Source organism: Coregonus lavaretus, assembly GCF_964263955.1.
Source record: "Coregonus lavaretus genome assembly, contig: HAP1_SCAFFOLD_1108, whole genome shotgun sequence".
In the NCBI taxonomy this organism is placed as follows: Eukaryota; Metazoa; Chordata; class Actinopteri; order Salmoniformes; family Salmonidae; genus Coregonus; species Coregonus lavaretus.
The window spans coordinates 91,214-163,302 of NW_028164843.1; the positions used below are offsets into that span (position 1 = coordinate 91,214).

The following is a 72,089-nucleotide window of genomic DNA, read 5'->3' on the forward strand; positions in this document are numbered from 1 at the left end:
ATAAGTAGGACCAGGCAGTGTAGTCAGCTCTAACTTTAAACAGAGGAGATAAGGAATACAATAGTTACTCTGCATTTTATGTTGTTGTTTTTAAGTGACGTTATTTTTCTGTGTTTTGGACGTTGAAACTTACCAATAGCAATGTGTAGCCTGTGTCTGAAACACCCTAGTCTTGTCCATTTGTTCAGCTCCAATGCTTTGTCGATGCTTTGTCGGTAGTCATACATACTTGACGCGACTCTTTCAACCCCCAGGATGAAAGTGCCTCCCTCAGCCCAGCTGCAATTATTTCTCCGGTGTGGTCGTCTGGCAAATAAGACGCCTGAAGGCATTTGCTTTGCAGCTTCCAGTTGTCGTCAATGTAATGAATCGTAAGGATAATGTATGGCTCTGTGGTCCCGCTTGACGTCGGCAGTGGTAGAGAAGAATGCAGCGTTACGGATTTCGTTGGCAAATCTGTCCCGACATTCTGTGTAGAGTTCTGGCAGACATGTTTTGCTGAAGTATTTACGGCTCCGGATCTTGTATCTAGAGTTCGAATCAACTTTCTGAAACCGTCTTTCTCCACAGTTTGAATTAGTTCCATGTCTTTCGCTATGTGATACGTAATTGCACTCGTTATCTCATTCCACTTATTGCTCTTCTTGTCAGTTCCAAACGACAGAGGATGCCCCCTTTTTTCGAACCAATTCTTCGTCGTCCTGCAAATCAACCTCAATAGCGTTATTTTCCTCACTCTTCAGTCATCCTCAATGCTTGATTTTCTGACACCTTCTTCTTCTTCAGTGGGGTTTATCGGCAGTTGGCATCCAACGTTATGGTGCATTACCGCCACCTACCGTACTGGAGTGTGGGCCAGCGACATGGATACACTAAATCTTACCTGCCAACCCCGTTTCTCTTAAAAAAGATAACAAAATATTTGAGACTATATCTAATGACGTTCTACTCAATATACTCTTTAAACTAATTTCCTGTATCCCCTTCTCCCTCATACTAAATCTCATCCTCTCTCTTTCCCTCTGATACTGCCCACACTGTAGCAATACATGCTCCACAGTCTCTGTTTCCTGACAATAATCACACTTTCCTGATGGATGCTTTCCTATCACGTTTAATGTCTTATTCAACTGGCTGTGTCCCACCCTTAATCTTGTAAAAATAGCCTCCTCTCTTCTGTCCCTTCCTGCCATCTCCCCTCCCCGACTTTCCTCTGTACTTGAAATAAATGCCTTCCCTTATTATTTCCATTCCACTGCTCCTGCCATCTCTGCACCATCACTGTATATTTCAGTCTTTTTGCCTCTGCCTTGCTCATTGAAACTTCAACATCAACATCCCCACTACTAAGTGCTTGTTTAGCCTGTTCATCTACTGCCTCGTTCCCCTCCACCCCCACATGAGCTGGAACCCATGTAAATCTTATCTGAATACCCATCTGTTTAATCCTGCAATTGGTTTGTAGCACCTCATAAAGCAGGTCTTGTCTGCTACGTGAGCTAAATGACTGGAGACTCATTAACACTGCACATGAATCAGAGCAAATAACATTTTCTGACACCTTTGCTAACGAAAGGAGTTTACTTCACTAAATGTTAGTTTACTCTGCAGTTGCGCATGCTTGTTTGTTGACTTTGATTGGCAGGCAGATCGCGTGTAACGTCCATGCTTCTAGTTTTTTCTTTGCTAAAAAAGGCTATGTTTCTAGTAAAATAAACAATTTGAACTAGCCCACTAGGCTGTATCACTCGACATACATTTTGAACGAAACAAAAACGCCTTATTTCATACATTAATTTATCATGATATGCACGATATGGCAAAATCCATATCATGGCACAACGTCATACCGGTATTCACATTCATACTGGTATACCGCCCACCCCTAGGTGATGGCTCAGATAAGTACTCTGTCCTGGAGTGGGAGGAGTTAATGGAAGTCTACCTAGAGAAGAGGGGTTACACTGGGTCTGGGAATGTTGGGGAGGTAATGTCTAGGCTCATGGGGAGGGCACGTGATGTGACCAAAGTCTGGAAGCGTAACAACCTTGTCACAGATGTTAAGGCGGTGTTCAGTGTTTTCAAGCAACACTTTGGGGATACTGTCTGCTCAGGTATGCCATTAGCTGATTTCTATTCAATCAAACCATATGCTAATGAGGGTCCAATAGATTTCTGGATTAGTCTTAACAAAGCTGCAGAGGCAGCCGAACAGTACCTTGTGAGTGAGGGCAGGACCTTACCCAATCAGTGCTCAGAGTTGGCAGTCATGTTTGTACGGAACTGTCCTGATAAAGAGTTGGCCCAAGTGTTCAAGAGCAAACCCATTCGTGACTGGACAGCCAGTGAGGTACAGGATCGGTTGGATGAACTGTTAAGGGAACGTAAAGCATGTAGAACACAACTTTCACAGCAGGTTGCTGCTGTTTTTGACTGCCCTCAGGAGGGAGTGGGTCCTGTGAAAATACCTAATGTGTCATCTTTTTCTCAATGTGGCCGTGAACCAGACCAGGCATCATCTGTATCTGAGGGTGGGACATTAAATACAATTTTGACTTTGTTAGAGAAGGCTCTGGTCAGCAATACTCAGCAATACTCAGTCTGTGAGTGGCACAGTGGTCTAATGCACTACATCGCAGTGCTAGCTGTGCCACTAGAGATCCTGGTTTGAATCCAGGCTCTGTCGTAGCCGGCCGCGACCGGGAGACCCATGGGGCGGCGCACAATTGGACCAGCGTCGCCTAGGGTAGTGGAGGGAATGGCCGGCTCAGTTCGTAGTGCATGGTGTTTGCAACGCCAGGGTTGTGGGTTCGATTCCCACGGGGGGTATGAAAAAATAAAAATAACGTATGCACTAACTGTAAGTCGCTCGGGATAAAAGCGTCTGCTAAATGACTTAAACATGTTAAATGTAGAGGGCCCCGTAAACAGTTCCACAAACGTCAGCATGAGTGCGCTGACTGTGGAAGCACTAATCACTGGACCAAAGCTCACTGTCAGATGCACCAGCTGTGCGTCAAGTGCTTTTCTCCGGGCCACATGAGCTTTGACTGTAGTGAGGCTGGGCAGCGAAAGAACCCTGGATGTGGACAGACTGGCAGGTCTCAGGAAAACTAGAAAGCCTCCGTTCTGAGGAGGGCAATGTGGGGCATTCTTATTTTTCCTCCACTGATGATGATATCCAATCTGTTTATTCTTACTTTTGTGAGTCAGTACCCAAGAACAACACAGTCATTTTTCAGAACACAATGAGAATTACTCAGAATGACAGTTTGTTTTACACCACTGTGCTAGTACAGGATAAAGTTGAGCTGAAGGGGATGTTAGATAGTGGGTCCATGGCTACTACTCTGCGCGCAGATATTGTACCTCAGTTGAGGGAGGCAGGAGTGGTAGAGGGGAACTTTCTAGCTCCTTCAGACATCATCCTGGTGGGTTGTGGTGGGAACAAACTAGCCCAGTGGGCATGTGTGACTTAAAAATGCAACTTTATGGCTTCTGTTATGTAGTCCCAGTGCTTATTGTTGATGGGCAGGTTGATGAAGTCATTGTGGGAACTAATGTGTTGAAGTCTCTGATTAGACAGTGAGTTTCTATGTGCTCACGCAGGTGCCCGAGAGCTGTGGCTGGACCAAGGGCTAAGCTATTGTGTGTTGTCTCTTCGTGTACAGGTATGTCATTTATTTTGTCAGAATTATGTTGTATATCATTTTACTTGTATTGTATAGTGTGTTGTTAGGCACTGAATGTGTCCCCTGTCGGTCTGTCCCCCTGTCGGTCTGTCACCTGTTTTTCTGTCTGTGTCCCAGGAGCCAGAGTAAATGCCAAAGACAACAAGTGGCTCACTCCTCTGCACCGGGCCTTGGCTTCCTGCAGTGAGGTACGTGTAGTGATACTGTCAGCCCTCACACACACTCCTGTGCATATGTGTTTGACTGTTAAGTGTGTTGTGATTTTTAAATGCACTTTAAACAAAGTTGAACATGATTTGTTCGACTTTGGACTGTGGTCCTCTGTAGCTCAGCTGGTAGAGCACGGCGCTTGTAACGCCAAGGTAGTGGGTTCGATCCCCGGGACCACCCATACACAAAAATGTATGCATGCACGACTGTAAGTTGCTTTGGATAAAAGCGTCTGTTAATGGCATATTATTATTATTATTTGAACTGTGTTCCTGTAGGAGGCTGTCCAGGTGTTATTGAAACACTCTGCTGATGTGAACGCCAGGGACAAGAACTGGCAAACGCCGCTCCACATCGCTGCGGCCAATAAGGCAGTCCGCTGTGCCGAGGCCCTGGTCCCTCTCCTCAGCAACGTGAACGTGTCAGACCGGGCCGGGCGCACGGCGCTGCACCATGCAGCCTTCAGTGGACACCAGGAGGTTAGCAATTAGCATGGACATGATTACACACTGTAGTCTACACTTTATACCTGTCCTATCCCCATGTTGAGCTTACTGTGCATCCGATTACTTACAATGGTTGAATGTAGGGCTGTGACGGTAATTGGATAACCGTGACATTGACGGTTTTGGATGAAGAACACCATGAAAATAAAATTACCGTCAAAACCAAAAAGAAGTATGATTTTCTCTCCATAAAATGTTTTATCACCTTTATTTTAATGTAGATATACTTTATCCATAGCGGGAGTGTTAACTATTGATTATATGGTATTGTTTTGCTGACTTAGTTGGAGGAGATATAGACAGTTTAATAGATGGACTATCTTTTGATGCACCGCAATCACCAAATCTGCTCTATGCGCGAATAGGAGAGAATCTTTGAAGGTCAATTCAGGTTAATTGAAGAGGGGGAGGGGGGGGGTTGAGGTGAAAAGTGGGGACCGGGGGTAACTATAGTACCTCTAGATCTATAGCCTACAGGCTGGGGGTGGGTGGGTAGCCTCTGACCTCTGACCTTCACCTCTGACCTTTTTCATTGTTACAGTAGATCAGAGGAGTGAGGTGAAAAAGATGGCTCTCATAGCAAAAAAAAAAACATAACAACCTGTTTGGGCACATTTCAGTTTCACACCTAACGACGATGGAGAACCAGATGACTTGGCCAGCCTGTTTGCAGAATATGCGCAAAACCCATAGGCTACCTACTAAGAATTCCAGCACCACAAACGGGACACCGATAAGTGGCGAGCACTGCCAGACACTGGAACTCGTTATTTAGTCATAGGAATGGTGCCTTTACGAACGGTGGAGAAACCCGCCTTCAAATAAATGCTCTGGAAATTTGACAGACTATACGAGTTACCGGGGAGAAAGTATTTGTCTCAAACAGCGGTCCCTACCTTGTTCAACAAGGTGAAGGGGGAGGTTCAGGCATGTCACGGTTTCGGCCGAGGCGGCTCCTCCTCCTTGTTCGGGCAGGTTTCGCCGGTCGTCGTCTCCGGAGTTCTAGCTGCCACCGCTCGATGTTTCTTGTTTGTTTGGTTTTGTCTGTTAGTCACACCTGTTTTGTGTTAGGTCTCATTTAGCACCCTATTTAGTTTCCTTGTTGTTAGGTTTGTGTTGTGTGTGATTGTTCGTGTCGTGGTTGCGCTACCCGTGTCGGTACGCTATTTTTCCTGAGCTTCCTCCTCGTTTTGTGAGGAGAGATTTACGCACCTGTGTGTGCGCTTGTATTTTACGCCTGTGTGCGTCTTTTGCCTCCGGGCTGTTTTGGATTAATTTTCGTGCTCAGTAAAGTCTTGTTGGACTTACCCTCTGCTGCCTGCGCCTGATTCTACACCACACCCATACACAGCACCGTGACAAGGCAGAGCTAAAGGACGTAGATTTGTTTATTTTTGCACTGAATATGGACATGTGGTCAAGTGTAAATATGACTCCTTACATGAACCTAACAGTGCACTATCTGACGAAAGACTGGACACTGAAATCCAACTGTTTGGAAACAACCTACATTCCGGAATTCCTTGACTGGGCCCTTGACGAAAATCTAATGTCCTGTATCGCCACAGACAACAGGGCCAACATTGTGGCTGAAGTGAGGCAACTGAACTGGCCTTGGCTAAATTGCTTTGGCCACAATCTCCATCTCGCTGTCACCATCAATGTGAAGCCAGAGCACAGGCCGTGTTCTAGGCCTATGTAGAACTCTGGTGGGCACTTTTTAGCAGAGCTGGCGATTTAAAAGAGGGACCTAGTAAGGCCCAGACCGAGCTGAACCTCCCAATTCACAACCTCATTCTTGTGAGAAATGAAGTTTTAATAACTAAGCTGTAATAACCATTTATAGGCTATTCAATGTTAAAAGAATAAGCTATGCAAAATTATTGTTCATGAATAATTGTAATTCAGATGCCCGAGCAAATAAACAAACAAAATAGGCTAGTTTCCTTGAATCACTTAATGTTGCATTACCATAGGCCCATTGTTTTATTTAGCCAATCATACTCTAATTAAACCACTGATTATAATGAGTTAATAATGAGAATATAGAACATATTCTGGGAATCCTACATGTTACGTGTGTATACTATACCAGAAAGCATGATCATTAGCTTCTTCTGGATTGTTTTAAATCGCGTAGCCTGTCGGAAGGCAGCGGGTGCGGCGAATAGGCTTCCAAATAGATGACTGTTGAGTTGTGAATGTCAGTGAAAGAGAGGCTCAACCAGGCATATCGCAATTTTTCAAAATACAATGGAGGGAAAACAGTTTGGAAAGCAATTGGCTTATTGCTTCAAAGAGAAGAAGATGAAAATACTAATGTCTTTTTAATGATCAAAATCCTCAACTTAATTGAGGGAACAGTATTATTGGCATCGGCTATATCCCCGGTGAGTGTGCATATTCACTGTCTTTATCACTGGGTCAGTGCCACTTGAAAGTCGTGTTGAAAAAGATTCTGCTAATCTCTCTAGTCATATAAAGTGTAGTAGAATTGCGTGATTTTAAAATAATAAAAGGCCACATTTTTCAGTGAAAAGAAACCTACTCCACCACCCGCTGCATTGAACAGCCTGTGATTGAGTTATATTATTAGCCTAAATTATGACTATCCAATTTACTAATCACATTAGGAATAGTCAGCTATTTTACATAAGTTCCGAGCTGGTCATGGGTGCACTTCAGCCACGCTCAAGGTCCTAAACGATATTATAACCGCAATTGATAATAGACAGTACTGTGCAGCCGTCTTCATCGACCTGGCCAAGGCTTTCGACTCTGTCAACCACCGCATTCTTATTGGCAGACTAAATAGCCTTGGTTTCTCAAATGACTGCCTCGCCTGGTTCACCAACTACTTCTCAGATAGAGTTCAGTGTGTCAAATCGGAGGGCCTGTTGTCTGGACCTATGGCAGTCTCTATGGGGGTGCCACAGGGTTCAATTCTTGGGCCGACACTTTTCTCCGTGTATATCAATGATGTCGCTCTTGCTGCTGGTGACTCTCAGATCCACCTCTACGCAGACGACACCATTTTGTATACATCTGGCCCTTCATTGGACACTGTGTTAACAAACCTCCAAACGAGCTTCAATGCCATACAACACTCCTTCAGTAGCCTCCAACTGCTCTTAAACACTAGTAAAACTAAATGTATGCTTTTCAATCGAACGCTGCTGGCACCCGCCCACCCGACTAGAATCACCACTCTCGACGGGTATGACCTAGAGTATGTGGACAACTACAAATACCTAGGTGTCTGTTTAGACTGTAAACTCTCCTTCCAGACTCACATAAAGAATCTCCAATCCAAAGTTAAATCTAGAATCGGCTTCCTATTTCGCAAACAAAGCCTCCTTCACTCATGCTGCCAAACATGCCCTCGTAAAACTGACTATCCTACCGATCCTTGACTTCGGCGATGTCATTTACAAAATAGCCTCCAACACTCTACTCAGCAAACTGGATGTAGTCTATCACAGTGCCATCCGTTTTGTCTCCAAAGCCCCATACACTACCCACCACTGTGACCTGTACGCTCTTGTTGGCTGGTCCTCACTACATGTTCGTCGTCAAACCCACTGGCTCCAGGCCATCTATAAATCACTGCTAGGCAAATCCCCGCCTTATCTTAGCTCATTGGTCACCATAGCAGCACCCACCCGTAGTCTGCGCTCCAGCAGGTATATCTCACTGGTCATTCCCAAAGCCAACACCTCCTTTGGCCGCCATTCCTTCCAGTTCTCTGCTGCCAATGACTGGAACGAATTGCAAAAATCTCTGAAGCTGGAGACTCTTATCTCCCTCACTAACTTTAAGCATCAGTTGTCAGAGCACCTTACCGATCACTGCACCTGTACACAGCCCATCTGAAATTAGCCCACCCAACTACCTCATCCCTATATTGTTATTTATTTTGCTCTTTTGCACCCCGGTATCTCTATTTGCACATAATCTCTTGCACATCTAGCATTCCAGTGTTAATACTATTGTAATTATTTTGCACTATAGCCTATTTATTGCCTTACCTCCATAACTTGCTACATTTGCACACACTGTATATATATTTTCTGTTGTATTTTTGACTTTATGTTTTTTTACCCCAAATGTAACTCTGTGTTGTTTTTATCGCACTGCTTTGCTTTATCTTGGCCAGGTCGCAGTTGTAAATGAGAACTTGTTCTCAACTGGCTTACCTGGTTAAATAAAGGTGAACAATTTTTTTTTTTTTAAATAAGTTTGCAAATGTGATGATGCATGGAATGCTTGATATTTTTCATGGAGAAAATTAGCTTCCCCAAACTTGAGAGCAAGACTGGCCTAAACGCGCTAATGTTTTCCTTTGCTAATGTCCGTCCCGCCCCCCTGTCAGCTGTCAGTTTTGTCGATGACCACGTACATAAGACACGCCAATCACCGACACCTGAAGTTCCATGACCATCACAGCCCTAGTTGTATGCTTGAGTTTGTTCAGAGGAGGCTTTTAATAAAATCCGATCTGAGTGTGAAATGCCTTACTGAGGGTAAATGGAAGCTCCTCTTGTGCCCGGCTCAGCCTTATACAGTTTAAGGTACTTTACCGTATCCATTTCAGTAAGGCCAGATTGTCCAAATTCTACCCAAATATTGATGGTACATGTGACAGGTGTAAAAGCTCCTTGGCGGACTTGACCCACATGTTCTGGTCCTGTCCCCGTCTGGCAGATTATTTGTCCACTATTTAAAACCCTTTCTGAAGCATTTGATATAAAGTTGCAGCCTAGTGCAGAAATTGCTATTTTTGGAGTACCAAACAACAATCCTTCTCTGACCAATAGACAGCTAGATGCCATTGCCTTTGCCTCCATGTTAGCCCGCAGAAGGATTTTATTGGATTGGAAATCTATCAATCCTCCCTTAGCCTCTCTTTGGCTCAAAGATCTGAAGCTGTTCCTAAAATGAGAAAAAATGAAGTTACCATTCGAGGGTCAACCAACTCATTTTATTCCTCCTGGGACCCGATGATATCCTATTTTGAACAGCTCCAAACACTTCCTCCAGATTAGTACTCTTGGCCCCACCTTGAGATTACTGCTATATAGGCCTATAAAATCACTTAATCACCTGAAATTGTTAGGCTATTACATTTTTGCTTGAAGTAACGTTGTTGTATACTTTTGTTTTGTTTTCTGACATGTAACTCAATTACTTTCCCTTTCTTTTTAAATGTGTTTGGAGGCATTCTGGGGGGAGGGGGAGGTCAAAGGGGGACTAAAAGGGGAGAAATGTACCATGTCTTTACATGTTATCTTTCATTCATTGTGAATACAAAATATATAATTTTAAAGGGAAGGCTTTGAAGCCAGATTTAGCGGATTTTGCTGTTTAGTTTTCCTCAACCTGTGTTTTGTTTCTCTCTCCTCTCCCTGTTAGATGGTGAGGCTGCTTCTCTCCAGAGGAGCCAACATTAATGCCTTTGACAAGAAGGATCGCCGAGCAATCCACTGGGCTGCTTACATGGGTGATGAGTTTACCACATCATTTACATTCTGACTAATGTCCTTTATACCAATGAATGAATGAATGAATGGACTGTGTGTTAGTCTCACAGCTCAGCTGTATGAGCCACGTCTAGTGTGTTATTATGTCAGAATCATGTACTAAGTAGGTTGATTAGATGTTTTCAGTTGTACTAACATGATGTAGGTGTTGCTTATGGTGCTGTGTACCACTGTAAACTAATCTATCTCTCCCTCTCTCTGCCTATCTCTCTGTGTTTGTATCTCTGTTTCTCTCTTAACCCCCTTACTATCTCCCTCCCTCTCTCTCTCTCTCTCTCTCTCTCTCTCTCTCTCTCTCTCTCTCTCTCTCTCTCTCTCTCTCTCTCTCTCTCTCTCTCTCTCTATTTATCCCTCCCCCTCTCTCTCTACCATAGGGCACATTGAGGTGGTGAAACTGCTGGCCTCTCATGGATCAGAGGTGTCCTGTAAAAACAAGAAGGCCTACACCCCTCTCCACTCTGCAGCCTCCAGTGGAATGATCAGTGTGGTCAAGTACCTCCTGGACCTTGGTGTGGATGTGAGTCAACACGCATTCAAATGTGTAGGGGGTTTTCATAATAGTAATGAAGAGAGAGAGGTTAGAGCCAGTGATTTGGACCAGGGGGTTTTCATAACCAAGTAATGAAGAGAGAGAGGTTGGACCAGGGGGTTTTCATAACCAAGTAATGAAGAGAGAGAGGTTGGACCAGGGGGTTTTCATAACCAAGTAATGAAGAGAGAGAGGTTGGACCAGGGGGTTTTCAGAACCAAGTAATGAAGAGAGAGAGGTTGGACCAGGGGGTTTTCATAACCAGGTAATGAAGAGAGAGAGGTTGGACCAGGGGGTTTTCATAACCAAGTAATGAAGAGAGAGAGGTTGGACCAGGGGGTTTTCATAACCAAGTAATGAAGAGAGAGAGGTTGGACCAGGGGGTTTTCAGAACCAAGTAATTTACATTTACATTTTAGTCATTTAGCAGACGCTCTTATCCAGAGCGACTTACAGGAGCAATTAGGGTTAAGTGCCTTGCTCAAGGGCACATTTACGTCATTTAGCAGATGCTCTTATCCAGAGCGACTACAAACACCCTATAGCCAGTGGGATAACCACTTTACAATTATATATTTTTTTTTTTTTTTTTTTTTGGGGGGGGGGGGGGGGTAGAAGGATTACTTTATCCTATCCCAGGTGTTCCTTAAAGAGGTGGGGTTTCAAATGTCTCCGGAAGGTGGTGAGTGACTCCGCTGTCCTGGCGTCGTGAGGGAGCTTGTTCCACCATTGGGGTGCCAGAGCAGCGAACAGCTTTGACTGGGCTGAGCGGGAACTATGCTTCCGCAGAGGAAGGGGAGCCAGCAGGCCAGAGGTGGATGAACGCAATGCCCTCGCCTGGGTGTAAGGACTGATCAGAGCCTGAAGGTACGGAGGTGCCGTTCCCCTCACTGCTCCATAGGCAAGCACCATGGTCTTGTAACGGATGCGAGCTTCAACTGGAAGCCAGTGGAGTGTGCGGAGGAGGGGGGTGACGTGAGAGAACTTGGGAAGGTTGAACACCAGACGGGCTGCGGCATTCTGGATGAGTTGTAGGGGTTTAATGGCACAGGCAGGGAGCCCAGCCAACAGCGAGTTGCAGTAATCCAGACGGGAGATGACAAGTGCCTGGATTAGGACCTGTGCCGCTTCCTGTGTAAGGCAGGGTCGTACTCTCCGAATGTTGTAGAGCATGAACCTGCAGGATCGGGTCACCGCCTTGATGTTGGCGGAGAACGACAGGGTGTTGTCCAGGGTCACGCCAAGGCTCTTCGCACTCTGGGAGGAGGACACAACGGAGTTGTCAACCGTGAATGCGAGATCATGGAACGGGCAGTCCTTCCCCGGGAGGAAGAGCAGCTCCGTCTTGCCAGGGTTCAGCTTGAGGTGGTGATCCGTCATCCATACTGATATGTCGGCCAGACATGCAGAGATGCGATTCGCCACCTGGTTATCAGAAGGGGGAAAGGAGAAGATTAGTTGTGTATCGTCAGCGTAGCAATGATAGGAGAGGCCATGTGAGGATATGACAGAGCCAAGTGACTTGGTGTATAGGGAGAAAAGGAGAGGGCCTAGAACTGAGCCCTGGGGGACACCAGTGGTGAGAGCACGTGGTGCGGAGACAGCTTCTCGCCACGCCACTTGGTAGGAGCGACCGGTCAGGTAGGACGCAATCCAGGAGTGAGCCGCGCCGGAGATGCCCAGCTCGGAGAGGGTGGAGAGGAGGATCTGATGGTTCACTGTATCAAAGGCAGCAGACAGGTCTAGAAGGACAAGAGCAGAGGAGAGAGAGTTAGCTTTAGCAGTGCGGAGAGCCTCCGTGACACAGAGAAGAGCAGTCTCAGTTGAATGACCAGTCCTGAAACCTGACTGGTTTGGATCAAGAAGGTCATTCTGAGAGAGATAGCAAGAGAGTTGGCTAAAGACGGCACGCTCAATAGTTTTGGAAAGAAAAGAAAGAAGGGATACTGGTCTGTAGTTGTTGACATCAGTGGGATCGAGTGTTGGTTTTTTGAGAAGGGGTGCAACTCTCGCTCTCTTGAAGACGGAAGGGACATGGCCAGCGGTCAAGGATGAGTTGATCAGCGAGGTGAGGTAGGGGAGAAGGTCACCGGAGATGGTCTGGAGAAGAGAGGAGGGGATGGGGTCAAGCGGGCAGGTTGTTGGGCGGCCTGCAGTCACTAGTCGCAAGATTTTATCTGGAGAGAGAGGGGAGAAAGAAGTGAAAGCATAGGGTAGGGCAGTGTGAGCAGGACCAGCAGTGTCATTAGACTTAACAAACGAGGATCGGATGTCGTCAACCTTTTTTTCAAAGTGGTTGACAAAGTCATCCACAGAGAGGGGGGGGGATTCAGCAGTGAGGAGAATGTGGCAAAGAGCTTCCTAGGGTTAGAGGCAGATGCTTGGAATTTAGAGTGGTAGAAAGTGGCCTTAGCAGCAGAAACAGATGAAGAAAATGTAGAGAGGAGGGAGTGAAAAGATGCCAGGTCGGCAGGGAGTCTAGTTTTCTTCCATTTCCGCTCAGCTGCCCGGAGCTCTGTTCTGTGAGCTCGCAATGAGTCATCAAGCCACAGAGCTGGAGGGGAGGACCGAGCCGGCCGGGAGGATAGGGGACACAGGGAGTCAAAGGATGCAGAAAGGGAGGAGAGGAGGGTTGAGGAGGCAGAATCAGGAGATTGGAGGGAGAAGGATTGAGCAGAGGGAAGAGATGATAGGATGGAAGAGGAGAGAGTAGTGGGAGAGAGAGAGTGAAGGTTGCGGCGGCGCGTTACCAGTTAGGGGAAGTGACGAGCTCTACAGCAGAGTCTCAGCACTTAATCGCTGGTTGAAAACTGTTTTCTGCCCCTCCCAAAAGATAACATTTGTGGATAATTGGCCCTCTTTCTGGGACTCACCCACAAACAGGATCAAGCCTGACCTGCTGAGGAGTGACGGACTCCATCCTAGCTGGAGGGGTGCTCTCCTCTTATCTACCAACATAGATAGGGCTCTAACTCCTTTAGCCCCACAGTGAAATAGGGTGCAGGCCAGGCAGCAGGCTGTTAGCCAACCTGCCAGCTTAGTGGAGTCTGCCAATAGCATAGTCAGTGTAGTCAGCTCAGCCATACCCATTGAGACTGTGTCTGTGCCTCGACCTAGGTTGGGCAAAACTAAACATGGTGGTGTCCACCCTAGCAATCTTATTAGGATAAAGACCTCCTCCATTCCTGCCATTATTGAAAGAGATCGTGATACCTCACATCTCAAAATAGGGTTACTTAATGTTAGATCCCTCACTTCAAAGGCAGTCATAGTCAATGAACTAATCACTGATCATAATCTTGATGTGATTGGCCTGACTGAAACATGGCTTAAGCCTGATGAATTTGCTGTGTTAAATGAGGCCTCACCTCCTGGTTACACTAGTGACCATATTCCCCGTGCATCCCGCAAAGGCGGAGGTGTTGCTAACATTTACGATAGCAAATTTCAATTTACAAAAAAAAAAATGACGTTTTCATCTTTCGAGCTTCTAGTCATGAAATCTATGCAGCCTACTCAATCACTTTTTATAGCTACTGTTTACAGGCCTCCTGGGCCATATACAGCGTTCCTCTCTGAGTTTCCTGAATTCCTATCAGACCTTGTAGTCATAGCAGATCATATTCTAATTTTTGGTGATTTTAATATTCACATGGAGAAGTCCACAGACCCACTCCAAAAGTCCTTCGGAGCCATTATCGACTCAGTGGGTTTTGTCCAACATGTCTCTGGACCTACTCACTGCCACAGTCATACTCTGGACCTAGTTTTGTCCCATGGAATAAATGTTGTAGATCTTAATGTTTTTCCACAAAATCCTGGACTATCGGACCACCATTTTATTACGTTTGCAATCGCAACAAATAATCTGCTCAGACCCCAACCAAGGAGCATCAAAAGTCGTGCTATAAATTCTCAGACAACACAAAAATTCATTGATGCCCTTCCAGACCCCTTCTGCCTACCCAAGGACGTCAGAGGACAAAAATCAGTTAACCACTTAACTGAGGAACTAAATTTAACCTTGCACAATACCCTAGATGCAGTTGCACCCCTAAAAACGAAAAACATTTGTCATAAGAAACTAGCTCCCTGGTATACAGAAAATACCCGAGCTTTGAAGCAAGCTTCCAGGAAATTGGAACGGAAATGGCGCCACACCAAACTGGAAGTCTTCCGACTAGCTTGGAAAGACAGTACCGTGCAGTACCGAAGAGCCCTCACTGCTGCTCGATCATCCTACTTTTCCAAATTAATCGAGGAAAATAAGAACAATCCAAAATTTCTTTTTGATACTGTTGCAAAGCTAACTAAAAAGCAGCATTCCCTAAGAGAGGATGGTTTTCACTTCAGCAGTGATAAATTCATGAACTTCTTTGAGGAAAAGATCATGACCATTAGAAAGCAAATTACGGACTCCTCTTTGAATCTGCGTATTCCTCCAGGGCTTAGCTGTCCTGGATCTGCACAGCTCTGCGAGGGCCTGGGATCGGGAGAGACACTTAAGTGTTTTAGTACTATATCTCTTGACACAATGATGAAAATAATCATGGCCTCTAAACCTTCAAGCTGCATACTGGATCCTATTCCTACTAAACTGCTGAAGGAGCTGCTTCCTGTGCTTGGCCCTCCTATGTTGAACATAATAAACAGCTCTCTATCCACCGGATGTGTACCAAACTCACTAAAAGTGGCAGTGATAAAGCCTCTCTTGAAAAAGCCAAACCTTGACCCGGAAAATATAAAAAACTATCGGCCAATATCGAATCTTCCATTCCTCTCAAAAATTTTAGAAAAAGCTGTTGCGCAGCAACTCACTGCCTTTCTGAAGACAAACAATGTATACGAAATGCTTCAGTCTGGTTTTAGACCCCATCATAGCACTGAGACTGCACTTGTGAAGGTGGTAAATGACCTTTTAATGGCGTCAGACCGAGGCTCTGCATCTGTCCTCGTGCTACTAGACCTTAGTGCTGCCTTTGACACCATCGATCACCACATTCTTTTGGAGAGACTGGAAACCCAAATTGGTCTACACGGACAAGTTCTGGCCTGGTTTAGATCCTACCTGTCGGAAAGATATCAGTTTGTCTCTGTGAATGGTCTGTCCTCCGACAAATCAACTGTACATTTCGGTGTTCCTCAAGGTTCCGTTTTAGGACCACTATTGTTTTCACTATATATTTTACCTCTTGGGGATGTTATTCGAAAACATAATGTTAACTTTCACTGCTATGCGGATGACACACAGCTGTACATTTCAATGAAGCATGGTGAAGCCCCAAAATTGCCCTCGCTAGAAGCCTGTGTTTCAGACATAAGGAAGTGGATGGCTGAAAACTTTTTACTTTTAAACTCGGACAAAACAGAGATGCTTGTTCTAGGTCCCAAGAAACAAAGAGATCTTCTGTTAAATCTGACAATTCATCTTGATGGTTGTAAAGTCGTCTCAAATAAAACTGTGAAGGACCTAGGCGTTACTCTTGACCCTGATCTCTCTTTTGACGAACATATCAAGACTGTTTCAAGGACAGCTTTTTTCCATCTACGTAACATTGCAAAAATCAGAAATTTTCTGTCCAAAAATGATGCAGAAAAATTAATCCATGCATTTGTTACTTCTAGATTAGACTACTGCAATGCTCTATTTTCCGGCTACCCGGATAAAGCACTAAATAAACTTCAGTTAGTGCTAAATACGGCTGCTAGAATCCTGACTAGAACCAAGAAATTTGATCATATTACTCCAGTGCTAGCTTCCCTACACTGGCTTCCTGTTAAGGCAAGGGCTGATTTCAAGGTTTTACTGTTAACCTATAAAGCGTTACATGGGCTTGCTCCTACCTATCTTTCCGAGTTGGTCCTGCCGTACATACCAATACGTACGCTACGGTCACAAGACGCAGGCCTCCTAATTGTCCCTAGAATTTCTAAGCAAACAGCGGGAGGCAGGGCTTTCTCCTATAGATCTCCATTTTTATGGAACAGTCTGCCTACCCATGTGAGAGACGCAGACTCGGTCTCAACCTTTAAGTCTTTACTGAAGACTTATCTCTTCAGTAGGTCATATGATTGAGTGTAGTCTGGCCCAGGAGTGTGAAGGTGAACGGAAAGGCTGGAGCAACGAACAGCCCTTGCTGTCTCTGCCAGGCCGGTTCCCCTCTCCACTGGGGTTCTCTGCCTCTAACCCTGTTGCAGGGGCTGAGTCACTGGCCTGCTGGTGCTCTTTCATGCCGTCCCTGGGAGGGGTGCGTCACTTGAGTGGGTTGAGTTACTGACGTGATCTTCCTGTCTGGGTTGGCGCCCCCCCCCCCCCTTGGTTTGTGCTGTGGTGGAGACCTCTGTGGGCTATACTCGGCCTTGTCTCAGGATTGTAAGTTGGTGGTTGGGGATATCCCTCTAGTGGTGCGGGGGCTGTGCTTTGGCGGAGTGGGTGGGGTTATATCCTTCCTGTTTGGCCCTGTCCGGGGGTTTCTTCGGATGGGGCCACAGTGTCTCCGGACCGCTCCTGTCTCAGCCTCCAGTATTTATGCTGCAGTAGTTTATGTGTCGGGGGGCTGGGGTTAGTTGGTTATACCTGGAGTACTTCTCCTGTCTTATCCAGTGTCCTGTGTGAATTTAAGTATGCTCTCTCTAATTCTCTCGTTCTCTCTTTCTCTCTGAGAACCTGAGCCCTAGGACCATACGTCAGGACTACCGGGCATGATGACACCCTGCTGCCCCCAGTCCGCCTGGCCTTGCTGCTATTCCAGTTTCAACTGTTCTGCCTGCGGCTACGAAACCCCTACCTGTCCCAGACCTGCTGTTTTCAACTCTAAATGATCGGCTATGAAAAGCCAACTGAGAGACCTGAGCCCTAGGACCATACGTCGGGACTACCGGCCGTGGTGACTCCTTGCTATCCCCAGTCCGCCTGGCCTTGCTGCTATTCCAGTTTAAACTGTTCTGCCTGCGGTTATGGAACCCCTACCTGTCCCAGACCTGCTGTTTTAAACTCTAATGATCGGCTATGAAAAGCCAACTGAGATTTATTCCTGATTATTATTTGACCATGCTTGTCACTTATGAACATTTTTGAACATCTTGGCATGGTTCTGTTATAATCTCCACCCGGCACAGCCAGAAGAGGACTGGCCACCCCTCATAGCCTGGTTCCTCTCTAGGTTTCTTCCTAGGTTTTGCCTTTCTAGGGAGTTTTTCCTAGCCACCGTGCTTCTACACCTGCATTACTAGCTGTTTGGGGTTTTAGGCTGGGTTTCTGTACAGCACTTCGAGATATTAGCTGATGTAAGAAGGGCTATATAAAATAAAATTGATTGATTGATTGGTTACCATCTGTGTAGGGGCAGAGTGAGTAGTGTTGGAGGAGAGCGAGAGAGAAAAGGATACAAAGTAGTGGTCGGAGACATGGAGGGGAGTTGCAGTGAGATTAGTAGAAGAGCAACATCTAGTAAAGATGAAGTCAAGCGTATTGCCTGCCTTGTGAGTGGGGGGGGATGGTGAGAGGGTGAGGTCAAAAGAGGAGAGGAGTGGAAAGAAGGAGGCAGAGAGAAATGAGTCAAATGTAGACGTGGGGAGGTTGAAATCCCCCAAAACTGTGAAGGGTGAGCCATCCTCAGGAAAGGAACTTATCAAGGCGTCAAGCTCATTGATGAACTCTCCAAGGGAACCTGGAGGGCGATAGATGACAAGGATATTAAGCTTAAATTGGCTAGTGACTGTGACAGCGTGGAATTCAAATGAGGAGATAGACAGATGGGTTAGGGGAAAAATTGAGAATGACCACTTGGGAGAGATGAGGATTCCTGTGCCACCACCCCTCTGACCAGATGCTCTCGGGGTATGCGAGAACACATGGTCAGACGAGGAGAGGGCAGTAGGAGTAGCAGTGTTTTCAGTGGTAATCCATGTTTCCGTCAGTGCCAGGAAGTCGAGGGACTGGAGGGTGGCATAGGCTGGGATGAAGTCAGCCTTGTTGGCGGCAGAACGGCAGTTCCAGAGGCTGCCTGAGGTGTGTGGTGCGTGCAGGGACCACCAGGTTAGAGAGGCAGCAGCCACGCGGTGTGGGGCGTTTGTGTAGCCTGTGCGGAGAGGAGAGAACAGGGATAGGCAGAGGCATAGTTGACAGGCTGCAGCAGATGGCTACAATAATGCAGAGGAGATCGGGATGAAATGAACTAAACATCAGGGAAAGGAGAGAGCAGGCCTCCCTCACCAAAAAAAAAAAAATATATATAACTCTCCCAACTTCCACCTCAGAAACTATAATTGTTTCACTGAACCACCCGAGTAAAACTCTCCCAACTTCCACTTTAGAAATTAGAATTGTTGTAAACTACAGCAGACTGTTATCAGTAGCTATAATTAAGTACAGCAGCTACCAACCACCTAACGTTAATGCCTCGGATGAGGTTAGAAAAACAGCTGAATGGTAGCAGCTAGCTGGCTCAATCACAGGCACTCTTAACCATGAAATAACATTGGAAACAATTAACCATAGTTGCAAAGAGTTACCAGTAGCTACCCGCTAGCTAGCTAGCTAGCTTTGTTGGTCCAAGTAGTGGGTAGGCTAGCCTCGTGCTTCGCCGGAGTCCGCCGAATACAGTCCTTACCTACAATAATTACCTACAATAACCTTCAATAACTACCTGAGTAAGCTACCTATAATACCAAACTACAATACCTACCTACAATCTAAATACATGGTTTAAGCTTAACTCAACACCATATAAGAAGCCAAGCTTACCTTTCATAACGCAGCAACGATTAAACGTTGGGTAGCTAGCACAAAGATATTGTATTTAGCTACCACAGCCTGCTGGTAGTGTTGGCTGGCTAGCAATGGCTACTGTGTTGACTTTGTTTGAAAAACGGCGTCGCTGCGAACGAATGTAGCTGGCTAAAAGGATATTGTTTTTAGTTGCAACCGTTGCTATTAGCAACTCACCAGCTAATCCAGGAGGTGAGTTAGCTAGCTAGCTTAGTAATGAAGAGAGAGAGGTTGGACCAAGGGGTTTTCATAACCAAGTGATGAAGAGAGAGAGGTTGGACCAGGGGGTTTTCATAACCAAGTAATGAAGAGAGAGAGGTTGGACCAGGGGGGTTTCAGAACCAAGTAATGAAGAGAGAGAGGTTGGACCAGGGGGTTTTCATAACCAAGTAATGAAGAGAGAGAGGTTGGACCAGGGGGTTTTCAGAACCAAGTAATGAAGAGAGAGAGGTTGGACCAGGGGGTTTTCATAACCAAGTAATGAAGAGAGAGAGGTTGGACCAGGGGTTTTTCAGAACCAAGTAATGAAGAGAGAGAGGTTGGACCAGGGGGTTTTCATAACCAAGTAATGAAGAGAGAGAGGTTGGACCAGGGGTTTTTCAGAACCAAGTAATGAAGAGAGAGAGGTTGGACCAGGGGGTTTTCATAACCAAGTAATGAAGAGAGAGAGGTTGGACCAGGGGGTTTTCATAACCAAGTAATGAAGAGAGAGAGGTTGGACCAGGGGGTTTTCATAACCAAGTAATGAAGAGAGAGAGGTTGGACCAGGGGGTTTTCAGAACCAAGTAATGAAGAGAGAGAGGTTGGACCAGGGGGTTTTCAGAACCAAGTAATGAAGAGAGAGAGGTTGGACCAGGGGGTTTTCATAACCAAGTAATGAAGAGAGAGAGGTTGGACCAGGGGGTTTTCATAACCAAGTAATGAAGAGAGAGAGGTTGGACCAGGGGGTTTTCAGAACCAAGTAATGAAGAGAGAGAGGTTGGACCAGGGGGTTTTCATAACCAAGTAATGAAGAGAGAGAGGTTGGACCAGGGGGTTTTCATAACCAAGTAATGAAGAGAGAGAGGTTGGACCAGGGGGTTTTCATAACCAAGTAATGAAGAGAGAGAGGTTGGACCAGGGGGTTTTCATAACCAAGTAATGAAGAGAGAGAGGTTGGACCAGGGGGTTTTCATAACCAGGTAATGAAGAGAGAGAGGTTGGACCAGGGGGTTTTCAGAACCAAGTAATGAAGAGAGAGAGGTTGGACCAGGGGGTTTTCAGAACCAAGTGACCTGATCAGGAATGTATTGTTTTGTTCTCTCCCCCCCCTCTCTCTCTCTCTCCACTCTTTTCCCTCCCTTGCTCCCTCCAGATAAATTAGCCCAATGGGTACGGTAACACCCCCCTCCACGTGGCATGCTACAACGGGCATGATGTGGTGGTGAATGAGCTGATCGAGTGTGGCGCCAACGTGAACCAGGTGTACGAGAAGGGTTTCGCCCCACTCCACTTCACGGCCGCCTCGCGCCATGGGGCGCTCTGCCTGGAGCTGCTGGTGGGCAACGGGGCCCTCGTCAACATCAAGGTGAGGAGACCGGATGACCAACACTGTGTCTGAACTAAATAACACCCTATTCCCTATGTAGTGCACTACTTTTGACCAGGGGCCCATAGAGCAAGGAGCCGTGATGACACTGCCTGTGTCCCAAATGGCACCCTGATCCCTTTATAAGTACACTACTTTGGTTCAAAAAGTAGTGTACTTATAAATAGGGTGCCATTTGGGACGCACACACTGACGCAGCACATGGCTTAGTATTTGGCCCTGGTCTACATTCAAATACCAATGGAATAGGCCTAACAATGCAAACTAAATGCCATCAAGCGCTCCTCCAATACGTGTTTGATTTTGCCTGTGGTCAGCAGCACAGACTGCCGTGTGAACCATCTTTGTCTTTCTATCTGCAGAGTAAAGATGGAAAGACCCCCCTCCACATGACGGCCATCCACGGACGCTTCTCCAGATCTCAAGCCATCATCCAGAATGGTGAGTCGCTGTGAATGCTCTCAACTGAATATATATGAACCAGTAGGCTCTTCAGCATTGTCTTTTGTCTTCAAACCATGATTCACTGGCACAGAGCAATGTTACTTGCAATGTGGTTGAACATGAAGCTTCATGAGGCCTCTAGGGTCAAGTGGTTGACGTGTGTGTGTGTCTGTGTGTGTGTATGTGTGTGTGTCTGTGTGTGTCTGTGTGTGTCTGTGTGTGTGTGTGTTCTGTAGGTGCTGAGATCGACTGTGAAGAAAAGAATGGAAACACACCTCTGCACATCTCTGCTCGCTACTAATGATGGGAAGTTCGGCTCTTTTCTGAGAGCCGGCTCTTTTGACTCGGCTCCCAAAGAAGAGCCGGCTCTTTCGACTCCCGAACGGCTCTTTATTTAGGATCTTTTGTAGCCTATATTTTACCTTAACTTTGAAAAAAAATCATGGTTTATGTGTTGAAAACCCTTTTGCTTTCAGTGTTTTTATGAGAGACCTTATAATGCCTAATTCTGTGCATTTATTCTGTGACAAAACCACTCTTACATTTGTTTATTTCAATTAAACTTTTTTATTGCACAAATTAACAATAAACTTCAAACAAATCCACAGAACAGAATCAAAACCAGAACCAAACTCCAGCAAACAGCATTAGTCCTCAGGGCAGGTTGGCATTCAGGAAGATCAGATGCCTCAGCTTGGATGGGCTGATAGGCCTGATACGATTTCGCCTCTCCGTGAGTATCTGCCCTGTTTTGGAGAAGATTCTCTCAGAAGGAACTGATGTGGCAACAATACATAGTCTCCCCTCCATCACCTTCACCAGGAGTGGAAAGACTGAGGCCTTGGCCTGCCACCAGCTCAGTGGGTCTTCTGCTCTCTGGATGAGGGGCTCCTCAAGGTAGCTCCTCACCTCCATTATAGCATCAGCTGTCGGATTTCTCCTTGAAGCATCTCCTGTAGCTCTGTCATCAAAAAGCCTCCAAACAGCAGAGGTTTGCTGCTCCTCCTCCACTTGGCCCTGTAATGGTGGAGCTGGCTGGCTGCTGGGGGTGCATTTTGCTGCTGCTGCTGCACTAATCCTCTGAAGAGCTTCATCAACAGCTCTACGATCACTGAAGGCAAGTTTTTTAAACCTTGGATCCAATAAGGTAGTTTCTGAAAGGACAGTGTTGTACTCCATCCGCAGAAATTTGCGGTCCATGGCTGAACAAAGAGCTGCAACTAATTCCTTCACTTTCTGCACAGTTACTGTCCATTGGTTCTCGGCTGTCACCAGCTGCAGACCTTTGCAAAGCAGGAGCATTTTCGAGGCTGTGACATAGCTGAAGGAGAGAAAACAGCAACTTTTAGAATTTAGTTTTTTAAAAGTATGTGGCATATTATACGTGATGCATTATACTGTATGTGTTGTGTTTGCAATGTATAATAGTGACTGAATAGTAGTAGAGAAAACAATGCTTCAATGGTTCTAGGTACCTGTCTGCACTTATCTCCACAGTCACCTCCTGGAATGGTTGCAGGACGGCGCAGACCTCTTTCACCAGCTCCCATTCCTCTTGGCTTAATGGCTCAATAGATGCGTTGATGAGGGCCAGGGTGGAGATGATGGCATCTTTTATTTCAAGCATTCGTTTCAACATATCAAATGTTGAGTTCCACCTGGTGGCACACTCTTGTTTGGGCCTCAGTTCAGGAATCCCCATTTGGCGCTGTGTGGACTTTAGCTTCTGTGCTGCTACTGTGCTTTTGTGGAAAAACTCCACAACAGCCTTCACCTTATCCACGGTTGTTTTGATCACCTTCAGAGCATCTCTAACCACCAGGTTTAGTGTATGCGCCAGACATGGGTGATGGGTCCACTTCAAAACTTTTATGGCTTTGGTGATGTTTGCAGCATTATCACTCACACAGCACACCACTTTGTCCTCTACTTGCCACTCTTTTGCCACTCTTAGTAGCTCCACTGCCAAGTTTTCTGCAGTGTGTCTGTCGGTGAACTCGAAGCAGTCCAGAAGGCAAGATGTCATCTTGTAATCTTCAATAAAGTGGCAAGTGACAGACATGAAAGAGCAGGTTGTTCTGGAGGTCCAGCAGTCAGTTGTCAGGCAAACTGATGGAGCTTTTGTCACCCTTTCTTGCCATAATGCACGTTCTGTGTCATATAGTTTTGGGATCATTGTTTGGGAAAGTGTTTTTCTACTGGGTAGAGTGTATGTGGGATTTAGGGCTTTGACAAAGTTTTTCATTCCTTTGTCCTCCACAATGGAAAAGGGTTGAAAATCAGAAGCTACCATTTTAGCCAACTCATCATCAATACTGTGCTGTTTGGCTGGGGTCATCAGTTTAGGTAAAAACTGACTTATTTTGCTTTGAGTTGCAGTAGGAGAGGTTATACTTGCACGCATGGGGATGGCAGTAGACGTTACAGCAGCTGTTGTTCTGGTATGAGACACACCAGGATCAGTAGATGGTGAGCTGGCTTGCCCTCTCTCCTCTAACTGCACTGTAGGATGGACAGTTCTTGTATGTCTATGCAGGTTTGTGGTGGAACCTGCTCTTATAGTGACCTTCGTTTTGCAGTGAAGGCACTCTGCTTTCTTGTTCCCAATATCTTTAAACTGCAGCCAGATGCTGCTTCGCTTTCTAGTGTCACTCATAGTTAAACGACACGACAATGCAAGACGCACACACGCTCCTCAGTCCGCTCTGTCTCTCTCTTCACTTGCAGTGGAGTCAAGTGGTGTGTCTGCCCCGCCCCCTCTCTGTTTACACATCCTTAATTCTCACGTGAATGCCGCATGCTGGTCGCCATGCTGGCCAATCATAACAGACCTCTGTGAAAGTGAAACCTAAGCAGCGAATGGGCAAAAAACTGGGAGCTCTCAGAGCCGATGCTTGTGCGCATGACCCATCAATACTCGCTACGGCCATGAGTTACTCATCAATACACTCATCACGAACGGAGCTGACACAGCCAAGTGAGAACACACACAGTTTCCAGCAAAAATGCAACATGCATCTGCAATTCTGTCATTGACCGAATTCCCGCTTGGAGACTATGCTCAACACATTGTGGTGTGTGGGGGGTTGATAGACAGGGCATTGCAGCATGCTGATGTGTTGATCTGCTGTGGGGTTTAATGAGGACTGTGATGTGGTGCTGTTTCCAATCTTAGCTGAATCAACTGTAAGTCGCTCTGGATAAGAGTGTCTGCTTAAAGTCTAAAATGTAAAAATGTGTTGCAGGCGAGGCGTCCATGGGATGTTCCGCCTCCACCTGTCTGCTCTCAGTGGGTTCTCTGACTACTGTCGGAAGCTCCTCTCATCAGGCTTTGATATAGACACCCATGACGACTTTGGAAGGACCTGTTTACATGCTGCAGCAGCTGTTGGGTGAGTGGACTGGTCCAGGCTTTACACCAAGGAATATTTAGTTCATGAACTGGAAAGCCACCAGAAAGAACAAACACATATTCACACTCTTACATTTCACATTGTTTAGCAGTATAAAAAAATCGTATAGATCATTAGTGCAGTATAATTTCTGTATAATGTGGTTCCATGCCATGGTGGTATTGACTTGCGCTCTGGTCTAAATTGTCTTTATATCTTCTTGAAAGAGAAGAGAAACCTGCAAACTGCTCTTGCTAGTATCACTTTTTATTATTGCTTTTATTAGCATTATAAAAACAGTGATACTAGCAAGAGCAGTGTACGGGTTTCTCTTTTCTTTAAGGTTCTCATTGTTACCATCCACCTGATAGCTCAGATGTGAAAGGGCCTTTCTGAACTTGATATCTTGTTACCATCCACCTGATAGCTCAGATGTACGAGAGCCTTTCTGAACTTGATATCTTGTTACCATCCACCTGATAGCTCAGATGTACGAGAGCCTTTCTGAACTTGATATCTTGTTACCATCCACCTGATAGCTCAGATGTACGAGAGCCTTTCTGAACTTGATATCTTGTTACCATTCACCTGATAGCTCAGATGTACGAGGGCCTTTCTGAACTTGATATCTTGTTACCAGGAACCTGGACTGTCTGAATCTGCTGCTCAACACAGGGGCAGACTTCAACATAAAGGACAGCTTCGGAAGGTCTGTCTGTGGCATCAAATAACTTTCATATGTGATCTTTATGATAATGGGGAATATAGTATAGGGGCATATAGGAATTATTATGGGAAATATTGTGCGGCAGGTAGCCTAGCGGTTAAGAGCGTTGGGTCAGTAACCGAAAGGTTGCTGGTTCAAATCCCCTAGCTGACTAGGTGAAAAATGTGTCTATGTGCACTGCAGCAAGGCACTTAACCCTAATTGCTCCTGTAAGTCGCACTGGATAAGAGTGTCTGCTAAATAATGTAAAATGTAAATGTTTTACAGCTCCAATAAGTTGTTTCTGTTGTTGATGTTGAATGGTTTCTGTGCGTTCTTCTAGGAGTCCTCTGCATTATGCGGCAGCCAATTGTAACTACCAGTGTCTGTTTGCCTTGGTGGGGTCTGGGGCCAGTGTGAACGATCTGGATAAAAGGGGTTGCACCCCGCTCCACTACGCTGCTGCCTCCGACACAGACGGAAAGTACGTCTCACACCTCTCTTACTGTTGTGTGTGTTGTGGTGCCATGACCTTTCACATTTCACTGTAGTCTGGAGAGTATGTTGTGGTGCCATGACCTTTCACATTTCACTGTAGTCTGGAGAGTATGTTGTGGTGCCATGACCTTTCACATTTCACTGTAGTCTGGAGAGTATGTTGTGGTGCCATGACCTTTCACATTTCACTGTAGTCTGGAGAGTATGTTGTGGTGCCATGACCTTTCACATTTCACTGTAGTCTGGAGAGTATGTTGTGGTGCCATGACCTTTCACATTTCACTGTAGTCTGGAGAGTATGTTGTGGTGCCATGACCTTTCACATTTCACTGTAGTCTAGAGTATGTTGTTGGCCGTGTTTGAATACATACTAGTGTTAAATCTGCAGTGTGAAAGCTTGGCCACGTCTCCTTTGGGAAAGTGTCTCTGCTTGCTTATCTGTCTGTCTTGATGTTGGTATAATGATTAGTGAACTCTTGACCTCTGACCTCTAGGTGTCTGGAATATTTGCTGCGAAACGACGCTAACCCAGGGATCAGGGACAATCAGGGCTACAACGCAGTCCATTACGCGTCTGCGTACGGACACCGCCTCTGTCTGGAGCTGGTGAGTCAGAACCACAGGGGACTAGACGCCCTGCATTCACAGACCATTTTGTCTGCGTCCCAAATGGATGTAGGGCCCATAGGGCTCTGGTCAAAAGTAATGCACTATATAGGGAATAGGGTGCCATTTGGGACAGACGTTGATATTCAGTAGGTTTTAAGGTGTGGTTGCATGTTTGTCGTGGCCGCATCGTCACTCTTGATGTTCTTTTTCCAGATTGCAAGTGAAACACCTTTAGATGTGGTAAGTACCAGTTGGTTACTTTTCCTCACACTAGCTTGTTTAAGATACGAATGCAACACCCCAGTATGTCTGCAGGGGCTGGTCACTGAGATTTACAACATGAAACATGCTACTAGACTAACCTTCAAAGTAAATATGTTACAAGTCTAAACTGGCCCGTCCTTGTCTTTCCCCAGCTAATGGAAACCTCAGGGACAGACATCCTGAACGACTCTGATGTCAGAGCTCCCATCAGCCCCCTACACTTAGCTGTGAGTAAAGCCTACCTGCTCCTGTAGGGGTCTCGCCACATGACAAATGGCACCCTATTCCCTATTTAGTGCACTACTTTTGACCAGAACCTTATGGGCCCAGATCAAAAGTACTGCACTACATGGGAAATAGGGTGCTATCTGGGATGCAGGCATTGTGTTGTTTTTCCACGAAAAGTTGATTGTCCAGACACTCACACACCATGTTCCTATCTGTTCCTGATTAGTGTAAAATACATGCATATTTTGACACGGTGATGATGAGGATGATTTCCTTATTTTGCCATTTGAGTTAATCAACCTCCAACAGAGGAGTAGTAGTGTGTTTGTTTCTAAATCTCACGCTTGGCAGGGACCTTCGATGTTGATGCTGGGCGGGAGAAAAAATGGGCACCCGATTTGAGAGACACTGGTCTACTTTAGAGGTCTAGGACTGTTTCTGTTCAGGCATACCACTGGTCTACTATAGGACATTGATTATATTAAGAGTGTATATCTGTTCAGGCATACCACTGGTCTACTATAGGACATTGATTATATTAGGAGTGTATTTCTGTTCAGGCGCACCACTGGTCTACTATAGGACATTGATTATATTAGGAGTGTATATCTGTTCTGGCATACCACTGGTCTACTATAGGACATTGATTATATTAGGAGTGTATATCTGTTCTGGCATACCACTGGTCTACTATAGGACATTGATTATATTAGGAGTGTATATCTGTTCAGGCGCACCACTGGTCTACTATAGGACATTGATTATATTAGGAGTGTATTTCTGTTCAGGCGCACCACTGGTCTACTATAGGACATTGATTATATTAGGAGTGTATATCTGTTCTGGCATACCACTGGTCTACTATAGGACATTGATTATATTAGGAGTGTATATCTGTTCTGGCATACCACTGGTCTACTATAGGACATTGATTATATTAGGAGTGTATATCTGTTCTGGCATACCACTGGTCTACTATAGGACATTGATTATATTAGGAGTGTATATCTGTTCTGGCATACCACTGGTCTACTATAGGACATTGATTATATTAGGAGTGTATATCTGTTCTGGCATACCACTGGTCTACTATAGGACATTGATTATATTAGGAGTGTATATCTGTTCTGGCATACCACTGGTCTACTATAGGACATTGATTATATTAGGAGTGTATATCTGTTCAGGCATACCACTGGTCTACTATAGGACATTGATTATATTAGGAGTGTATATCTGTTCTGGCATACCACTGGTCTACTATAGGACATTGATTATATTAGGAGTGTATATCTGTTCTGGCATACCACTGGTCTACTATAGGACATTGATTATATTAGGAGTGTATATCTGTTCAGGCATACCACTGGTCTACTATAGGACATTGATTATATTAGGAGTGTATATCTGTTCAGGCATACCACTGGTCTACTATAGGACATTGATTATATTAGGAGTGTATATCTGTTCAGGCATACCACTGGACTTTGCTTCAGACTGTGTGTTTGTTTCCATTCAGGCGTACCACGGCCACCACCATGCTATGGAGGTCCTGGTTCAGTCTCTGCTGGATCTAGACGTGAGGAACAGCCAGGGGCGCACCCCTCTGGACCTGAATGCCTTTAAAGGCCATGTGGAGTGTGTTGACGTCCTCATCAACCAGGGAGCCTCCATCCTGGTTAAAGACTTCACCCTGAAGAGGACCCCCATCCACGCTGCAGGTACGCATAGGATATCACGTAAGACCTAGAGATTCTGTAATTCAAAAGTTTTCCTTACCAAGATGGACATTTGTTTGGTCATGTTGCTAGGACGCCAATGTCCACTCTAGGGATATTATATAGCATAGTGTGAAAATGCCCACTACACACTGATCTAAGGTCATTTTTTGTCATTATTGCTGAGGATCTGGGGAGGGTAAGCTGATCCTAGATCAGTGCACAGGGGGACTTCTATCCAGAGCCAGGTACACAGCTAGCAGGTGACAGGCTTCGAGGGCCTCAGCCCCAAAATGTTTTATTATCTGCTGTGTTAACATCATGAGGATGTCATCTACCAATACCACTGTTCTAGAAATCTGTCTGTTCATGTGAAGATAAAAGTCGTCCAGCAATCAGCTCATATCCTCTCTGTTTAGCCTCCTCTAGCTACCAACGGTCAATCATCTCACATTCTTATATCCTCTCTGTTTAGCCTCCTCTAGCTACCAACGGTCAATCATCTCACATTCTTATATCCTCTCTGTTTATCCTCCTCTAGCTACCAACGGTCATTCGGAGTGTTTGCGTTTGCTGATTGGAAATGCTGACCTCCAGAGTGCAGTGGACGTTCAAGACGGGAATGGACAGTAAGTCAATTGGGTTTTGGATACAATTCCTGAAATAAAGAGATTTTGACACTAGGTCTACGTCCCAAATGGCACCCTATGCCCTACTTGGTGCACTACTTTAAACCAGAACCCTATGGGCTCGGGTCAAAAGTAGTGTACCATATAGGGAATAGGTTGCCATTTGGGACTCAGCCTGGTTATTACCAGTTTGTAATATGACCTTGTTGTCTTGTGTATCAGAACCCCTCTGATGCTGTCGGTGCTGAGCGGACACACAGACTGTGTGTACTCACTGCTCAACAAGGGAGCCAGCGTAGAAGCCAAAGACAAGTGGGGCAGAACAGCGCTACACAGAGGGGTGAGGAGGAGAGCTGGCTGTATACGCTCACACACAGAAAGAGACGGGGAGGCTCAAATATACATATTATCTTCAGAAAAGTAGTTGTCCATGGGTAGTGGTGTATTCATCCCTGTAGGGGGACCTGCCTCCAGACATCATTTGTAATAATTGATGATTCATTATTATATCATTGATTATTAGTTATTCAAATCCATTCTTGTCTCCCCGCCCTTCCTCCCAGGCGTTGACGGGTCATGAGGAGTGTGTGGAGGCCCTGCTGCAGCACAGCGCCAGCTTCCTGGTTCGGGACTGTAAGGGGCGGACCCCTGTCCACCTGGCGGCGGCATCCAGACACATCGGGGTGCTGGGGGGGCTCCTACACGCCGCCCAGTCAGTGGAGACCCTCCCCGTCATCACAGACAACCAGGGCTACACGCCACTACACTGGGCCTGCTACAACGGTACGTACTGGACTAACGGAACACTAGATCTTTTCTGATTTTCTCTCTTCAGCACCGTAAACATGTCCCTGAATTAGGCAGGCCATACAACTAGGGGTGTAACGATTCGATTTGTATCACGATTCGTGGTTGTCGATACGATTCAAGGACGATATTGGTTCATTTAGAACGATACGATCCGAAACGATTCAGTGACTTGAAATCGATTCAGTAACCTTTTAGCCAAAAATTCAACCAGTGTGACTGAAATAAATACCTGGATACTGGACAGTGCAGGTGAAGTTTCCTAGATTCCTGTTCCTTGTAAGGACCGCAATGGTGGCTTGATAATTTCTCGCTCGTCGGCTTCTCCTCTGTCGTCCGCCATGCTATGTTTTGTTGTCTTTGCGCCTTTGCGCTGCTGCTGGCGTGGGGCGATGACGTCACGGATAGGCAGACTGAATCGAGTAATGTTTAAAGCCTTTATCATTAAAAGTGCTAAGAAAAAACATCCATATAAAGTCTGACGTGCTTAAATCCAATGGGTTATTTCCTAGTATCGATACAATCGATTTATTACATTTTAAAACGATGTTAGAGTGATATATGTTGTCCAAAAGGCCAACTCGCCGAGCACAGATCGATGTAGTTGGATCATAGGAATATAAATCGATACATCGATGTAGTAGATGGATCGTTACACCCCTACATACAACGGTACGTACTGACTAACTGGACTGTAGCTCTGTTCTCTCCTCCATGAAGTGTACACTCATTCACTCCCTCTTGTGGCTTGAAAAGCATTCGATTGGTGTGGACGGAGCCATGTGGGGGAATGAACAAGACTACAACAGAATTAGGGGTTATGACTCTCAGTGGAGGACCTTACACTGAAACAGGACTTTGTCAGGGATTGACATAGCATATGTTGTAGCTAAAACATATTTTGTGACTTCACCATTGTCAGATGTGTAGCTTTCTCTGAGAGTATTGTTGTGGTCTGCAGCGACGTCATCTTTTTCCGGTATGAATCAATCTTCCACTAGGCCATGACACGTGTGTAGAGGTGCTGCTGGAACAGGAGGTTTTCCACAAGACCGAGGGCAACTCGTTCAGCCCCCTCCACTGAGCTGTGATCAATGACAACGAGGGGGCTGCAGAGATGCTGATTGACACTCTGGGGCCGGCCATTGTCAACGCCACTGACACCAAGAACCGGTAACTACAGCACATGACAAAGTCCTTTTCTTCTGGAGAATAATGTTGTCTTGGGAATAAAATGACCTCTGGGGTTGGATGAGGGATTGTAGATTACTTTTAATACATCTATTAGTGATTTTATATTTCTATGGTATAAACAGGGTTAATTGAACAAACTTGTTTACAACAGTCCTACATGATATCGGTGAAATAAGTTTCCTCTCTCTCCAGGACCCCCCTGCATGCGGCGGCTTTCACGGACCACGTGGAGTGTCTTCAGCTGCTGCTAGGCCACAACGCCCAGGTCAACTCCCCCGATGCCTCCGGGAAGACCTCCCTCATGATGGCTGCTGAGAACGGACAAACCAACGCTGTCGGTACGCAGCCCCCTCTCCTCCGCTTTGCCTCGCCCAGCCGGCTTAAGTTCAACATGTCTGTTTTACATTTTAATAAGTCGCTTAATTTCCTAATTGAGTTTCTTTATGTTTCTCTGTCTGTGTCAGAGCTGTTGGTGAGCAGTGCCAAAGCAGAGCTCACCCTGCAGGATGCAGTCAAGAACACTGCTCTTCATCTGGCCTGCAGTAAGGTGAGCATCCCCACATGAAGATGACGTTCATCTGAACAGTTGGCTCTCTCTGGTTGAAATGTTGGTCTGACATGTTTGACTCTGGTTTTTAAAGGGGCATGAAACCAGTGCTTTGTTGATATTGGAGAAGATTACAGACAGGAACCTCATCAACTCGACTAACGCAGCCTTACAGACGTACGTATGGTTCAGCTGTATTAATTGGGCCAGAAGAATTAGAAGAAGTGCACTATATAGGGAATAGTCTGGCATTTGGGAGGTATCCTCATTTGCTGCTGGCTAATCTGACGGTACTTTCTCCTCAGGCCGTTACACGTTGCAGCCAGAAATGGTCTGACGGTGGTGGTTCAGGAGCTACTAGTGTGCTCGCAGTCGATGAGAATGGTAAGATCCATAACGCTAACACCGTTTTCTTCTGTACTTCTCTTCTCAATGTGTCCACAAATGTTTCTCTCTAGTCCACTGCTTGGTTATTGTCTTAACTTTGTATCTCCTAGCCTGGTGTTATTTCATGTTTTTCACCAAAAGTGTTATAGTAAACGGTGATGCTCCTGAAGTGACCCTCTGCTGTTCTGTTTGAACCCCTCAGGTTACACGCCTGCCTTGGCCTGCGCCCCCAACAAAGACGTGGCGGACTGCCTGGCGCTGATCCTGGCCACCATGATGCCCGTGTCCCCCTGCAACCCGGCGCCCAGCCTGTCCTTCAGTGCCATTAACCACTACACCACCAGCCCCTCCAAGAGTGTGACCTTCGACAGCCTGCCCGTGCTGCGCAGCGAGCACAGCTCCTACTGCAGCTTCAACAACATCGGCCACCGCGACCACGATGGAGGCTTCTACAAGGATGAGGAACTCAACGACTCAGACTCAAAGACATACTGAGGGGGGTGGTGGTCGCTGCCCAGGAGAGGAGCCAAGGGCAGGCGGATGGACAGTGAAGTGGGGCAGAGGCCACAAACAAATCCACACATACACACCGTGTCTTAAATCACCACAGCCAGCTTTGGGAGGGCACGAGCCGAGACAGTCCGCACAGGAGCCTTAAGAGTCCCGCAGTTGGAGAGAGAGAAATGGAGGGAGGGAGGGAGGGAGAGGGGGAGGCACAACAGGCTGGCTGGCCACACTCATCCTCTCATACCACCAGGTGTCCTTCCAGCAGATACTGGACTTCAGAGGAACTGCTGCTGCTATACCCCACCTTTACCTTTACCCACAAAGGTCCTAAACGGTAGAAACTGTCCAGCCAACAGACAGACGGACACCTTATGACGGCAATAACCTGTAGTCCAAGGGGATAGTAGCACTTCACTGAGTGAAAAACAGACATGGACCAAAAGATGTGGAAGAAGCCTTTTCAAAACCTGTTTTGACAGTAGAAATGGGATTGAGCGTTTTGGCCTGAGAAAAAACATAAGGAGTGATGTTTCATTTAAAGTTTTATGAGAGTGATGGTCATGTTTATCCGCACACTAAGACAGTCAGAACGCACCTAGCCTCTTGTCTGTAATCCATGTGGGAGGAGGGGAAATCATTTATTTTTTATGAACAAACATTTTAATAAAATCATTCATGTCTTAAGCTCCTGACCCTCTGTGGGAACCAAAGAATCGTAGTATTTGCTCTCATGAGTAATTTCAAAGAATTTCCATCCCCAATGGCACCCTATTCCCTTTATAGTACACTACTTTTGACCAGGGCCATAGGGTTCTGGTCAAAAGTAGTGTACTCTATAAAGAATAGGGTGCCATTTAGATTTTGCATTTGTATGTGAGCGACAGGACTTTTTACATTTGCGTTATTAAACCTACCTGTCCTTTGCCCTCTAGAAAATATTTTAGAAAGTAAATTATTAATTCATGTATTCTTTCTTGTGATATTTATGTCATCATTTTGTGCCTTCTTTAGTTACTGAGGGGAGGTTAGGAGAGTAGGGGCAGCTGTATGAGCGAAAACAATGATGCACACTAAGTACTACAACGTTTGTGAAAAGCACTGATACTATTCCGAGGCATACGAGGGGGAAAACATGCCTCCCTTGGAGAGGAGAAACACTGTAAACCAATGGTAGGACAGCAGCATTTAGATTTTCTTCTGTTGAAAAAAATATATATATATTATTTGTCTTGGTCTTATAATCAATGTATTTTGACAGGTTTTGCTTGCTTAACTTCTTCAAAAAAATGAAACCACTCAATCCTTTTATGTGATTGCTTGTTCAAACCCCCGTTTTTGTCTCTTTGAAAATAATTTTAACTGGAAATATGTACAATACATATGCTATGTTCGTCAAATCAGGATCAGGAGGTTCACAGGTTTTTTCGTGTCCTTTTTTTTCTTTAAAAGGATGAAACTAGCATGTACATATGAAATAGTGACTGAATTCGAAACTCCCATGAATTCTTTCAGTATCTGAAGATTGCTGTATATTTTATGAGTAATAAAATAAAGAAATGAGTTATGTTATTTAATAATGAACTATGGGTTATCTGTTTTATGTGACAACCGCAGTATCAATTTCTAGGTGACAGTGGTGCTAATCCCAAAAGAAAGGCTACATACAACAAGGAACAAGAAGTCTATTGGCAAAGTGATGAATATTGCATGTACCTTGGCCTAACGGTGTGGGTTATGTATTTTATTTTTCATGGCATCCTCAACATTACAGTTTTAAGGGCAACAATAGCCTACATTTGTTTACAACTCGCAGGATTTCCATACATGAGCTTTCAACAACACAGAGTGTTGCATCAGCACGAGATCGAAAGTGTGTCAAATCTGTACAGGTCATTGTTACGTCATCACTGATAAATGTTGAAACTGATCAAAAACCGCTGGAGCAGTTCAGTCTAATCCTCCCTAGTGCTGGAGGATTGCGTTTGTTTTCGCTCTGGATGCGCGTTCATTTTGGCAAGGAAATGTGCTGATTTTGCAAGGAGATGGAGAATAAAGAGTTCAAGGTAGACATGTTATTTATTTTTAAATCTTCAATTATATTAATTACTGTGGATTAAATATTGTTTAACAAATGAAATAATGTGCTATTCATGCTGTAATATCAAACTAGAAAGTATATGGCCGGGGAGTCATGAGAGTTGGCTAAAGGTACAGTAGGGTCAAATGGGGGTCAAAGGTTATGACAGCACCTTCATAAATTCGTCCAAAATGGCACCCTATTCCCTATGTAGGCTAGTGTACTACTTTTGACCAGGAGCCATAGAAGGGTTGGCTGACGTCACGAAAATGATGCTCGCGCATCGATGGCCGGAAGTCGTGTATCTTGTTATGATTCTGTACCTCAGCTAACAACAAGCTGCCATGTGGGGAATCGTAGCTCTATGGCATGTTTCAGCTCGTTGTATGGTGTTATTGATACCATGTCTTGTTTTGAGGTGTTTTGACTGATATCATGTCTATGCAATGACTAGAATTCGCTACCTAGCTAACCAACAACAACTGTAACAATGTATTTGAGACGAGTTCATTGTTCAAATGTATTTATGTTTGCATTAAACATTTAGAGACTAAATATAGTTTACATGTTGTCTAAGTCAAACCCTGTCTATTTTGCCCCATAGTTGCATGCCAGTTTTGTTGCTAAACAACCAACCCCTCTATAGAGTGTTACAGTGGAGGTGTGATAATACCCATAAAACCTAGCGGTCAAACAGGGAAATGGTTCCAATCGTTTTTCCACCATTAATTTTTCCCATAGGCGATTTTAGAAACACATAAAATAAGGGCTGTATTTCGTGTAGGCTTTTATTTTTATTTTATTTTTATTTATTTCACCTTTATTTAACCAGGTAAGCCAGTTGAGAACAGGTTCTCATTTACAACTGCGACCTGGCCAAGATAAAGCAAAGTAGTGCAATAAAAACAACACAGAGTTACATATGGGGTAAAAAAACATAAAGTCAGAAATACAACAGAAAATATATATACAGTGTGTGCAAATGTAGCAAGTTATGGAGGTAAGGCAATAAATAGGCTATAGTGCAGAATAATTACAATAGTATTAACACTGGAATGCTAGATGTGCAAGAGATTATGTGCAAATAGAGATACTGGGGTGCAAAAGAGCAAAATAAATAACAATATAGGGATGAGGTAGTTGGGTGGGCTAATTTCAGATGGGCTGTGTACAGGTGCAGTGATCGGTAAGGTGCTCTGACAACTGATGCTTAAAGTTATTGAGGGAGATAAGAGTCTCCAGCTTCAGAGATTTTTGCAATTCGTTCCAGTCATTGGCAGCAGAGAACTGGAAGGAATGGCGGCCAAAGGAGGTGTTGGCTTTGGGAATGACCAGTGAGATATACCTGCTGGAGCGCAGACTACGGGTGGGTGCTGCTATGGTGACCAATGAGCTAAGATAAGGCGGGGATTTGCCTAGCAGTGATTTATAGATGGCCTGGAGCCAGTGGGTTTGACGACGAACATGTAGTGAGGACCAGCCAACAAGAGCGTACAGGTCACAGTGGTGGGTAGTGTATGGGGCTTTGGAGACAAAACGGATGGCACTGTGATAGACTACATCCAGTTTGCTGAGTAGAGTGTTGGAGGCTATTTTGTAAATGACATCGCTGAAGTCAAGGATCGGTAGGATAGTCAGTTTTACGAGGGCATGTTTGGCAGCATGAGTGAAGGAGGCTTTGTTGCGAAATAGGAAGCCGATTCTAGATTTAACTTTGGATTGGAGATTCTTTATGTGAGTCTGGAAGTTGAGTTTACAGTCTAACCAGACACCTAGATATTTGTAGTTGTCCACATACTCTAGGTCAGACCCGTCGAGAGTGGTGATTCTAGTTGGGTGGGCGGGTGCTAGCAGCGTTCGATTGAAAAGCATGCATTTAGTTTTACTAGTGTTTAAGAGCAGTTGAAGGCTACTGAAGGATTGTTGTATGGCATTGAAGCTCGTTTGGAGGTTTGTTAACACAGTGTCCAATGAAGGGCCAGATGTATACAAAATGGTGTCGTCTGTGTAGAGGTGGATCTGAGAGTCACCAGCAGCAAGAGCGACATCATTGATATACACGGAGAAAAGTGTCGGCCCAAGAATTTAACCCTGTGGCACCCCCATAGAGACTGCCATAGGTCCAGACAACAGGCCCTCCGATTTGACACACTGAACTCTATCTGAGAAGTAGTTGGTGAACCAGGCGAGGCAGTCATTTGAGAAACCAAGGCTATTTAGTCTGCCAATAAGAATGCGGTGGTTGACAGAGTCGAAAGCCTTGGCCAGGTCGATGAAGACGGCTGCACAGTACTGTCTATTATCAATCGCGGTTATAATATCGTTTAGGACCTTGAGCGTGGCTGACGTGCACCCGTGACCAGCTCGGAAACCGGATTGCATAGCGGAGAAGGTACGGTGGTATTCGAAATGGTCGATGATCTGTTTGTTAACTTGGCTTTCGAATACTTTCGAAAGGCAGGGCAGGATGGATATAGGTCTGTAGCAGTTTGGATCTAGAGTGTCACCCCCTTTGAAGAGGGGGATGACCGCGGCAGCTTTCCAATCTCTGGGGATCTCAGACGTTATGAAAGAGAGGTTGAACAGACTAGTAATAGGGGTTGCGACAATTTCGGCGGCTAGTTTTAGAAAGAAAGGGTCCAGATTGTCTAGCCCAGCTGATTTGTAGGGGTCCAGATTTTGCAGCGCTTTCAAAACATCAGCTGTCTGAATTTGTGTGAAGGAGAAGCGGGGGGGGCATGGGCAAGTTGCAGCAGAGGGTGCAGAGTTGGTGGCCGGGTTAGTGGTAGCCAGATGGAAAGCATGGCCAGCTGTAGCAAAATGCTTGTTGAAATTCTCGATTATTGTAGATTTATCGGTGGTGATAGTGTTTCCTAGCCTCAGTGCAGTGGGCAGCTGGGAGGAAGTGCTCTTATTCTCCATGGACTTTACAGTGTCCCAAAACTTTTTGGAGTTAGTGATACAGGATGTAAATTTCTGTTTGAAAAAGTTAGCCTTTGCTTTCCTGACTGCTTGTGTATATTGGTTCCTAACTTCCCTGAAAAGTTGCATATCGCGGGGGCTATTTGATGCTAATGCTGTACGCCACAGGATGTTTTTGTGCTGGTCAAGGGCAGTCAAGTCTGAGGAGAACCAGGGGCTATATCGGTTCTTAGTTCTGTATTTTTTGAATGGGGCATGTTTATTTAAGATTGAGAGGAAATTACTTTTAAGGAACAACCAGGCATCCTCTACTGACGGAATGAGATCTATATCCATCCAGGATACCTGGGCCAGGTCAATTAGGAAGGCCTCCTCGCTAAAGTGTTTTAGGGAGCGTTTGACAGTGATGAGGGGTGGCCGTTTGACCGCGGACCCGTTACGGACGCAGGCAATAAGGCAGTGATCGCTGAGATCCTGGTTGAAGACAGCTGAGGTGTATTTAGAGGGTATGTTAGTCAGGATGATATCTATGAGGGTACCCATGTTTACGGATTTAGGGTTGTACCTGGTAGGTTCGTTGATAATTTGCGTGAGGTTGAGGGCATCTAGCTTGGATTGTAGGATGGCTGGGGTATTAAGCATATCCCAATTTAGGTCACCAAGCAGTACAAACTCTGAGGATAAATGGGGGGCAATCAATTCACATATGGTGTCCAGGGCACAGCTGGGGGCTGAGGGGGGTCTGTAGCAAGCGGCAACAGTGAGAGACTTATTTCTGGAAAGGTGGATTTTTAGAAGTAGAAGCTCAAACTGTTTGGGCACAGACCTGGATAGTATGATAGAGCTCTGCAGGCTATCTCTACAGTAGATTGCAACTCCACCCCCTTTGGCAGTTCTATCTAGACGGAAAATGTTATAGTTGGGGATGGACATTTCAGAATTTTTGGTGGCCTTCCTGAGCCAGGATTCAGACACTGCTAGAACATCAGGGTTGGCAGAGTGTGCTAACGCAGTGAATAACTCAAACTTAGGAAGTAGACTTCTGATATTTATGTGCAAGAAACCAAGACTTTTGCGATTACAGAAGTCATCAAATGATAGCGCCTGGGGAGTAGGAGTGATACTGAGGGCTGCAGGGCCTGGGTTAGCCTCTACATCACCAGAGGAACAGAGGAGGACTAGAATAAGGATACGGCTAAAGGCTTTAAGAACTGGTCTTCTAGTGCGTTGGGTACATAGAATAAAGGGGGCAGATTTCCGGGTGTTATAGAAAAGATTCAGGGCATTATGTACAGACAAGGATATGGAAGGATATGAGTAAAGTGGAGGTAAACCTAAGCGTTGGGTAACAATGAAAGAGATAGCATCGCTGGAGTCATCAATTGAGTCGGTCTCCGCGTGTATAGGGGAAGGTGCAAAGGAGCTATCTAAGGCAGGTTTAGCTAGGCTGGGGGGTCTACAGTGATATAGTACAATTAGAAATAACCGAAACAACAATAAACTAACCATGTTTGGGCTGAGGCTAAACATAAACAGGATGTAGTACCGTAAAAAGGAACAGTCCAGCAGATATCAGCTGTATATCTGAGTTATCATAAGGTCCGGTGGTGAAGCACTAGTAAGAGGCCACGGCTAGCGTGTGCTAGCGGGCCAGGGCTAGCAGATGGATGGAATCTTCGTGGTTAACGTCGTAACCACATCAGACGATTTCGTCGGCAGACCAGTCGTGTAGGATCGGCGGGGCTCCGTGTCAACACTAGGTGGTCCCGTCCGGTTGACAGAGAGGTAGATAGCCGGGAGATGGGCGATGGGCCTAGCTCAGGATGATTAGCCAGACCACAGCGTCCGTTTTGTTGTAGCTGGCTGGTGGTAGCTAGCTGGTAGCGATGAATCCGGAGTTAAAGGTCCAGTGATTCAGTGATTCCGGCGGAAAAACTGATATGTTCTGGGTCGATAACGCGCTGTGCAGACTGGCCGAATATCCGGTGATCAATGTCCAGTGATTAAAATTAATCCCGCGGAAAAAAATCCAATGTTCTGGGTGAAACACCGCTAGCTGTGGCTAATAGCAAGTAGCTAGTTAGCTGGCTAGCTAGTTTCAACTGGAGATTCTAGATTCTAGATAAAGGTAAGTCGATAATAGAATCCGTTCCACATTGAGTGAGGCGGGTTGCAGGAAAGTATATTTTGTAGAAGGATGAAAAGTCTGATAGGGAAATATGTACGAAAAATACAAAAAACAGGGTATTTACAGGCTATTTACAGACACACGACAGAAACAGGACTGCACTACTTCGCCATCTTGGAAAAAAGTGGCGTGACGTTTTTGTAACCATGTAAATCTCTCTCGGACAAGTTGATGTATTTGATGTATTTTTCTATTACATGTATGACATTTCATTGAGATATTTTGTGTTTTAATGACGCAAAATTGAATTACAGCCTAACTCTGCTTTCTGTTGTCGCCATCAGGCTGCAGTGGTGACCTTCACTACCGTGACCCACAAGGATGAAACTTCCCAGACCAGCCTCACCCTCAGCAGGGGAAAGAGAAGCTACCCAGACCTACACACCTTTGTGCAGGACATGAAGGACGAGTAAGTTGCTCTTTGGCTTCCCCATGCATCCCCTAGATATGTTCCCTATCTCAATTGCATACTCCTCGTGTCCTCTCTTCTCAAAACCCATTGGATGAGAAAGCCAGAGGTCCCGCCCTTCTGACCTTCTCATCCAATGGGTTTTGAGAAGGAGGCGAGGAGATTGAGAGTCTCCCATAGTCTCGGGCCAATACAAAGGACTCAACGGACCAAATAACCAATCAGGGATGTCTGGGTGTGGCCTAGTTCCATAGAGGTCCATCCATAACGTAGTCTAAGATAATAGAGGTAATGTCCATCCATAACGTAATCTAAGATAATAGAGGTAATGTCCATCCATAACGTAATCTAAAATAATAGAGGTAATGTCCATCCATAACGTAATCTAAAATAATAGAGGTAATGTCCATCCATAACGTAATCTAAAATAATAGAGGTAATGTCCATCCATAACGTAATCTAAAATCATAGAGGTAATGTCCATCCATAACGTAATCTAAAATAATAGAGGTAATGTCCATCCATAACATAGTCTAAGATAATAGAGGTAATGTCATGTAGTTCATTGTGTACTTGCATTTATTTACTTTTCAGCCATTGGAATCTGCTGAGTGAGAATATGCGTGCCGGGGTGAGTTATAGTCACCTCTAAAGTAGTTAATGTTGGTAAAATGGACCAAACATTCATTTGTGGAAATCCTGCAGGACCTTTAATCCTGAACCACTGCTTTAATTGACTAGCTTGAGTAAATGGTTCTACATTTTATATCAGTGCAGCCCCTTTAACAAACTAACTCTGTATGGTCTTTTAACATTGCAGATGAGCAGACATGAGTTTAGTGCCAAGTGCATGGATATTGTAGCATGGGTGATGGAGTCTACATCCACTGTGGTTGTTCCCGCCCTTGACCTCACCATGCAGATAGAGCTCTCTGATTCGCCAAGCTCTTCTGGATCAGGAAGTAATGAGGCAGGAGAGGTGACCTCTCTTGGCCGCAGCGTCAGATTCAGCTGTAGTGGAGGACCCAGCAGGTGCACCAGCGCCAGAACTGCCTGCAGCACACGCACTCCCACGCCTTTCCCCTCCTCTCACAGGTACCTAGCCCTATCCCCTCCTCTCACAGGTACCTAGCCCTATCCACGCATCTCACAGGTACCTAGCCTTATCCACGCCTCTCACAGGTACCTAGCCCTATCCATGCCTCTAACAGGTACCTAGCCCTATCCATGCCTCTCACAGGTACCTAGCCCTATCCGCTCCTCTCAAAGGTACCTAGCCCTATCCTCTCCTCGCACAGGTACCTAGCCCTATCCCCTCCTCTCAAAGGTACCTACCCCTATCCCCTCCTCTCACAGGTACCTACCCCTATCCACGCCTCTCAAAGGTACCTAGCCCTATCCCCTCCTCTCACAGGTACCTACCCCTATCCACGCCTCTCAAAGGTACCTAGCCCTATCCCCTCCTTTCACAGGTACCTAGCCCTATCCCCTCCTCTCACAGGTACCTACCCCTATCCACGCCTCTCACAGGTACCTAGCCCTATCCCCTCCTCTCACAGGTACCTAGCCCTATCCCCTCCTCTCACAGGTACCTAGCCCTATCCCCTCCTCTCACAGGTACCTACCCCTATCCCCTCCTCTCACAGGTACCTACCCCTATCCACGCCTCTCACAGGTACCTAGCCCTATCCCCTCCTCTCACAGGTACCTACCCCTATCCACGCCTCTCACAGGTACCTAGCCCTATCCCCTCCTCTCACAGGTACCTAGCCCTATCCCCTCCTCTCACAGGTACCTAGCCCTATCCATGCCTCTAACAGGTACCTAGCCCTATCACCTCCTCTCACAGGTACCTAGCCCTATCCACGCCTCTCACAGGTACCTAGCCTTATCCATGCCTCTCACAGGTACCTAGCCCTATCCATGCCTCTAACAGGTACCTAGCCCTATCCATGCCTCTCACAGGTACCTAGCCCTATCCCCTCCTCTCACAGGTACCTAGCCCTATCCCCTCCTCTCACAGGTACCTAGCCCTATCCCCTCCTCTCACAGGTACCTACCCCTATCCCCTCCTCTCACAGGTACCTACCCCTATCCACGCCTCTCACAGGTACCTAGCCCTATCCCCTCCTCTCACAGGTACCTACCCCTATCCACGCCTCTCACAGGTACCTAGCCCTATCCCCTCCTCTCACAGGTACCTAGCCCTATCCCCTCCTCTCACAGGTACCTAGCCCTATCCATGCCTCTAACAGGTACCTAGCCCTATCACCTCCTCTCACAGGTACCTAGCCCTATCCACGCCTCTCACAGGTACCTAGCCTTATCCATGCCTCTCACAGGTACCTAGCCCTATCCATGCCTCTAACAGGTACCTAGCCCTATCCATGCCTCTCACAGGTACCTAGCCCTATCCCCTCCTCTCAAAGGTACCTAGCCCTATCCTCTCCTCTCACAGGTACCTAGCCCTATCCCCTCCTCTCAAAGGTACCTAGCCCTATCCTCTCCTCTCACAGGTACCTACCCCTATCCCCTCCTCTCACAGGTACCTACCCCTATCCACGCCTCTCAAAGGTACCTAGCCCTATCCCCTCCTCTCACAGGTACCTACCCCTATCCACGCCTCTCAAAGGTACCTAGCCCTATCCCCTCCTTTCACAGGTACCTAGCCCTATCCCCTCCTTTCACAGGTACTTACCCCTATCCACGCCTCTCACAGGTACCTAGCCCTATCCCCTCCTCTCACAGGTACCTAGCCCTATCCCCTCCTCTCACAGGTACCTAGCCCTATCCCCTCCTCTCACAGGTATCTAGCCCTATCCCCTCCTCTCACAGATACCTAGCTCTATCCCCTCCTCTTTTTGCAGGTATTTCCTGTTATAGGTACAAATATCCATTCCAGATCCACTTAGTGAGAAATACTACTTAGATACTACACAACCACTCGTGGTGCTAGGCAACGTTTACTCTGAATGTTAATGTTTGCTCTGAGTGTGGTTTGAGATGGTTCACAATGCTTCCTTTGAATAATAATAACAAGGTTGAGTTTGTGTCCCAAATTCTTGGATCATATTTTTTATTTTGTTACCATATACTATTCATTTATGTTGTGCATTCTGCAGGTCCATGACCTCTTTGCTAAGTGAGAACGAAGAGCGATATGTCTCCTCACCTGAGGGTGGCGATAGAGAGATGAGACACAGACAACACTCAGCACCACTGAGATCTGTGTTTGGCATCTCTGAGGACTCTGTCTTCGACATGGTCCAGAGCGGCCAGTCGCAGGGTGACATCGTACCGCTGCCCAAACGGAGTAGACAGGAGAAATACAGACCTAGCAAAATGTCAACGGACGGCAAGTTTATGATGGGTATTGTCGAGTTGGTTATAAACCTTCTCAACTCCAGATTGGCTGAGCTAATGCGAAGTGTCAGTCAGGGAACTCTAGTTCTGCTGACTGGAAGTATCTCAGCAAGTCAACAGTTTGCCCAAGAGATGCTAAGCATGGCGACTTCTAAGATGTATTCCCATGCCATAGAGCATATTGCGCTCGGCCACAAGTCTCCCCTTGAGTTAGAGAGGGAGCTTGAGGCCATCTTGGGTCCTCTGGCTGGACAGGTCATAGTCATCATCATAGATAGCATCATCAAGGCTAAAGCCAACGGAGGAAATGAGGGGAGAGCGTCCAGCCCCTTGACCTATTTTCTAACTGCCATTTCGGCAGAAATACAAAGCCTAGTGGTTCACAGATCGGCTAGCAGACCATCCACCAGACTGTCCAACAACGACCCACTGCTGAACATTTCCAAGTCAAAGGTCTTAAGATCAGTTCTGCTCAAAATGGCAGAGCTCTTTGGCCAAGGTCCAAGTGAAACCTGTCTAGTTCCACTAGTCCAGAGTCAGTCCAACAACTCCATTTGCGACTGGACTGTGAATGCAGGCACCATTCATCCAAGTACATTTCTGTCCGACAACAGAGTGACAGAAGTGTCATCCGATGTTGTGGATCTTGTACTTGAGGTTTTTTGGATAACAGGATTTTTGGATAACAGGAACCCGTCAAGGCCACAGAGTGCCTGCTCGCAGAACTCAGCTAGTGGAGCAATAGATATGAGAGCTCTTGCTGGGGACTTGGTCAGACAGGTGTCTGTCAAACTCAGCCCATTTGTCTCTGAGAGTCAACTCTCCACCATGTCCATGACAGATCTGTCATCATCTTTTTCTGACTCCACCTTGAAGCAGTTGTGTTCTCGCTCTGTTGTTGCTCTGGCAACTGCCTGTCAAGCAATCAAAACAGAGCTTGAGAACCAGAGACCTACCAACCTGGCAGCCAGAGACCTACTATCGTCTCTGGTAGAGACCATTGAGGACATGGATATCTCTGACATCCTCCAGGGCCCGTCGGCCATTTTGGAGGAGGCTGCTGTGATAAAGCACCCAGAGATGTCCACCTCGACAATATAAAGTTGACATCCTCCATGGTCAACCAGTGGAGGAGTATATTGTCAAAGCTGAGCAATGCATCACTCAGGTCATTCAGGATGCAGCTGTGACATATACTGCTGCGCTGGATAAAACCGACACTTGTGGGAAACTGTCGGAAATCCTATCTGTCCATGTTTCCTCAGAGAATATTGAGGAGGCATCCTCTGATCTCTTTGGTGGAATTATTTCCGACCTGCATGAGGTATCTGAGGTCAATAAGGCCTCCATGCGTACGAAATCAGGTCGCAAAATGTTCTGGGTGGAAGTGAGTTCAGGTTCCCAGAAGATTTATACCAAAACCCTGGACAAACTAAGGAAGCTGTTCACCTCCCACCATCTCACTGAGGGAAAAAATACTCCTGTGCAAATCGAGCTTTCTGCAACTGGACTACTTGTAACTGAGGCCACTGTGCAGGAATCTCCTGTAACTGAGGCCACTTTGGCAGTGTCTCCTGTACAGAAGACAGACAGTAAGACCCTTCTAAGTCCCCAGCCTCAGCCTACCAGCTCACCCTCGACACCTGCACTAAAGGGGTAATCAAACAGGTGATCTCGGTGCTGAGGGTGGACACTTCAAAGGAAGACTGCTCCGCTTCCGTTGGGGAGAGCACGTCAAATTCATCCTTCGACTTCAACCAGAAGTTGGACTCGATAATTTCGAAATTGGAGGACCTCACCATTTCGAGTGATGTGACATCAGCCGAGATTGCCACACTCACGCGATCTCTTAGTGCAGCCAGCAGAACCTCTAACATTTCCATCCAGAGCTTTCACAGTGCTGAGTTCCGAGCTAAGGCCAAACACATTGTGAGTGAGACCATTCTCAGAGCTGCTAGCAAAGCCAGCCATTCTTTGCTACAGAGCATGCCTAGCACCACCTTCTCACACCATGCGGTTTCTACAGCCGAAGATATAGTAAATATTATCATGCAAGACCTTGAAAGTGTATCCCAGTACACTGTGGACGACGCAGACTCCTTCCCACTAGGAGAGAAAAAGCTGGAGTTCCAGCTCAAACCCAGAGTTGTCTTTGACAACTTATTGGATGCTGCTCAAACCATGTACCACAGAGTAAAGGATAGACTGAACATCTTTTTCTCTTTTCCACCAGTGTCAGTCACCACAGCCAAATATGTGCTGGACTCCGCCCCTGTGGAGACACTCAGACATTCTAAGTCCGCTGACACTGCTCTTGTTGAGGACAGGAGCCGCCCTCCGTCTGTGAGAAGTGAGAAGCCTTTGTCAAAAGTCTGTTTGGCTAAAAGGTCTAAAGCCCTTGTGTCTTCGAGTGGCTCTTCAACAGACCACCATATAATTGACACATGCAGTGAGGATGTCACTCTGCCCACCAGGAGTATGTCAGTTGTGAGCAACAACAGTTTGAAGAGAGCCTCTCCTCTCCACGGCAGTGGATTGAGTGAAAGTTGCAAACCTCTTGTGGCTCTAAAAGACGTAACAGTGGCAGTCAGCCAAGAAGGCTTTAGCAAAACTGCAAAGAAGACGCTCAGCTTGATCCTAAATGTGATCAAGTGTAGAGTGGCCAACTCTGAGAGTTCATCTGTTGGGCAGATTGCAAGTGAGGAGTGTCTGATAGCCACTAACATGTTAGACTCTGTACTGGAGAGCCTTGACCAGTTGCCTGACATGAGCGCTGCCGATGAAATCACAAGGACAGAATCCCATACCTCTATCGCAATGGACGAGACAGGTTCACGGTCAACGCTTGTGAGCCAACAAGAAATAAACATATCTGACACCAATATCATAGTGAAAACTATAATGGACACATTGAAGACGGACGACCCAGAGATGACTTCAGCAGAAGAACATCTGGATAGGCTCCTGTCAGTTGAAGCCCTTCAAGGTGCATCTGGCAACCTGATCGCAAAGGTCCATGGTCTCATTCAGGAGATAACCATAAACCGCCAGCTTCAATCCATGGTTGGCCACAGAAGCCTCTCTCAACCAGCGCTGCCTAAACCAGCCCTGAGGAAGCTGTCAAAGGACGATGCCTCAGAGCTCATTTACAACTTTGCCCAGACTTCTGTTAGGAGACTCCTGGGGCAGTGTATGGGAAGGCCTATGCCACCATCGGCTGAAATGGTTTTGGATCAGGTCATCAAGTTGATGACAGACGTGGTGATGGACAGCCTGACTTATGTGTCCAAGTCTACAATGGAGGATGGTAAGTGAAAGTACCTATTTTCATCTGCATAGGACTTAATTGTAACATGATGCTCAATACATTGCGTTTTATGATGTGAAATTCACTGGTTGTGTCCAAAATGGCACCTTCTTCCATATTTAGTGCACTACTTTTGACCAGACCCTATGGGCCCTGGTCAAAAGTAGTGCACTATAAAGTGAAGAGAATGCCATTTGGGATGCAGTGACTGACTTCAATGGCTGCGTCCTCTTCTCCCAGTTATTGTACACAGGTCGGTCACACTAGCGTGCTCTTCTCACTCAGACACCAGCAATGCCACAAGTGACATCACTCATGGTGTTGTAGCTGACCTTAATGCTACTGAGGAATTCCCTGCCAGGAGCCTTAGCCCGGCTGATGTAAAGGCTGACGGCATGGCCCGTCTTCCCTCTGCCAGAGGGGAAGAGACTAAGAAGAACAGGAAGTGGCGTTTCCTACCGAAAATGCATAAGTTTCCAAAGATCATGATTAAGGTAGGGTGCTCTGTGTTTTGAGATTACCTCTGTAAGGCAGGGCTGAAATTTACCCTACAGATTCACTACACCCCTATTGTCTCTCAGCATTAGAACAAAACTGTTGTCATTGTCTTTAGGAGGTTGAGTGAGGACGCTGTAATGCAATCCTAATACACATGGGAGAGTCCCAAATGGCACCCTATTCCCTATATAGTGCACGACTTTTTACCAGAGCTCTCTGGGCCCTTGTCAAAAGTAGTGCCTTACGTAGCGAATAGGGTGCCTTTTAGGATGCACACTCTGTATTTTACACAGGCTCAGTTGTCCTGATGTGTTTTGTCAACAGCTGTTCAAGACAAAAGGGGAACCGAAGAGACACCCTGAACAGGATGCGCTGCCTACCAAACATCTCAGAGAGACTCATATTTCACAGGGTAAGTGATAAGCATCGATAATGTCATATTGATGTATCACCCTATGACAAGCTTGTTAAAACAGTGACAACAGATACAGGCAGACCGACGGACAGACATGCAGACAGACAGGCAGACTGACAGGCAGACGGACGGGCAGACAGACATACAGGCAGACAAAAAGACAGGCAAACAGGCAGACAGACAGACGGACAGGCAGACGGACAGGCAGGCAGGCAGACAGACAGACAGACTGACTGACGGACAGACAGACAGACAGACAGACAGACAGACAGGCAGACAGGCATACAGACGGACAGACAGGCAGACGGACAGACAGGCAGACAGGCAGACAGACGGACAGGCAGACGGACAGACGGACAGACACAAACACACACATTCATTTTCTGATTATGAAATGTTCTCATGACAGATGCTGAGTGTGAGGTTCCAGAGGTTCCATCCACTTCCCCACCCAAGGAGGACCTGACAACCACACCGGCCCCTGCTCCCCAGGAGTCCCAGTCCCGTAAACGCCCACTCATAGTCAGGGTGTTACACGCTCTCTCCAGAGCCATCTCCAAACCATTCACAGGAGCTTCTGGGAAGAATAATTAGCCAAATGCCTGATTTTATTAATATGATATTTTAATCAGAGCCTTTATTTAATAAAACATTACTGCATTGATTTCTGTCTATAGTAGTCTTCATGTATGTGCAAGATAACGGTAAAGTACTTCAAACCACATAGTCAAAAGTATTCATAGTGAAGTACCGTTTATGATTATTGATTGTGGAAATACACATAATACAGAAAAGTTGTTGTCACATATAAAGACAGACATAAAGGAGAACTCCGTAGACCAGTCACATTCTCAAGCCATAACTAAATCCATGAATGGATCTCCTATAAGATGACAGGAGAACATTTGTAACACTTTCTATGAAGCCTATATCTATAATGCATACACTCAAGTCATTTACATTTTACATTTTAGTCATTTAGCAGAAGCTCTTATCCAGAGCGACTTACAGTTAGTGTGTGCATACATTTTTTTTTTCATACTGTCATACACTCATAATGACTTAACTGAGTTAAGTGTTAAGTAAAGTGCAGTTATAAACACATAATGAGGGCTTATTATGTATTTCTTGCAATAAAAAAAGAAAAATGCTACTAGTTTATTAAATATTCATGACTGCTATTGCACGGCTCATGTCCACACTTCTGTACAATAGGGGGCAGTAATGCACCATAACGTTGGATGCCAACTGCCTATAAACCCCACTGAAGAAGAAAAAGCTACTCATGTAATGCATGCTGGAAAGCAGACAAAACTAATGATTTGCAAGAGATCTAAACACGATTTATAAGCTACTGAACAACAAGTCCAAGAAATCATTGCTAACCGCGTTTGCACTTTGAACAGATTTCTCGACAATAATAATGGAAGATGTGACTGGGGCTCAGCTCATTGCAGAGGCACTAAAAGCTCAGGTGAAGTGTGTGCAATATATATAAAACAGTGTTATACTGTGTAACCGTGTTGCTAATAATATATTAGTCGCTGATCATGTCCTTGGCAGTGAGAATGTAACACTATGAGTTGTGAAAGTGTGCCATAGGTCATTGCACTGGTATAGCTAACTATTAATATTGTTGTAGAAAAACATTTAGATGTTTATGTGGAATAGTATATGTTAACACCCTTGTTGATGCATGCCAATGTGTGTGTCAATGCAAAGAAAATCTAAACTACATTGTAACAATTCATATACAATTCAGTATGAAAATGTATGCACTCACTAACTGTAAATCGCTCTGGATAAGAGCGTCTGCTAAATGACTAAAAATGTTTAAAAAAAGGTAAATATACTGTATCTACATGTAACTCTCTACAGAATGTAGAATATATGTTTGGAATAGTTGGTGTTCCAGTCATTGAAGTAGCTAAGGCAGCTCAAGCCTCAGGAATCAAGTATGTGGGAATGCGCAATGAACAAGCCATAAGCCACCTTTTTATTACTAAACCAGCTCTCCCCAAATCATGTGATATTAACTACCCGTACATAGACTACAGGAGCGTGTAGTGTGTGAGGGTCAGTTTCATAGCTTTTTTGCATTGCTAATTATGTCTGCCTGTCTGTCTGACCCTTTGTGTGTCTGTCTGCCTGTCTTCCTGTCTGTCCCTCTGTCTGTCTGTTCCTCTCCAGTCCAGGTGCGTGTCTGGTTGTGTCTGGACCGGGACTCATCCATGCACTTGGTGGAATGGCCAACGCTAACATGAACTGCTGGTATGCTAGAACTCCACAAACAGAAGACCCTACTACTCATGTTCAGTGGTCCTTTCAAAAGAAGGGATGCTATCCGCACACTGCAAAAAATGATCTGAGGACTCCAAACTATCTCAGATTGTCAGTTGATGTCATTGTGTGATACCTCTCTCTCTGTAGGCCTGTGATTGTTATTGGAGGCTCCTCCGATCAAAACCAAGAGACCACTGGGGCGTTTCAAGAGTTTCCACAGGTACCGATTGAACCATGATATTTATGACTTTTGAACATTAGGGGGTTGTTTCCCAGGACACAGATTAAGCCTAGTCATGGCCTAAAAAGCAAACTCAATAGAGAATCTCTGTCTGGGAAACTGGCCCTAGCAGTTTAATTGCTGAAAGAGGAAATAATTTGTTATTTGTGGTCCTCTTTCTCTGTCAGGTGGAGGCATGCAGATTGTACAGTAAGTTCTCTGCTAGGTCTAGCAGTCTGGATATGATCTCCTCAGTGGTAGAGAAGGTATACAGTCTACTCTGACTCCCTCTGTGTAGTCCTCTTCATATCATTTGGTATCACCTGCAATTGTCTTTTTTCTGACCTCTAATTTTCCAGCTTAGCAAGGTACCTTAACTGCTTCATAAGAGCACAGCACAGCCTTAATTGATCTGAATTTAAGGGTGTTTGGTATGTCTAAGGCAGCACGCACTAGCATGTATGGACGTCCAGGTGCTGTATACGTAGACATATCTGGGGACATGGTCAATGCTAAATTGGACAGGAGCAGAGCCAGGTTAGTGGCCATCACTGTCTTTCATCCATTTAAAATGTATACTAATGTGTTACTGTTGAATATGTATACCTCTGAATTCACATCACCGTAGTCATTTTTATTTTATCTTGTTATACCTTTTAACGTCTGAAGTGAACCAGAAATTAAATTACTTAGAAAATATAGCACTATATCAAAATATTCTCATCAGAGAATAGCAATAAGCCTCGATAGACCTTCATGGTTTATTTACATATGCAATAAAGTTGCTAGGTAACATGTTTAATGTTTGACCTATTATTTATTATTTCCTTTGTCAGAGAGGTGCCCTGTAGTCCACCTCCTCCTGTGAGTATGGCTGACCATATGGTGATCACAGAAGCACTGGCGGTCCTGAAAGGAGCCAAACGGACTTTACTCATCATTGGCAAAGGTAGGCATTGCTTTTTTAATAGCCAGATAATCTGGGGGAAACAGAACTAAAATCTTGCATAATTGCGTCAGATACTTGGATAAGGTCTGGGGAGATGTTAAGAGAAAGATACTAACGCCACTTGCGAACTCTCCACCCCCCTAAACGGAAACTCTCTGCAAGTTTCCGGCAAGTTTATGGGCCAAATGTCCCCTCCCGTTCTGAAATTGAAAAGATGCGAGCACCTGCGAAATCGGGATTTGTCCAAATGATTAGTGGTGAAAAATCAGCGTACCGGAACAAAGTTGTCACATCCCATTCTGTTGACAGACGCTACTTCCAGTTATGTTACGTGCGTCTGTCCAAGAGAGATCAATAGCCAGCTGAGACGCACTGTAACACATATAGCACTGTACCACGGTTCAGTTGAAAACTGGGCCACGTTCAGTCGACAAATGTTGTTGACATGATTTCTCATTCTACCTGTCTGAGAGGCACGTTCGTTCTACATGCTATATTTCTATCTGAACGTTGCACAACGTTTTGCTCAGCTGAATGCATCCCAGTTGTGAAGACCAGTCTGTTGAAATCCGTGTGGCAGTGCCCTCTGTCTGTGTCCCTCTGCAGGTGCAGCCCATTGAAGAGCAGAGGGGGCTCTGAAGGAGCTGGTGGAGGGGTGTGACCTGCCCTTCCTGCCCACCCCCATGGGTAAAGGGGTGCTGCCTGACGATCACCCCAACTGTGTTGCTGCTGCCCGCTCCAGGTCAGCCTCTCCTTCTCTCAGCTGGCATCATATTCATGTACAGACCATTGACTGTATAAGTAGGACCAAGAATTTCCCTGACCATTTGAACGGACCACGAAACTCCTGAAATCCCTATCTATAACTAGTCTCTCCTGGCCAGGTCATGTCAATGTAAACTGGTGTCAATCAAACAACTACACTACTCCTATAACTAGCCTCTTTTCATTACATTTTGTTTTGTCCCTGCTCTCCTCCTCCTCTCTTCCTATCCTCCTCCTCCTCTCTTCCTATCCTCCTCCTCCTCTCTTCCTCCTCCTCCTCCTCTTCCTATCCTCCTGGTTCTATGGTCTTGGTGGGGACTGCAGAGCTCTGCTCCAGTCTGATGTTGTGGTCCTACTTGGTGCCAGACTCAACTGGATCCTGCACTTTGGCCTTCCCCCCAGGTTTGACACCCAAGTAAAGGTCATCCAGCTAGGTCAAAGGTCACCAGTAGGGTTTCTTTTTTTTCCTTCTTTTTTTCGGATTCCAGATTTTCTGCTTATTCCGTTCTGATTTCTGGAATCTTCCAACAGGGATTTCTGGGAATTTGGGGAAAGTAACTGTAATTTTGCAACCCTAGTCACAGGTCATTTCATAGTGAACTACATTTCATTGTAACCAGGTATAAAGGTATTTGACTCAGTCTATTGGATTTAGTCTATCAATTATATAGCTTCTCTATAAGTCTTTGTGGTCTCTCCAAATAATGTCATGGCTGTCTTAGTGCTGTACAGTACATCTATATTTAAGCAATAAGGCCCGAGGGGGTGTGGTATATGGCCAATATACCACGTCTAGGGGCTGTTCTTAAGCACGATGCAACGCAGAGTGCCTTGACGATACAGCCCTTAGCCGTGGTATATTGGCCCTATACCACAAACCCCAGAGGTGCCTTATTGCTATTATAAACTGGTTACCAACGTAATTTGAACAGTCAAAATAAATTTCAAATCAAATCAAATCAAATTTTATTGGCCACATGCGCCGTAATACAACAGGTGCAGACATTACAGTGAAATGCTTACTTACAGCCCTTAACCAACAGTGCATTTATTTTAAACAAAAAAGTAAAAATAAAACAACAACAAAAAAAGTGTTGCGAAAAAAAGAGCAGAAGTAAAATAAAATAACAGTAGGGAGGCTATATATACAGGGGGGTACCGGTGCAGAGTCAATGTGCGGGGGCACCGGCTAGTTGAGGTAGTTGAAGTAATATGTACATGTGGGTAGAGTTAAAGTGACTATGCATAAATAATTAACAGAGTAGCAGCAGCGTAAAAGGATGGGGTGGGGGGGCAGTGCAAATAGTCCGGGTAGCCATGATTAGCTGTTCAGGAGTCTTAAGGCTTGGGGGTAGAAGCTGTTGAGAAGTCTTTTGGACCTAGACTTGGCACTCCGGTACCGCTTGCAGTCTATGACTAGGGTGGCTGGAGTCTTTGACAATTTTGAGGGCCTTCCTCTGACACCGCCTGGTATAGAGGTCCTGGATGGCAGGAAACTTGGCCCCAGTGATGTACTGGGCCGTACACACTACCCTCTTTAGTGCATTGCGGTCGGAGGCCAAGCAGTTGCCATACCAGGCGGTGATGCAACCAGTCAGGATGCTCTCGATGGTGCAGCTGTATAATTTTTTGAGGATCTGAGGACCCATGCCAAATCTTTTCAATCTCCTGAGGGGGAATAGGCTTTGTCGTGCCCTCTTCACGACTGTCTTGGTGTGTTTGGACCATGATAGTTCGTTGGTGATGTGGACACCAAGGAACTTGAAGCTCTCAACCTGTTCCACTACAGCCCCGTCGATGAGAATGGGGGCGTGCTCAGTCCTCTTTTTTTTCCTGTAGTCCACAATCATCTCCTTTGTCTTGGTCACGTTGAGGGAGAGGTTGTTATCCTGGCACAACACGGCCAGGTCTCTGACCTCCTCCCTCAACGTGACCCATGTTATACGGTCAGATATACCACAGCTTTCAGCCAATCAGCATTCAGGGCTCGAGTCACCCGGTTTATAAAAGGGAACGTGTGTGTGTCAGCCTTAGCATTATGTGGTGGTGCCTGGTTATTTCTGTTGTGTTTAGCTTGAGGTTTGGCCACTCCTCCAGCTGCTGTTACATGTGTCACGCACGGCGCTCTTCCTGTCGTGTCGTTGCTGGTATGTTGTAGTAACGTTCCACATACGTTATTTATGTCAAGGTCAATGTCAAGGTTGATCTGTGTGCTGAGGAGATGGGGAACAACGTGCAACCTGCTGCTGCTCTCCTGGGGGACATCAATACTATTGTCAAGCAGGTAACACAACACAGTCCTGGGGGACTGGAGATCCTGGTTTGAATCCAGGCTCTGTCGTAGCCGGCCGCGACCGGGAGACCCATGGGGCGGCGCACAATTGGACCAGCGTCGCCTAGGGTAGTGGAGGGAATGGCCGGCTCAGTTCGTAGAGCATGGTGTTTGCAACGCCAGGGTTGTGGGTTCGATTCCCACGGGGGGTATGAAAAAAAAAAAGTTACGTATGCACTAACTGTAAGTCGCTCTGGATAAGAGCGTCTGCTAAATGACTTAAACATGTTAAATGTAGAGGGCCCCGTAAACAGTTCCACAAACGTCAGCATGAGTGCGCTGACTGTGGAAGCACTAATCACTGGACCAAAGCTCACTGTCAGATGCACCAGCTGTGCGTCAAGTGCTTTTCTCCGGGCCACATGAGCTTTGACTGTAGTGAGGCTGGGCAGCGACAGAACCCTGGATGTGGACAGACTGGCAGGTCTCAGGAAAACTAGAAAGCCTCCGTTCTGAGGAGGGCAATGTGGGGCATTCTTATTTTTCCTCCACTGATGATGATATCCAATCTGTTTATTCTTACTTTTGTGAGTCAGTACCCAAGAACAACACAGTCATTTTTCAGAACACAATGAGAATTAATCAGAAAGACAGTTTGTTTTACACCACTGTGCTAGTACAGGATAAAGTTGAGCTGAAGGGGATGTTAGATAGTGGGTCCATGGCTACTACTCTGCGCGCAGATATTGTACCTCGGTTGAGGGAGGCAGGAGTGGTAGAGGGGAACTTTCTAGCTCCTTCAGACATTATCCTGGTGGATTGTGGTGGGAACAAACTAGCCCAGTGGGCATGTGTGACTTAAAAATGCAACTTTATGGCTTCTGTTATGTAGTCCCAGTGCTTATTGTTGATGGGCAGGTTGATGAACTCATTGTGGGAACTAATGTGTTGAAGTCTCTGATTAGACAGTGAGTTTCTATGTGCTCACGCAGGTGCCCGAGAGCTGTGGCTGCACCAAGGGCTAAGCTATTGTGTGTTGTCTCTTCGTGTACAGGTATGTCATTTATTTTGTCAGAATTATGTTGTATATCATTTTACTTGTATTGTATAGTGTGTTGTTAGGCACGGAATGTGTGCATGCAGCACCTGTTCTCTTTTGCCTGACCTTCAACTAGCAAGGTGCCCGAGAGCTGTGGCTGCACCAAGAGCTAACATATTGTGTGTTGTCTCTTCGTGTGCAGGTCGAATAAAAATTATCCAACCATCAGAATTCCAGTTGTGGCAGTGTCCTAATTACGTGACCTGCCGACTGGTCAGCTCAAGCCGACCGCCGGAGCTGTGCATGTGGATGAGGTGCACGACCTGCGCATGTGAATTTGTTGATGGCTTACTGTAAGTGAATATATACTGTAAACAGTGAAAGTGAATGTAGCATATTCATTAGATACAGGTATTCGTGCTTATTTGTATGTTTTGGATGAATTTGTTTATTGCATTAATTTTTGGGGGTATTTAAATGCACTAAATTACATTGTATTTTAGTGCTCTGTTGAGCCATGGAAGATTCTCAAATCCATAAGACGTGTTATGCTGGGGATTTTAGTGTGGGTAGAGGGAGGGGTGTCCTTCCATTTACACCAATTGTACAGTCAGCTCCTGGGAGTAGAGCGTTTGCTAGTCCTGAGTTTGCAAGCACTGGGAGGGGTAGGCTGTTTGTTCCACCTGACCAGGGTATCCCACCTCTGTCTTTTGAAGTACCATCATCCACAGTACTCGGTGATAATGGGATGCCTCCGAGTCAGCTTAGTGACCTTATTAAGCAGATTGGTTCAGAGATAGGAGAATCTATCAGAGCGAGTTTACTGCAGCCTGGGGTTTCAAGTCTTTCTCCTGCCCGTCCCCCTCACCAACCCCAGCAGTTTCCCCTGCCTGAGCAGTGTGGGTCAACCTTTATTGATGCGTCCAAGCTGAATCTGGTTGTGAAGTCAGATGTTAGTGCTCCACCTCTTTTTAGGGGTGATGGCTCAGATAAGTACTCTGTCCTGGAGTGGGAGGAGTTAATGGAAGTCTACCTAGAGAAGAGGGGTTACACTGGGTCTGGGAATGTTGGGGAGGTGATGTCTAGGCTCATGGGGAGGGCACGGGATGTGACCAAAGTCTGGAAGCGTAACAACCTTGTTGTCACAGATGTTAAGGCGGTGTTCAGTGTTTTCAAGCAACACTTTGGGGATACTGTCTGCTCAGGTATGCCATTAGCTGATTTCTATTCAATCAAACCATAAGCTAATGAGGGTCCAATAGATTTCTGGATTAGGCTTAACAAAGCTGCAGAGGCAGCCGAACAGTACCTTGTGAGTGAGGGCAGGACCTTACCCAATCAGTGCTCAGAGTTGGCAGTCATGTTTGTACGCAACTGTCCTGATAAAGAGTTGGCCCAAGTGTTCAAGAGCAAACCCATTCGTGACTGGACAGCCAGTGAGGTACAGGATCGGTTGGATGACCTGTTAAGGGAACGTAAAGCATGTAGAACACAACTTTCACAGCAGGTTGCTGCAGTTTTTGACTGCCCTCAGGAGGGAGTGGGTCCTGTGAAAAGACCTAATGTGTCATCTTTTTCTCAATGTGGCCGTGAACCAGACCTGGCACCATCTGTATCTGAGGGTGGGACATTAAAGAAAGTTTTGACTTTGTTAGAGAAGGCTCTGGTCAGCAATACTCAGTCTGTGAGTGGCGCAGTGGTCTAAGGCACTACATCGCAGTGCTAGCTGTGCCACTAGAGATCCTGGTTCGAATCCAGGCTCTGTCGTAGCCGGCCGCGACCGGGAGACCCATGGGGCGGCGCACAATTGGACCAGCGTCGTGGAGGGAATGGCCGGCTCAGTTCGTAGAGCATGGTGTTTGCAACGCCAGGGTTGTGGGTTTGATTCCCACGGGGGGTATGAAAAAATTTAATAACGTATGCACTAACTGTAAGTCGCTCTGGATAAGAGCGTCTGCTAAATGAGGGCAATGTGGGGCATTCTTATTTTTCCTCCACTGATGATGATATCCAATCTGTTTATTCTTACTTTTGTGAGTCAGTACCCAAGAACAACACAGTCATTTTTCAGAACACAATCAGAATGACAGTTTGTTTTACACCACTGTGCTAGTACAGGATAAAGTTGAGCTGAAGGGGATGTTAGATAGTGGGTCCATGGCTACTACTCTGCGCGCAGATATTGTTCCTCGGTTGAGGGAGGCAGGAGTGGTAGAGGGGAACTTTCTAGCTCCTTCAGACATCATCCTGGTGGGTTGTGGTGGGAACAAACTAGCCCAGTGGGCATGTGTGACTTAAAAATTCAACTTTATGGCTTCTGTTATGTAGTCCCAGTGCTTATTGTTGATGGGCAGGTTGATGAACTCATTGTGGGAACTAATGTGTTGAAGTCTCTGGTTAGACAGTTCAAATCAAATGACAGCTACTGGCGGGTGGCGGGTACACCAGGTTCCTCTAGCCAGTGTGATGTCAAATCTGGAGAGATGGAGAGGAGACTCCATCCCAGATAAAGTGGGCACCATTAAGTTGAAGATAGCAGTAACGCTCCAACCCATGAGTGAGCATCTGGTGTGGGGCCGCCTACCGCCAAAGACAAAACTCTCTGTGGGCAGTACTGTTGTTGTCGAGCCCAGCACGTCTCGTTGTGTGAATCGACACATACTAGTGGGGAGAGTAGTTACGCCTCTGTGGGGGGATGGATGGCTCCCTGTGAAGATTGTGAATCCAACAACATCGGCAGTTACCCTGAGACGAAATGCTAAAGTGGCGGATGTGTACCCTTGCATTGCATTGGAGTATTTTAATGATGTCAAGCAGCAAGCAGCTCATCAGAATGTGGCAAAGGCTCAATGTGACAGATCACATGGCAGTCTGACAGCTAAGAGTTCAGTTGGTGGCAGTGTAGATAATGGCAACAGTACACTGAGGAATCTTGGACTTCAAGGCCTGTCTGTTGAGGAGTGTCCAGTTTCACAGTTCTGGAAAGATAAACTTGTCAACTTAATTGGGAAGTATGACACAGTGTTCTCTAGACATAGCCTAGATTGTGGCGAGGCAAAGGAGTTCTGCCTTCGCATACGGCTGACTGATGACCGCCCATTTCGATGACCTTATCGTAGGCTGTCTCCAGCTCATTACCAAAAACTCAGGGAAACACTGGATGATATGGAGGAAAAGGAAATCGTCAGAAAATCCAGCAGCGAGTATGCCTCACCATTGGTGCTGGTATGGAAAAAGAATGGGGACTTGCGCCTATGTACTGACTTCAGGTGGTTAAATGCCCGCACAGTAAAGGATGCTCATCCCCTGCCTCATCAGGCTGATGTACTGGCCGCACTGGGAGGTAATGCCTTCTTCAGCACAATGGATTTGACGTCAGGGTATTACAACGTGCCACTGCATGAAGAGGACAAGAAATACACTGCCTTTTCCTCCCCTTTAGGTCTGCACGAGTACAATCGGTTACCTCAGGGCCTCTGCAACAGCCCGGCTACTTTTATGAGAATGATGCTGACCATCTTTGGTGACCAAAACGTTCTAAGTCTCCTTTGTTACTTGGATGATCTGATGGTTTTTGCTAAGACGGAGGAAGAGAGTCTGCAGAGACTTGAGATGGTTTTTCAGCGGTTGCAGGCGCACAACCTTAAACTGTCTCCGTCTAAGTGCAAGTTTCTGAGGAGGTCTGTAAAGTTTTTGGGCCACATCATTTCTCAGGAGGGTGTAGCCACTGACCCTGCTAAAGTTCAAACCATTTTGAATGTGACTGAGAGTGAAGCTGAGAGTGAAGCTGATGGTGTCACACCGTCTCCTATCAAAATAGGTTCTTTCCTTGGTATGGTAGTATACTATTAGCACTACATTGAGAATTGTTCCATGGTTGCTAGGCCATTGTTTCAGCTAACTACAGGTCAGAAGAAGCCTAGGAGAGGCAAGGGTAGGAAGAGGCCTGGTCCCCCTCGCAGGCTCACTGCTGCAGACTGGACTGCCGAATGTCGACTCGCTTTTGAAGCTTTGAAATCAGCACTAGTTGACCAGGCACTGCTGGTTCATCCAGATTTTTCTCAGCCATTTCTACTTTCCGTGGATGCATCTACTAGTGTTTTGGGAGCTGTACTATCACAAGTGCAAGATGGGAAGGACATAGCCAGGCCGATAGCTTTTGCTAGTAAATCTCTTAATCATGCACAATCCAAGTATCCTGCTCACCGGCTGGAATTTCTAGCCATGAAATGGGCCATTCATGATAAATTCAGCCATTGGCTGCGAGGGCATACGTTTACTGTGTGGACCGACAACGATCCACTCAAATATATTCTTACAAAGCTGAGACGATGCATGCGAGCAGAGATGGGTTGCAAAGCTGGCACCCTTTGAGTGGCGCAGTGGTCTAAGGCACTGCATCGCAGTGCTAGCTGTGCCACTAGAGATTCTGGTTCGAATCCAGGCTCTGTCGTAGCCGGCTGCGACCGGGAGACCCATGGGGCGCCGCACAATTGGCCCAGCGTTGTCCAGGGTAGGGGAGGGAATGGCCGGCAGGGATGTTGCTCAGTTGGTAGAGCATGGCGTTTGCAACGCCAGGGTTGTGGGTTCGATTCCCACGGGGGGCCAGTATGAAAAATAAAAATGATGTATGCACTCACTAACTGTAAGTCGCTCTGGATAAGAGCGTCTGCTAAATGACTAAAAATGTAAAATAAAAATGATATCCAGTACATACAGTGGGGAGAACAAGTATTTGATACACTGCCGATTTTGCAGGTTTTCCTACTTACAAAGCATGTAGAGGTCTGTAATTTTTATCATACATACACTTCAACTGTGAGAGACGGAATGTAAAACAAAAATCCAGAAAATCACATTGTATGATTTTTAAGTAATTAATTTGCATTTTATTGCATGACATAAGTATTTGATACATCAGAAAAGCAGAACTTATTATTTGGTACAGAAACCTTTGTTTGCAATTACAGAGATCATACGTTTCCTGTAGGTCTTGACCAGGTTTGCACACACTGCAGCAGGGATTTTGGCCCACTCCTCCATACAGACCTTCTCCAGATCCTTCAGGTTTCGGGGCTGAGATCCCCAAAGCCTACAAGAATTCTGATAGTGAAACTCCACTCAGCTGGGATGGTGCTGTGCCTGATGTTGTTAACTTGGTTGAAGATGCTTTGTCAGTCTGGTCTGTGACAATCTACCAGGATTCTGATCAGTCGTCTGACACTACTAGTGTTGAGTCGGAAATTGAAAGTGTGCTGGCTCCGGATATGCTGATCTGTAGTACTCCCCAACCTGAGGTTAGACCTTTGAGCACGGTTGGTGCTGTCCGTGACATTCCTGCTAGGTTTTTGGGTGAGGGTGTTCGGACTAGACTAGGTAGATTTATTAATCCAGTGAATAGGCTAATCCAAACTATGTCTACACAGGAAATGAAACAATTCTTGGTTTCTCAGTGATGGTAGGATATTGCCTACCTTTTCTTTGTTGTGTGTATGTGGTAATCTAAGTGGGTCTTAGAGTGATTTGTGGGTTTGTCTAATATTTTTGACAATTCATGTAACTTTGTGTGTAGTTCATCAGCATAAAATGTATTTGGCATTTTTTGTATAGGGTTGAATAAGGGATTAGCTACCTCTTATTTTTCCTAATCCTTCACGGGATAGCTTTCCAGCTGATCGACCATTTGTGGGTCTAGAATTAAGGGACTACACTGGGTTACTCTGTCGCCCTGTGGGTGTGGAATGTTTTTTTTCTTTCTTTGCTTTGTTACCTTCGAGGTTATGTGTTTTGTTTTGTGTTTATAATATAGTGTAAAACAGTAGGGGTGAATGTAGTAGTGTGATGTTGTTCCCCTAGATTATGCACCAAATTGCACACAAGGACAGTTCAACTAGGCCAGGTCAAGAGGGGATGTTAATAAGTTAATAATAATAATAATAATAATATTAATTCAATGTGGTTTTTATTTAATTACAGCTGCATAGCTAATGTAATTTTTTGGTGTACAAACATTTTTATATATCTATATTGTAAATACACCTAATTGTAAAAGTTGTGTATATTTTGGTTTGGTCCATCGCGGGTTATCTGTATTTATGTACCCTCTTATTGTTCTCTTTTGCCTGTCCTTCAACTAGCAAGGTATGTTGTCCTTGGCGCCGTAATTTGTCAATATAAAACTGTGGTAAAGTTACACAAAGTGCTGTTACGCAACTATAGGTTTTGTTACAATGTGGACAATATAAAGATTTATGTTAACAACTTTCACCAAGCTCGCTAATTTGGGTACCTATTGTAACTCGGGAGTATTTGGGTCAGTGTTTGAGTGAGTTTCTATGTGCTCACGCAGGTGCCCGAGAGCTGTGGCTGCACCAAGGGCTAACCTATTGTGTGTTGTCTCTTCGTGTACAGGTATGTCATTTATTTTGTCAGAATTATGTTGAATATCATTTTACTTGTATTGTATAGTGTGTTGTTAGGCACTGAATGTGTTTATGCAGCACCTGTTCTCTTTTGCCTGACCTTCAACTAGCAAGGTGCCCGAGAGCTGTGGCTGCACCAAGGGCTAACATCATTTTTTTGTCTCTTCGTGTGCAGGTCGAATAAAAATTATCCAACCATCAGAATTCCAGTTGTGGCAGTGTCCTAATTAAAAGTACACAACGCAGAACGAACCACGCTGCATATGCATAATGATGTAGTAAACAACATCGCTCTGCGTGGGAACTTTTGGTGGGGGGGAAGTAGACTTTATAAGTCTCCATGGTGGGTAAAGACCATCACTTCGTTGTCTTGTTGGGAATAGTAATAATTTGTGACAGTACGCATTGTATTAGTCTAACGGTTGTTTTTAATTTAGTTTCTCACATTAAACAGACATTTGAGAAGGATTTGAGAAGCGAATTGCTTGCAGTTGTACCTATGACACACAGACACACTAAAGCTGTACAGTGTAGTTAGAAAAGTCAATTTACATTATTTGCAGATGTGTTCCCTTTTATTTACAAATCGAAAAATGTAACATTTGAAATGAATGTGGCAGAACAGTTAAGCATAGAGTTCCTGTGGGAGTCTTCTCCTTCAGTCTTTTTGCCTCCTATGCCTCGTTTCCTATTAGATGGGATTTTCCCAATGCCAAGTTCACCTGAGACAGCCGCTATCCAGTGTCATGTGTTGCTGAATTACAGATCTCGCTATCCCAATGTCGCTGCTGTCCATGGTGCTGAAATATCCAATCTCGGCTATTTGCATACATAGGACCATCCACACTTGACACCACACACACAAGTTAATGCTAATATCACACACACTTTTGAACATTGCACAACCTGCAACAAGACACTGAAACAGCACTTAATTTCAAGTTTGTTTGTTTCTGAATAAAGATGCGAAGAATGAAATCAATGTGTGGAAGGAGATTGGACAATGTATAGGCATTCCCTATAGCTATATTTGACTGGAGCATGATCAGATTGCTTTGTTTCAGCCAGAATGGAAATTTGGTCTGAGAAACTATGCCCATTATAGCATGACTATTTCAGACAGAATTCACTTAATATTGTCTGTAAAAATATAAATAAGGCAATGTTTATATGACCCCCTTTCAAACATTCACATATTTATCATTTTCTTGCAGATATACAGTACATTCAGAAAGTATTCATACCCCTTAACTTATTCCACATGTTGTTTTCTTACAGCCTGAATTCAAAATGGATTCAATTATAATATTTTCTCTCACGCAGCTACATACAATACCCCATAATGACAAAGTGAAAACACGTTTTTGAAATTTTTGCAAATGTATTGGAAATGAAATACAGAAATATCTCATTTATATAAGTATTCACACCCCTGAGTCGATTAAAGCTGTGTCTTTCTGGGTAAGTCTCCAAGAGCTTTGCACAACTGGATTGTAAAATATATGCAATATACATTATATAGACAGCCATTTTTTTTTTTTGCCATAAGTTTTCAAGCCAAATTAAGTCAAAACTGTAACTAAGCCACTCAGGAACATTCAATGTCATCTTGGTAAGCAACTCCAGTGAATATTTGGCCTTGTGTTTTAGGTTATTGTCCTGCTGAAGAGGGAATTTGTCTCCCAGTGTCTGTTGGAAAGCAGACTGAACCAGGTTTTCCTCTAGGATTCTGACTGTACTTAGCTCTATTCTGTTTCTTTTTATCCTAAAAAAGTCTCTAGTCCTTGCCAATGACATGCATACCCATAACATGATGCAGCCACCACCATGCTTGGAAATATGAAGAGTGGTACTCAGTGATGTGTTGTGTTGGATTTGCCCCAAACATTACACTTTGTATTCAGGACATAAAGTTAATTTCTTTGCCACATTATTTGCAGTTTTACTTTAGTGCCTTATTGCAAACACAATGCATGTAAGGTTTCCTTCTTTTACATTTACATTTTAGTCATTTAGCAGACGCTCTTATCCAGAGCGACTTACAGTTAGTGAGTGCATACTCTGTCAATTAGGTTAGTATTGTGGAGTAACTACAATGTTGATGATTCATCCTCAGTTTTCTCCTATCAAAGCCATTAAACTTTCTAACTGTTTTAAAGCCACCATTGGCCTCATGGTGAAATCCCTGATAGTTTTCCTTCCTCTCCTGCAGCTGAGTTAGGAAGGACGCCTGTATTTTTGTAGTGACTGGGTGTATTAATACACCATCCAAAGCGTAATTAATACCTTCACCATGCTCAAAGGAATATTCAATGTCTGCTTTAATTGTACCCATCTACCAAAAGGTGCCCTACTTTGCGAGGCATTGGAAAACCTCCCTGGTCTTTGTGGTTGAATCTATGTTTCAAATTCACTGCTGGACTGAGGGACCTTATAGATAATTGTATGTGTGGGGTACAGAGATTATGTAGTCATTTGAAAATCACTATTATTGCACACATAGTGAGTCCATCTAACTGATTATGTGACTTGTTAAGCACATTTTTACTCCTGAGATTATTTAGGCTTGCCATAACAAAGGGGTTGAAAACTAATTGATTAGATTACTAGATACTAGACTCTGTCAATATGTTTTTGGAAGTGGCTCTGCATTTCTTGCATACACATCATATTTATGTAAGGATTATGACGACCTTCTAAAAGGACAAAGCTGTTCATGTGTGTTCCCTTGTCTCCACTGTCACCACATCCCTCGATGTGTGCAAACAGAGCATCTATATCAGGGATGGGCAACTCCAGTCCTCGGGACCTGATTGGTGTTACACTTGTTCCCCAGCCCCAGCTAACACATTTGACTCTAATAATCAATTACTCATGGGCTTCAGTTTAGAATGCAATACGTTTAATCAGCTGTGTTTGCTAGGGATGGGGAAAAAGTGTGACACCACTCCGACCCCCAAGGACTGGAATTGTCCATGCCTGATCTATATGGTAGGACCAGTACCAGATTAATATGGAGGCGAAAGAAACGCACACCTATTTAGGCGAGATGCTGGCTATCGGAGTAGAACACTTGAAAAAGAAAAGGAGAGCCGCACACTCTAGGAGCTCAGATGCAATAATTTAATAACTTAATAACCAACGTCAGGATACCCTGATGAAGACAGCTTGTCTGTCGAAACTTTGGTTATTAGGTTATTAAATTATTGCATCTGAGCTCCTAGAGTGTGCGGAAAAAGTGTGACACCACTCCGGCCCCCAAGGACAGGAATTGTCCATCCCTGATCTATATGGTAGGAACTGTACCAGACCTGAATGAATGTGTCTGTTTTGAATATTCACGGAGACAGAATGATGTGGTTGATAGCAGAGACGTCATGCCCAAAGGGGGCACAGGGTCACCTGCCCCCTCAGATTTGTGATGTTTAAATTTGTCTTGTTATTTTTTCTCTGTCATACTACTAACCATGAAGTTGGCTTTAGCTAGCCCAGATAGGATCCCATTCTCCCAACCTAATAACTACACTGAACAAAAATATTAACGCAATATGTAAAGTGTTGGTCCCATGTTTCATGAGCTGAAATAAAAGCGTGAAATATTTTGTTCGCACAAAAAGCTTATTTTTCTCAAATTGTGTGCACAAATTTGTTTTCATCCCTGTAAGCGAGCATTTCTCCTTTGCCAAGATAATCCATCCACCTGACAAATATGGCATATCAAGAAGCTGATTAAACAGCATGATAATTACACAGGTGCACCTTGTGCTGAGGATAATAAAATGCCACTCTAAAATGTGCAGTTTTGTCACACAACACAATGCACAGATGTTTCAAGTTTTGAGGCAGCGTGCAATTGGCTTACGGACTGCAGGAATGTCCACCAGAGCTGTTAACAGATATGTTTATGTTAATTTCTCAACCATAAGCCAAGGCGGCTTTAGAGAATTTGGCAGTACTTCTAACTGGCCTCACGACTTCAGACCACTTGTAAAGCAGCGTATGGGCGAGCTGTTGGCTGATGTCAACGTTGTGAATGCTCCATGGTGGCAGTGGGGTTATGGTATGGGCAGGCATAAGCTACAGACAATGAACACAATTGCATTTATCGATGACAATTTGAATGCACAGATATACCGTGGGATAGTGTACGTGCACAAAGTGAGTTTGTAACATGTATATCATTCTTACTTGTTGTTCTTTATATTTACTACCATTGCCTATTGTAAGTTGCCTCTCTGTGTTTTACTGTGTTGTGTAATACTCCGCAGGTAGCATTATGCCATTAATACAGCCCTTCCTTTGTTAATAGCGTTGTTGCTCTACTTGTGCTATCAGTTATTGTGCATATTCATTACCCCTGTTATCTGTCCATTACAGGACCACTATCATTCCACTACCTTTCCATGTCCATTTCATCCGTGTGTGTCAATAAAGTATCCTTGAATGTAACTCTGAGGTTGCCTTATTCCCCTCTTACCGGGGGAGGTGAAAGCGCAACCTGGTCTCAGAACATTTCGTATTATTCTGTATGTACAAAGCTGTGATCAAGGCAAAGGGTGGCTACTTTGAAGAATCTCACATCTCAAACATATTTTGATATGTGTAACACGTTTTTGGTTACTACATGATGCCATATGTGTTATTTAATAGTTTTGATGTCTTCACTATTATTCTACAATGTAGAAAATACACAAGACACAGAGGAGGAGAAACTATCCAACACCCTGGGAGAGAGAACGAGTGACCTCAGTCGAACTCACAGCCAGAAAGATGGGTTAGATACAGGAGAGGAGGAGGTTACCCCGGATGCCATCACCCCTGCTCCTGTGAGCAAGGAATGAGAGGGGAAGCTTTCTAATCAGGCCAACGGGCAGGCGGAGCGAGAGGTCATAGTGATAGTGATTCACACCCAGAGAGAGACAGACAACCCATACAACCTCTTGGCTGAGATTAACCACACAGAGGTAGAGGCAGAGGGCCTTCAGGGCAAGCCAGTCAGCCTGCCTGCTCTGATCCTCAAGTCAATTGTATTTAAATTCATATTCATTAAAGATTTTTAGTCAAGACTTGAAAAGTGCCATTTATTTCAAATGATAATTATTCAGTGTCTGCAACCCTCAAGAACCAGGGTGAGTCTGGGTCGCCCTTTAACTGGGCAAACACAACTTGCATATCGTCATAGACTAGACCGAAACGTTAATCTTTTAACCTTGCTTAAATAAAACAATGCATTTTTAATAGTGAGCAAGAGTTTTCTATGATGATTAAAGTTTTTTTGTCGCGCCCTCCACTTTTTTGTCAAATAATACATCTAAAAAAAATGTAATAAGTTAATTATTAAAAGCATTAAAATTGCGATTGGGATGTTTCCCACTTATTTATACAACCTACTCCACAAAGTTTAGAGAAATGTTCTGAAATTAATTAAGAATTAAACAGAAGAAAATCAGAATTGAAGGCAACTATAATGCAAAGAATTTAATGGTCTATGGTTCAATCCTGTTTCTGGTCTAATGAATAATTAATATTGTTCCTCCTCTTCCTTGTGGCAAGCGCAGCAGCACACTGCCCTCCAAAGCCTGCAAAAAAAACGCTGGACTGCCCCTTTCCTCGCCCTGCATGGAACATCCAGGGTCACGTCCTTGGTGACGTGTGGGGTGACGTCCAGGGTGACCACAGCAACATCCTCTGGAAAGGGACAAAAGCAGGACAGAATGTAAATAAATGCAAACCGTAGGTTCTAAACACTGGCCAGTTGAATGGGATCTTTTATTTCAGCTCATGAAACATGGGACCAACACTTGACATGTTATCATGATGAACGGCACCTGTCAGAGTGCTTTCTATAAGTCTTACTCACCTGCTTGGATGTCAGATGGCAGAGTGGCGTAGACGGCCACCATGAGAGGCTTTTCTTCAGGTGTGACGTCCACAACCTCCAAGAGTGAAGAAGCAGGGTATGCATCTGTGTTAGGGGTGAGGTCCACAAGCTCCAGGTGGGAAGAAGCAGGATCTGCCTCTGTGTTTGGGGTGATGTCCACAACCTCTAGGTGGGAAGAAACCGGGTCTGCATCTGTGTTAGGGGTGATGTCCACAAACTCCAGGTGGGGAGAAGCAGGATCTGCCTCTGTGTTTGGGGTGATGTCCACAACCTCCAGGTGGGAAGATGCCAGGTGTGCCTCTTTGTTAGAATTGATGTCCGCAATCTCTAGGTGGGAAGAAGCCGGGTCTGCCTCTGTGTTTGGGGTGATGTCCACAAGCTCCAGGTGGGAAGAAGCCGGATCTGTCTCTGTGTTAGGGGTGGTTTCCACAACCTCCTGATAGGAAGAAGCCGGGTCTAACTCTGTGTTAGGGGTGATGACCACAAACTTCAGGTGGGTAGAAGCCGTCTCAGCCTCTGTGTTAGGGGTGATGTCCACAAGCTCCTTGTGGGAAGAAGCCAGGTGTGCCTCTTTGTTAGGGGTGATGTCCACAACCTCCAGGTGGGAAGAAGCAAGGTGTGCCTCTTTGTTAGGGGTGATGTCCACAACCTCCAGGTGAGAAGAAGCCGGGTCTGCCTCTGTGTTAGGGGTGATGTCCACAACCTCCAGGTGGGAAGATGCTGGGTCTGCCTCTGAGTTATGGGTGATGTCAACAACCATACGGTGGGAAGAAGCAGGGTCTGACTCTGTGTTAGGGGTGATGTCCACAAACTTCAGGTGGGTAGAAGCCGTCTCAGCCTCTGTGTTAGGGGTGACGTTCACAACCTCCATGTGGGAAGAAGCCAGGTGTGCCTCTTTGTTAGGGTTGATGACCGCAATCTCTAGGTGGGAAGAACCCGGGTCTGCCTCTGTGTTTGGGGTGATGTCCACAAGCTCCTGATGGGAAGAAGCCAGGTGTGCCTCTGTGTTAGGGGTGATGTCCTCAACTTCCAGGTGGTAAGATACTGGGTCTGCCTCTGTGCTACGGGTTTTGTCAGCAACCTCCAGGTGGGAAGAAGCCAGGTGTGCCTCTGTGTTAGGGGTGATGTCCAAAACCACTATGTGGGAAGAAGCCGGGTCTTCCTCTCTGCTACGGGTGATGTCAACAACATCTAGGTGGGGAGAAGCTGGGTCAAACTCTGTGTTAGGGGTGAATCCCTCAACCTCCAGGTGGGCAGAAGCCGGGTCTTTCTCTGTGTTAGGGGTGATGTCCACAACCTCCGGGTGGGAAGAAGCTGGGTCTGCCTCTGTGTTATGGGGGATTTCCACAACCTCCAGCTGGGAAGAAGCCTGGTCTGCATCTGTGTTAGGGGTGACAATTAAAATCCTGATTGGCTCTACTACTACAAGGCACCAGGATGTCATGACAAAAGGCATCTGTCAGAGTGCTTTCTATGAGTGCTACTCACCTGCTTGGATATCAGCTGGTAGTGTGGCGGAGAAGGCCACCACTAGGACAGGGGGAACTCGCAGGGTGTCTGCAGTAGGCTGGAAGTAGCTTTTCACCTCGTCCGCCACAAAGGCACAGACAGAGCTCATAAAAAAAGGGGTCTTGAGGTCATCCAGGGAGAAGGACTGGCTGATTCTCCCGAGGATCGACCTCACAGAGTCAAAAGCAGCAGCCCGGGAGAAAGGGGTGTGAGGAGAAGAGGCCTTCAACGTGTTGGAGAGCTTCTCCCCTACGGCCACCACCATACTCACAGCCATCCCGCTTAGGAGGATGGGGTGATCTGAATGGCCTTCCTCTGGCTGAAGCCACAGGGCCAGGAGGATCCTGGGCACCAGCTCCACCACCACCTGGGATGGGCTGAGCAGGTTGCTACAGGTCTTATTGGACAGCTTGTCCAGAATGCTCCTCACAGCTCTCTCCACGATGATGTGGACCTTGGGGTCGCTGAAATCAACAAAAAGCAGCAGAGAACGCTAAACGATGTGCAATGTTCACACAGAGAACACTGCCCTAGTTATTTTCTGCATAGCTCCAGATGTGTAGATGAATGGAGCAAGCTGTATGCAGGGCAATACATGGAACTCACATGTCAGCGCCAGCTGGAGAGGTGGTGTGCATAGAGCGGCGGAGCTTGCAGACAGCCTTGTGCTCCATGTCAATCATTTTTAGGCAGGTGTTTACTTCCCAGGTCTGCCGTAGGAAACAGGAAGTCCCATTAGTGTAATTTCACAACAGATATATTCTGCTGTACTGACTAGTTGTTGAAAGGCTAGAAAGGAGCTCACTGACTGATAGTCTAAGTCTCTAACTCTCATTCTCTTACCAGCCGAGCGAGTTCGTTCCCCTCCTCCAGGGTTTCCTTCCACACCCTTCAAATAAAACACAAAGCATTTCAACTTTCCTGGCTTCCTATTGATCTGTTGTTTATTTTACCCACACCTCCTGGAGTGCTGCTGGTGACAGAGAATGGCAGTGAAGGTGAGAGCTGACGTGGAACTCACCTCTCCCTAAGGGATTTTTTGCCCTGAGACACCAGCCAGTCGCTCATGTGCTCCATGGTGACATGGGGCGAGACCTGGCCTCGACTCTGGAGCAGCAGATAGTGGACCATGAACTTCTTCTGCAAGATGAGGTAAGGTGTGAGACCGTGCCACTAAAGACCATATAATGTGCTTTCAGAAGGGCCTCATTTCACAACTGCTCATGTCTCACAATTTGCAAGTCATATTAAAAACTCTTATGACCATCTTCTCTAAACTGTCTTGAAATAAAACTCTTGTTTTGGGATTAAATCTATCTCTTTTTTTCTGTGGTTACTTTTTTTGTGGGATGAATCTTACCTGTTTATTGTAATATGCTTCCTCCCAGCAGGCCTGCAGAGTCTGAAAATAAAGGCTGCTTCTACAGAATTCCTTTGAAGATAATTAAAACAATTATGCTTTATTAGGTACATTATGCACAGGCATTTACAGTATGCCAAAAGGAATATCTCCTAAGATTACCTTAGTGGGACCATAAGTGAACTCAGGAATGCTCCCAACCCTATCCATGGTCAGAGGGGGACGAAATGCAGCGCTATAAATATACGGGATGCTCTAGAGATAACAGGAATGACTTAAAGTCGCGAATGATCAATGCCTGTGGAGTCGTCCAATATGCTGCGCTGAGAATTGAGTTGTAGGCGATATTTGGATATGTTTGGCGCAATTTACATGTTTACATTCTATTGCCATGGAGAAATTGAGTTTCTAGAACCTGTTTTCTTCTATGTCTTTATTTCGTGAAATATTAAGATCTTTATTTTGTCATAATGTGTATATGAGGACGTTGGAGCCCGTTCCGATTCATGACGCGGTTATCCAGGTGCATGTTGCATAGACCTACTAATCCAACCTTGGCTTACAAGTTAAATTAAATTAGTATATATGCCTATACAAATCTATTGACCACATCCATTTAAATCAATGATTGTCAATTGAAAATGTGGTAGTTGTGTTATCCTGTTGTGCGTGTCAGGGCTCCTCTTAAGCACGTTATTCCAATATTTCCTAGAATTGACGCAGGTTACACTTTTGCAAAACTACTAGGTTAAAAATAAGAGCATGAATGACAATAAAGGTATGACTTGAATTATATGTGTAGTAGTGTGATGTTGTTCCCCTAGATTATGCACCAAATTGCACACAAGGACAGTTCAAGTAGGCCAGGTCAAGAGGGGATGTTAATAAGTTAATAATAATAATAATTCAATGTGGTTTCTTTATTTAATTACAGCTGCATAGCTAATGTTATTTTTTGGTGTACAAACATTTTTATGTATCTATATTGCAAATACACCTAATTGTAAAAGTTGTGTATATTTTGGTTTGGTCCATCGCGGGTTATCTGTATTTATGTACCCTCTTATTGTTCTCTTTTGCCTGACCTTCAACTAGCAAGGTATGTTGTCCTTGGCGCCGTAATTTGTCGATATAAAACTGTGGTAAAGTTACACAAAGTGCTGTTACGCAACTACAGGTTTTGTTACAATGTGGACAATATAAAGATGTATGTTAACAACTTTCACCGAGCTCGCTAATTAGGGTACCTATTGTAACTCGGGAGTATTTGGGTCAGTGTTTGAGTGAGTTTCTATGTGCTCACGCAGGTGCCCGAGAGCTGTGGCTGCACCAAGGGCTAAGCTATTGTGTGTTGTCTCTTCGTGTACAGGTATGTCATTTATTTTGTCAGAATTATGTTGTATATCATTTTACTTGTATTGTATAGTGTGTTGTTAGGCACTGAA

General features: G+C 45.3%; 1 protein-coding gene and 1 pseudogene across 2 annotated transcripts; one reads left to right on the forward strand and one right to left on the reverse strand.

Annotated features, from left to right (window-relative positions):
- Positions 1 to 21,833: 21,833 nt before the first annotated feature.
- Positions 21,834 to 23,765, reverse strand: LOC311115073 (E3 SUMO-protein ligase ZBED1-like). The gene is made up of 2 exons (XM_084190284.1): positions 22,755 to 23,765; positions 21,834 to 22,600 (listed from the first exon to the last, which is right to left on the reverse strand). The coding sequence occupies exons 1-2, from the start codon at positions 23,681 to 23,683 to the stop codon at positions 21,934 to 21,936; spliced, it is 1,596 nt and encodes a 531-aa protein (XP_084046410.1). The 5' UTR covers positions 23,684 to 23,765; the 3' UTR covers positions 21,834 to 21,933.
- LOC311115072 (2-hydroxyacyl-CoA lyase 1-like) lies at positions 23,723 to 54,445 on the forward strand (annotated as a pseudogene). The gene is made up of 9 exons: positions 23,723 to 23,748; positions 50,135 to 50,215; positions 50,375 to 50,447; positions 50,636 to 50,713; positions 50,890 to 50,984; positions 51,284 to 51,396; positions 52,003 to 52,138; positions 52,486 to 52,591; positions 54,362 to 54,445. The product of its transcript is annotated as a 2-hydroxyacyl-CoA lyase 1-like (transcript).
- The last annotated feature ends 17,644 nt before the right edge of the window (positions 54,446 to 72,089 follow it).

Coding starts and splice junctions, on each gene's coding strand:
- LOC311115073 (XM_084190284.1), bottom strand. CDS start 23,683: ATGCGTGCAAGTATAACCTCTCCTACTGCAACTCAAAGCAAAATAAGT. Junction 22,601..22,754: donor GTGGAGATAAGTGCAGACAG/GTACCTAGAACC, acceptor TCTCTCCTTCAG/CTATGTCACAGCCTCGAAAA.